This window comes from Impatiens glandulifera, chromosome 7 (genome assembly GCF_907164915.1).
Source record: "Impatiens glandulifera chromosome 7, dImpGla2.1, whole genome shotgun sequence".
In the NCBI taxonomy this organism is placed as follows: Eukaryota; Viridiplantae; Streptophyta; class Magnoliopsida; order Ericales; family Balsaminaceae; genus Impatiens; species Impatiens glandulifera.
This window is the reverse complement of record NC_061868.1, coordinates 38,178,310-38,250,398: the sequence shown is the minus strand read 5'-3', so window position 1 is coordinate 38,250,398 and position 72,089 is coordinate 38,178,310. Positions and strand designations below refer to the sequence as shown.

General features: G+C 29.2%; 5 protein-coding genes across 8 annotated transcripts; 2 read left to right on the top strand and 3 right to left on the bottom strand.

Annotated features, from left to right (window-relative positions):
• Positions 1–17,519: 17,519 nt before the first annotated feature.
• Positions 17,520–20,584, top strand: LOC124910775 (phosphatidylinositol 4-kinase gamma 7-like). The gene is made up of 2 exons (XM_047451452.1): positions 17,520–17,620; positions 18,133–20,584. The coding sequence occupies exon 2, from the start codon at positions 18,395–18,397 to the stop codon at positions 20,267–20,269; it is 1,875 nt and encodes a 624-aa protein (XP_047307408.1). The 5' UTR covers positions 17,520–17,620; positions 18,133–18,394; the 3' UTR covers positions 20,270–20,584.
• A 1,466-nt stretch (positions 20,585–22,050) lies between these two features.
• On the bottom strand, positions 22,051–23,678 carry LOC124910655 (UDP-glycosyltransferase 89A2-like). Its single transcript, XM_047451328.1, has one exon. It carries the CDS (start codon positions 23,624–23,626, stop codon positions 22,178–22,180), a length of 1,449 nt encoding a protein of 482 aa, XP_047307284.1. The 5' UTR covers positions 23,627–23,678; the 3' UTR covers positions 22,051–22,177.
• A 6,922-nt stretch (positions 23,679–30,600) lies between these two features.
• Positions 30,601–32,196, bottom strand: LOC124945500 (UDP-glycosyltransferase 89A2-like). Its single transcript, XM_047485945.1, has one exon. It carries the CDS (start codon positions 32,161–32,163, stop codon positions 30,715–30,717), a length of 1,449 nt encoding a protein of 482 aa, XP_047341901.1. The 5' UTR covers positions 32,164–32,196; the 3' UTR covers positions 30,601–30,714.
• Positions 32,197–52,320: 20,124 nt separating this feature from the next.
• Positions 52,321–59,719, top strand: LOC124944432 (DNA-directed RNA polymerase 1B, mitochondrial-like). Of its 2 annotated transcripts, XR_007099893.1 has the most exons (20): positions 52,321–53,329; positions 53,401–53,607; positions 53,676–53,809; positions 53,910–53,982; positions 54,113–54,171; positions 54,597–54,714; positions 54,959–55,072; positions 55,485–55,616; positions 55,699–56,115; positions 56,270–56,320; positions 56,625–56,695; positions 57,409–57,493; positions 57,781–57,933; positions 58,024–58,098; positions 58,180–58,269; positions 58,483–58,530; positions 58,609–58,723; positions 58,804–58,907; positions 58,984–59,169; positions 59,262–59,719. XR_007099893.1 is itself a non-coding variant. In XM_047484683.1 (19 exons), the coding sequence occupies exons 1-19, from the start codon at positions 52,544–52,546 to the stop codon at positions 59,092–59,094; spliced, it is 2,943 nt and encodes a 980-aa protein (XP_047340639.1). In that variant the 5' UTR covers positions 52,321–52,543; the 3' UTR covers positions 59,095–59,719. The 2 variants fall into 2 exon arrangements, 1 of the variants encoding a protein (XP_047340639.1); XM_047484683.1 differs by having other exon boundaries at positions 58,984–59,719.
• A 142-nt stretch (positions 59,720–59,861) lies between these two features.
• LOC124944433 (transcription factor bHLH76-like) lies at positions 59,862–63,019 on the bottom strand. Of its 3 annotated transcripts, none has more exons than XM_047484686.1 (9): positions 62,797–63,019; positions 61,702–62,484; positions 61,499–61,621; positions 61,349–61,414; positions 61,191–61,259; positions 60,915–60,986; positions 60,613–60,831; positions 60,348–60,462; positions 59,862–60,257 (listed from the first exon to the last, which is right to left on the bottom strand). In XM_047484686.1, the coding sequence occupies exons 2-9, from the start codon at positions 62,383–62,385 to the stop codon at positions 60,214–60,216; spliced, it is 1,392 nt and encodes a 463-aa protein (XP_047340642.1). In that variant the 5' UTR covers positions 62,386–62,484; positions 62,797–63,019; the 3' UTR covers positions 59,862–60,213. The 3 variants fall into 3 exon arrangements, with proteins under 3 accessions (XP_047340642.1, XP_047340640.1, XP_047340641.1); XM_047484684.1 differs by having other exon boundaries at positions 59,863–60,269; XM_047484685.1 differs by having other exon boundaries at positions 59,863–60,269; positions 61,702–62,405.
• Positions 63,020–72,089: the final 9,070 nt, after the last annotated feature.

The window sequence follows — 72,089 nt, the reverse complement described above, 5'->3', positions numbered from 1 at the left end:
AACATTTCCGGTTTTTTTCTTAGTTTCTTTAAGAAGTAAACTATAATGACGACTCTCGAAGTCAATTAGGTCGGTACATTCGCTTGTGTGCCGACCTAAAAATTGTACGGACCAATTAAAAATGCCTATGCTAGATAACTCTATTTTTGGTTGCTCATATAATTTCATCTTTTATATAGAAGATTATAAATCAATGAGTTCTATAACATAGCTTCGTCTACAATATCAAACACTTTTTTCTTAAAAAATGTCCGGGTCTTCGTACACTTAAAGACGGGACATTCAAAAATAACCTTAATACAAAACATGGATGAAAAAAAATGCCTACAGTTATATTATGATAATTTACATGTAATAATATCCTCTTAATATTTCAATAATTAAATTTAGTTAAAACGAACACTTGGTCTGCTCTGCCCTAGTGGCACAATCTATAAGAAAAAAAAGAACTCTTATATGTTTCTCAAATCACCTGTTTAACCTAAAATAATTTTAGATAAATAATAATTTCATATTAATAATTTATTTTTAAAAAATACATTATGTTTTCATAAAGAAAATATATAATCATTTTTAGTTACAGAAATTCTGACTAACATAGGGATGGGGGATGGCGTTGGGCCGACCCTACTTGAGACTCTGCAAAAGATATCAAATTCTTAAGATAGATTCAAATTCTTGATTAGAGTATTCAAACATAGTCGATTAGAGTATTCAAACATAGTCGGGTGATCGGAGGTACACAAATATCATTTCCGTCTAATTCCGGGTAAAATAGGAAAAAAATCGCAACTAACGGAACAATTTGGATCGAAAATTGCGGCAAATTATAATTGTATCCCTGCCCTATGTAGTTATAGCTATATGCAAATATTTTAATAATTTATCTTATATATATTTGTGATACATTAATATGACATTTGTCATTTTGAAGCAAGTCATTGAAATATATATATTTGTGAAACTTTAACATGACATTAGCCTAAAAATAATAAGTTTGTCAAATTCTCAAACAATTTTCTGCCCTAAAAGACTCAATACCCCTCCAATATGCTTCAATTTTCGAACAATTTTAATTTGGTTGGTCTTTGTTAATTGATCGAAATTTTGAAATAGAGTTGAGTTTGAATACAAAAATATTAACAAATTTATTTTAAAATAATTTTTTTTGACAAATATTTCATCATAATATTGATTTAAATGAGATAATATTTATAAATATATATAACTTAATTATTCACATTATAAATATGAAATTATAATTGTATTTATTATAATTTATAAAACAAAAAATATAAATTTCAATTTCAATTTTGATTCAAACCCTAATTCCAAACACATGAACCAAAACTTTCACCCCACATCAAACAATCTAGATCTCTACTTATTTACAGATGTTGATCAGCTATATATCTACCTCAAATTAGATTGATCTGAAGTCTTCTACTTCATCTTTTGAGAAATGTTTATTTTAATAAGAAGCTTCCTTCATATCAATTATCAAGTGCATGCATAATGAATGGAATTCGAATATCTTTAATATATTCAAGCCAAAAAATAATAATATCTTTAATATAAACTCATTGATAGCAAGCATGCGTGTATGGGCATTCATTCTTTATATGATCATTTGTCCACATCCATCCATCCAATTTACACAAATTCCTCTTGTCCATTTTACAATTATATATATATATATATATATATATATATATATATATATATATATATATATATATATATATATATATATATATATATATACTTTCTATTTTAGTAGGCGATATTAACAAACTTCAAATTGTGAATAAATATATATATATATATATATATATATATATATATATACTTTCTATTTTAGTAGGCGATATTAACAAACTTCAAATTGTGAATAAATGTTTTTTATTGAGTAAACTAACACAATCATACCATGACAAGAGAAATGATTTGGGAGAGGAAATTTGTGAAAGAGAATATGTGACGTAATCTGATTCGCTGAAATAATAACAATTTTTTTTTAATTCTCTTTCATCACCCTTTATTCTTTTTCTAACCATCACAGTGATGTAGTGACAAATCATTTTTTCTCCCGTGATAATTCCATTTCAATTTGATGTATTCTTATTGAGAATTGAATGAATGATTTTTGTTATCTCAAGCAATCCTTACCACTTAAGAGCTTTTTTTATTCATAAAACATGAAGTAGGTTAATGTTGTCCAAGAGACTATGATATGAAGACCGTAGTAGCTGTTAAGGGTCAACCATAAAAGCAAACAAACTAACATACATCACCAAAATTAGCTAAACCCAACATAGTCAAAATGATTGGACCTTGATTTGTGAAGAGCATTCGAAATTGAATAACAAACCAAAATTGTCGTTTGGTTGGGAAAACATGTCATTATATGAGATTCGCTTCGACACACATTTTCCTAAAAATTACACAACTTTTACAAACTCCCGTTTAAGCAGGGTCTAGGGATGAACGTAGATAATAGCCGATAAGCCCTACCCTAGATAAATTCTTAAATATGTTTGGTTAATAGCTTCTTTAATTCTAAATATTTCATATACTACAAAAAAAAATGGTCCATTAGTAACTTATTTTTGCAACTTAAATATAATTAATACATTCTTTGAGAATATGTAACTTAAATTATAACATAAATTCTAAATAGTGGAAATATTGTAACATTTTTTACATTAATTGATTGTTGATAAAAAAAATTAAAAGCTTCAAATAAATTATTGTTAAACAAGTCACTAAAGAGGGAATAATGTTTTATTAATTAAAATAGTACAATTTTTTATAACAAGTAATCATTACAACTTTTAAAGCCACATTAATAGAGAGATAATACAAATAATATTGTTAATATTTTAACTACCATATATATATAAATATTCCAACGCTTCCATCCACTTTTATAATTATAATGTTTTATTCCAATAAAAAATAAATAATAAGTGACCATAAAAGTTGGAAACTCTAATCTTATCTTATTGTGCAACTAAGTTTGTGTTAAATATTATTAACACTAATATGTAACTTGTTTCGCAACAAAACTATAATTATATGTTGCCAAATGAAGTTACAAATATAAGACAATATAATTTGATTTATTATTTATTTTATTAAGATGCTTTCATTCTTAATTAATTCTTAATTAATTTTAAAATTTATTAATTATATGTTAAATAAAAATTCAATATGTTTTGCATTAAAAAAAAAAACTGTTTTACTTTACAATTTTTTTTGCAAGTTTAAAATAAAAAGTAAATTAAACTACTTTTAAATATATTTTGAATTATTTCTAAACTAATTTTGTTATTTATCTTGCATTACATATAATTGAATATAATCTTCTAACTTATTTCGTAATCAAATTTAAAAACTTATTTTGTATTAATAAAATGTTAATTTTATAATTTTTTTCGCAACTTTCATTTAAAGTAAAATTGCAAAATAAATTGTATTTATAATTTTGGAAATGAAAAGAAAAAGAAAAAACTTAATAATTAATTAGTTTAAAAAATTGCATAATATTACATAACTATGAATATGTGAAACTAAAAAGTTTACAAATAAACAAGACATGTTTATATATATAATAAGTTTTTAATTAAATTGTTTGACATATGTTTAAAATCAAGGTAAATATTTTTTTTGGATCATAATTTTTTTTTTGGATAGAGTAATAATCGGAATAGATATAACTAATGTAGGGGAGAATTAAGGTAGCTTCTAAGAGACATGGTATTATGTAGCTTAGAATATTTTTTTATTCAATAATTTGAATGTGTACATAACTTGTAATTTCAATGCTATTTATCAATTGTTATAAAACTAATATTGGAATTTAAGTTGAATAGTTATTGACATATTGTTTAATTTATATTTGTTGTTTCATTTAGAAATAATAGTAATTTATTTTGTATTAAATTTATTATAGAGTTATTTTGTAACTTGTTTTACAATGTTAATACAAATTCAAATTGCAATTTTTGTTTTATATATAAAAATATATATATAATTAATTGTATATTACATTATTTTATTGAATAAGAATCAATGAAATTTAAATTTATCTATAAACTTATTATTTATAAATTTATTAACTTAATTCTTAATTATTTATACATATTGTACGGAGTATCCATTTATTTTTGTATATAATTATTTATTATAAATTAATTATACTAATTTTGCAAAAGAATAATAATAATAAAAAATAAATAGTTATAGAATAAGTAAAATTAATAATATTAAAATTAGATATAAGCAACTTGTGTAGGAGCTAACCCATTGGGTTTTTACTAACAATTTTGATAAACAATGTACGTATTGTAACTTTATAAAACTAAATATTGCAATATAAGTTGAATAACAATTGATATGGTATAATCTATCTATTAGTTTCATTTATAAATAAATAAGTAATGTATTTTGCATTATGTATATTAGAGTTATTTGTAATTTGTTTTGTAATAAACGTATCAAATCACAACTGGCCGTGCGACTTTCATATAAAATAAAATTACAATTTGAATTGCATATTTTTGTATAGTTTTCACCTCAATAGCTATTGCTGCTAATTTAAATTAATATACCCTACTTAATTCTTCTATATTTCTTTTACAAATTGTCCCTTAATTCTTTTATATAAAATCTATCCATCTCTATTTTCTTTCTAATTCATTTTTTATTTTATATTTTTAATTAGTATAATCGTCAACTTAATTATGTAGATAATAATTATAATTAATTTGATGTATGTTTGATTGAATATACAATCTTGAGAATTTATCAATTAGCATTAATTAGTTTTTTTTTCTTGAGTTTTGTAATTTTTACCTTCCAATTGTTTAATAAAAACATTTAATTTGAATAGTTATTAGTTAAGTTTATCTTAAAATTTTTATAAATTATGTTTGCGAGTTTATCATTCAGTTATTTATTTAAATAATATTTTATAATAAATTATATATAGGCAGTGACGGATCTACGTAGAGGCTCGGGTGGTTAAAGTCCACTCCGAAAAGAAATATTATTAATATTTTTTTATTGTTCAAATTTGACGATGCCAGCTAATTTCTTTAAAAAAATATTTATTTAATTATTAAAAAAATATTTATTTAATTATTAAAAAAAATAGTAAAACTTATTTTTATTCACTTTTTTTTTCAAGCCCACCCAAACCTTAAATCTTGGTTTCTCCTGCTTGTAAAAGGAGTATTTTGTAACATTCATTTTAAACGCCAACCATCTATAATTTATCATCAATGTTTTCTAATTTTACACAATTTAGTAACAATGGCTAAGATATATTTGACTGTTTGCTTATTATTTTAATACTCTTTATATCTAGAATGACAAAGGTACATTCTTCAGTTAAACACAACATTTTTTTTATAGTGTACATGGTGCATATGACTATATATATTAATTGACAAAAAGAAAATGAAGATTGGTAATGCAATTTGGGTAGAATGAATAATACAATGAATGAACTTTTCTTCTTATATCATTTTATTTACCTATATCACTCTTAACATAATAAATAAAAATATATATTTTTTAATTTAGTTAAATAAATTTTATAAATACGTTGAGAATTATTTTACTCTGAGATATTTTTAGTGTGAATTAAATTGAAAACTTTTCATATTTTAAACTACTCTTATTTCTCTTCTTAAAGTAACTTATTTTGTTTTATTTCTTTTCTTAAAGTAACTTAATTCGTTTTAATTCTAGTTAGCTTAAAAATATAATAACATAGTCATTACTAATATTATAAACCCTCCAAATAACCTTTGTCTCGGCACAATTTTATTTTTATTTTTTTCCTCTTTTGGTCCTTACTTTTCTTGTTTCTTGCTCTTTTGTTGTTTTGTCTCTTTTGTTTCTTCTTCTTTGTTTCTGGATTCTTTTATCAGTATTATTATTTTGGTCGTATTATTATAAATTATCCTATATAAGAATATTTATATTAATTTATTTTAAAAATGGTAATAATAAAATAAGTGTTTCTTACTATATACACAACCCTCCATAATTTTGAAAATACAATTGGCGGAATGCAGATTACAAATACAGTGTGCTCCACCACGCCCACCGGAATTTTGAGAAATAAAAAATAAATAAATGAAAATAATAAAAGGATTCATTTATTATTCATGTACTAATTAGATCTGAATTATTCTTTAAGATCTGAAATTTTATTATTTTCAATGTTTCTCCATTCCCATGTCCCAATCTTATAAGACATAGTTTGCTGAGTTTTTCAGTTTTGTGACTTTTTTTTTATTAATTTGTAATAATAAAATATAATATTTTAAAATAATGAAACAAATTTTTGTTATTCTATATTATTTTTGTTAAATTTGTGAAAATAACCTAACAAAAATATTTTAATACAAAATGATCATGATCAAAACAGTTAAAATTTAAATTCGACTTTTAAAATTTTATGATTCTACATTTCAAACAAAATTAACAAGTGAAATTTAAATAAATTTTTATGGTCTTAGGATTTTAAATTTATGAGCTTTAAATTTTACAAGCTTATAAATTATTTCAATTTTACAATTTTCTAATAATAAAGCGAATTTATATTTACAAATTCAAAATAAGTTATTATATTTTAAAATAAATAAACTCATATAATTAATTTTATAACTATTACTCCTTCATGTTTTAATATTATTTTTTTAAGTAATATTTTTTAAAATTAAATTATTAAAATTTGAAATAATTATAAATTTTTCGTTTTACAAATTATAATTGATCATTTATCTTAAATAAACTCTCAACTTTAATTGTATTAACGTGTGATGAATAGAGTTAACAATAATTACATTCAAAATTAAAAAATTAAATTCATATTTTTTATTATTTTTTAAAACTTATAATTACATTCAAAATTAAAAAAAAAAATTAAATTCATATTTTTTATTTTTTTTTTAAATAACTTACAATCTTTTTTTTCAAAATTAAAGTAACAAAATAGACATAGATCTTGATAATATATTAAAGTAGTTGACTCAATTCTAATTTAACATCTACATAACTTTATTGAATATGATCATACTGTTTTTTTACCTTAAATTAAAAAAAAAAATTATTTACTTCCCACAATTATGATAATGTTTCAACTCAAAACGTTACCGATAAAATTAAATTCGTGATCATTTACTCCTACTATTAAAATTAGTTATAAATTATAAACTAAAAAAACATCGTTAATAAATAGAAAGTACGGCCATGTGGCGTGCACAAATTGGTACAAGACACGTGTGAGGACGTGGCATTAGTAAAAGCGGTGATAGACGACACGTGGCTCCCCTTTCACATGCAATGTTGGCATGTAGTCTTATTATTGTATGAATTATTTCATTTTATTTTATTATATAATACTCTAATATTTGCAAAGTTATGTAATTCAATAAGAAAATAAATACACACTAAATATAGGGTAAGCAAATTAAAAAATAGATTCCAAGAGATCAATCGAGTTCTGATAAATCAAAAACTTGTTGAACCGATAATAATTGGTTTTAATTTATAGAACTCAGTCATGAGAGATGATAAATATTAAAATATAATATTTTTTATTACCCTCAAACTTATTCCATAGAAGTATGTGGAAATCTTATCCTAAATCCAACTATATTTCGCGTTTTCATCTATCTAAGTTATTATATTCATTAAATAAAATATTAAATTATTTTTATTATTTACTAAAACTAATAGTATTTGAATAATATATTTTTAAAAAATCAACTTTTTTTTCAAATTATATCATACTAAGTTTAAAAAAAAATCAGTTTTTATCTACAAACCCAATATCAAACGAGCTCTTAGTAAAATTTAAATATAATACAATGATTTTAAATATTTAAATGGTTGTTTTAATTCATTATTTAATTTTAATTTCATATTTAATTTTTTTTTATTATAAGCAAAGTATAATTAATGTTTTGCAATGACTTTTTTTTTATTAAGAATGAAAATCTTTTTGTATCTATTTTTTCTTTTTTAATTTATTTTTATATTTAAATTAATTATATTATTGAACAATTAAACTTGATCAAACATAAAAACATTGTATTACAGTTACATGAAGCTTCGTTCTAGTACCAAAAACTTTTTCATTAATAACATAGATACATATTATTAATATTAATTTTTGAATACATAATTTATTTTAGGAAATAGTTATACATAAATGATCTAATTTTAATTTAAGATTTTCTTAACTGAATTTATATAATATTAAATTATGCCAATTTTATTATTATTTAAAATCACTTACCTAAGTATCTTATCCATATTATATTTATATATTTATGTTATTAAGGATAAATTTTATTTAAATCACTTACCTAAGTACCTATGTAATTATTTAAATTTTCTTATTAGTAACTATTAGTTTCAATGTCAAGAGTCTCTTTTTTTACCTATTAAAATCTTAAATTTAATTCTTATTAAAAATATTTAAATTGAAATAGATAATACACATTTTTTAAATTTAAAATATATATTAATATTTTTACTTGTAAACCAATTAGAAGAGAATGTCAATACCAAAAAATTTGTTAAATCTTTCGGTATTTATGTGGTATGTTGAGTATGTTAAATATCTTTCGGTAATGACTTTAACTACATATTTTTGGGGAAGAGGCAATACCGAAAGCAATGATATAATCTCTCGATATTTTTTATTCAAACACTTAGAATTATTTCGTGTTTTGGGAATGAGGTTAGTACCGAGAGATATTTATAACATCTCTCGGTATTTCATATTCCAACATTTATAATTATTTTCGTGTTTTGGGGATTATGTCAATACCGAAATATATTTAAAAACATCTCTCGGTACTTCCTATTCCAACACTTAAAATTATTTTTGTGTTTTTGAAATGAGATCAATATCGAAAAATTTATATACATCTCTCGATAAACATTCAAATTCTTATTAACGAAATGTTTCTTCTGTCCGATAGATATTCGGTATAATCTGTCGGTAAGGATATTTTTTCACTGATGAATATATTATCTATTTTAGTAAATAAATTTAAATAATAGAAAATTAATATTAACATAATAACTTAATATTCATATCATATAAAACATTCCTACAAGTTATTGAATGCCGTCAACTATTAATTAGATATATAACTATTATATTTTGATTGATTTACAGTTAATAAGTTAACATAAAACTTTTTTTCACTAGTCAAAATTAATATTAAATCATAACATTATGTTGGCATAGTTTTATCATATTAATATATTGATTTTTTTTTGTAAGTTTAAATATATAAATAATATTAATTTAAATTCACATTTTTTTCTTTTTTTATCAAACAAATTTAATTAGAATGTGTGACATGAATGGTTATATATATATATATATATATATATATATATTATTATGTCAAGTTTTAATCGACCACCACTATGCTTAAACCTTGTTAATTAGTGATTAAGACTAATTAATTATTAACTAAGTTGGTATATCCTTTCGATATTTTTGAGGCACAGTCAAGTGATCTGTGCACGTACATATGACGTGTCTCATTTGTCTCCATCACAAGTTTTTATCAGTGTTGGCCTTTATTTTTTTTTGGTCAATTTAATTTTTATTGATATATGAATTACATTATATGTTCCTCAATAATTATTAAAATTTTCAAATAACAATCACTCTATCTTGAAGTTTTCATTTAATATTATTAGTGATCTCATTTATTACAACATTATATATTTATATAATTAAGTTTCAAGAAACCATGATTTAAATAAGTTAGTAAACTCGATCTTATTAAGAAATAAAAATTCAAATAAATGTTTAGTAAATTTTGAAAGAAAAAATAGTTTCCACCTCCACTTAGGGCTTGTTTGAAAAAGTGGTTTTATGATTTTTTTTCTTAAAAATCTTATTTGATAAATAATTTTGAAAAACTTAATTTTGGGGTTAAATTACCAAAATATCTTTATATTTTAATTTTTTTTCTCTTCTTTTTAGAGTTAATAAACGGTAATTTTAGTATTTAAATATACAAAAAAAAAAAAAGTAATTAAATTGTTGAAATAATAGATGAAAGGATGATTGAATTTTGAGATAGAATTCTAAAAAATTCTAACGAGGAATGATATTAATGCCACCCGTGAGGATTTGTGGAATAAGATATTTGCATATTCCTATCAATAATATGATGTAGAGATGCATGATCAAACAAAGTTTACTTCATAGTATTTAGATTTAAGAACTTATTGGAGATGTTGATTCGGCAATGATTGAGATTAAGTGTGTAAATAAATCGATTAAAGCGTTAAAATCATAACAAAATCATTCAAATCGAAACGAAGATCAAACTGAACCGACCAAACTAGATTCTTTATAGTTTTTCTTTTGTCAAACCGATCTCAAAGGTTTTGTTGGTTGGTTTAAAGCCACTAAACGTTTTAAGTAACCGACCATATATATATTTAAAAACCAATGTTTAGGTACGACCGGCTAAAAATTCAACGAGTTCTATCATATATTATGTCTTGATCCAAACCTCTTAATAAATCGTCTTCCTTTTTTAAGACATTCTTGCACCTTAATCTTTTTATGTTCGTGATTTACCGTCTTTGTTTTTCTTCTTTTATTGTATTGAATTAATTTTAATTTTTCTGATGTCACGTTTTGTTTCGTTATAATAATTCTTAATTTTTAATATTTCATTACTTTTTTTAAAAAAAAAATATAAGTTTAAATTTTGAACTATAAGATTAATTTTTTATTGTTAAATTATTATATTTAAAATTATTTTGATTGATCATTTATTAAGTCTTTATATAGGCTATTTATATGTTATTTATATGAGTTTAGGTCTATCAAAAACGCTTTCAAATAAAATTGAAACCGTGATATTTAAATCTTTTAAATCGACTTTAACTCCTTAGACTACCTTATTTTTGTTTAGTTATACTTAAACAACTCTTATTTCACGAGTTCAATTTTCATTAAAATTGTTTACTTAAATAATTCTTATTTATTTTTAAAACTTCATTACATTTTTAAGAAACTATCTAACTTTAAATTTTGAACTATATATATAAAATTAATTTTTTATTGTTAAATTATTATATTTAAAATATTTTGATTGGTCAATTATTAAAAAAAAAGTCTCATCAAAATCAACAACGAACATACATTGTCGGTTTTAGAAAACCCGAGACAGTCAGATAAGTCATATTCAACTAGGGAAGACAATGAGACCGGGTCTTAGGCTGACGTTTCTATCCCCGCCTCATTCTACTATGGTTATTTTTTTACTACCATTATTCGTCGTCTTTTTAATTTTTGAAAAATCCCCGCGCGAGACACTGTTATAATTTTTATATATATTTTTTCTCTTACAGTTCACTAGTTTATTGGTAATAAGAGATGGATATCTCTAATCTCGTTGAGAAATCCTATTAAGATTTGCGCCTGATTAAATAGTTAAGTGTTTACATACAATTTATTTAACCCGCCACATTTATATATATATATATTTATTGATAAATTAATATAAACGAATATTTATAATATATTAAAATTTTATATTATTATAAAAAAATAAACTAAAATATTTTATAATATAAAAAATAAATTAATTTATTTATACTATCATATATTTAATTGTATTTATTATTATTTAAAACATAATTTAACTAAAATTAAAGTTGAAAACACCGTAGAAAATCTTTTAGAAAATGATGAACTGATTAAAATTATACCATTCCTTTTCTTAAATCACTTTTCTTCCCGACCAAATCTCTTAAAGAACTAGTCAGAGTGATAATAAAATATATACATCATATATTATTTATAAGTCTATATCATCTTTAATATTAGCTCATATTATAATATTATTTTTTCGTGGGTTTCATACAAGACCTGCACATAATAGTTGGTGTCACGTTGTCCCTAATTATTTTACAGCAATAGGAAACAATTTTAGCAACATGTTCAGATTACGATCTTGTTAACTAATATAATATATATATTCGTTTCCTATTTTGGTGTATAATTAATTTTATAATTTGATATCTTCCCCATAAGAAGTAGCTAAGATCTATGATTATTTTATAAATAGAGCACTGAATCTTATAAACACCCAAAACCGGCCAAGAAACATAAAATAAAATCCAAAAACAAGATAACATGGGGCCAAAATGGGTACCCGTATGCCCGATACCCGTGGGTACCCGATAGTCGGGTTCGGGTATTTTAAATCGGGTTCGGGGTCAGGGTCGGGCATGGGGAAAGGGAGAAGGTACCCGGTCGGGTACGGGGTCGGGGATGGGGAGTGTGCGAAACCCAAACCCGATACCCGGTTATATTAATATTATTGATTTTTTTTATTAAAGTTTAATGTGTGACTTTTCAAAAATGCTTTATCATTACAAATGTATCATAAATATGCATCATTTAATTTGATCTTATCCACACTTCACTCCAACCATATTCATAAATACACTACACTCCAACTTTAATTATTTTATATTCTCAAAACAATATTTCTCTACATAACTTTAATTTTTATTTTAATAACAAAATATTACTCTCTCTCATAATTCTTCATATTCAATCTCTAGTTTTTTTTTTTCAATGTTCATTCTACTTTTTTTCCACTCTAGTTTATCTTCTTCAAGATTTACAAAAATTATGAGGTAGGTTAGTAATTGTTTTATTTTTATTTTTAATATTTTGATATTACTAATGTTAAAATTATTTATTAAAGTTGTGTTTCTTTTTTTCCAAACTTTATAATCTTATAAGTAATTTAATCGGGTAATGGGGTACCCGTCGGGGATCGGGTACCCGACGAATCGGGGATGGGTATAGAAGTAGAGATACCCGTCGGGTTCGGGGTCGGAGTCGGGTAGTGAAATGAAAATCGGGTTCGGGGATGGGTACTTCACTACCCGTCGGGTAGGGTACCCGTTGCCATCCCTAGGCCAAATCAAGAAAAATAATACAACACCGATAATCGAATGAGATCGTCATCTTAGGTTATCTCGAGATTGAGATTGTGTGAGTTCAAGTCAAACACTAACTCATAATTTATGGCTTCATTCTATCAAATTAATCAAACACTCTTATTTATAACTTCTAAATATTTTAAAATAAAATTTTGATAAAAAAGAAGCCTAAATAAACTATTTTTCAATACACTAACACTACATACAATAAACCTTTTTTTTTTAAATAACCCTAGATTTCAATTATTACATTCAAAATTATGGATAAACTCAAGAATATATATAAGAAAATGTCAACTAAACAACTTCTTAACATTGAAAGGGATTTGAATATCATGTCATTGTCAAATGTCAACTTATATATTCAAGCTACTACCTTTTGTTTTATTTAATAATTTAATTAAATTTTTGCAGCAATTGCCTATTCAAATAAATGCAAGGAATGGGTGAGATCATGGAATACCTTGAATTCAAGGGGTGGTCTTATCTTTTAGTACAATTGGGTCCTACACTCATGTGATAGAGGAAAATTTATAATAAATTAAATTAGATTAGACATATCATCTATTCTTTTTTCTTTACCTAATCCTTATTTTACCCTTTTCTCTTTAGCAGATTTTATTTCTTAATCTTCTGAAATGGTACGTCTCAATCACAATGCATGTGTAATGTGTTATGTAATCTTTTTATTCGATTGAGAAAAATAATTGAATTGTACATAGAAAAGGTTTATTTGAAAATATATGAAACTTTTAATATATTTATGAATACTTATATGTAAGTAAGTTACCTAGTTTAATTTCACAGCTATATATATAAGATAAATGGTATATTTGAAAACATAGCTAAAAGGGTTTGTTTGGATAAAGGTTATTTCAATGATATAGATATTAATATTGATTTGCTTTAGATAATGAAATATATGAACTTATTTTCACTTATAATCCCTTTAATTTCTTATCAAAATAAATAAATGAATTGCATTACCTAGCGGTTGCGAAACTCATCACTCAATTTCTTTTATGATTAATATCTTTTAAAGTTTTGAGTTTTTTTAACTCAAAATTAATAATTTAAAAGAATGACGTTAACTAAGTTCATAGTCAAATTATATGTTAAAAATGTAAGATCAATTATCAAATTGATATTTTGATGCAAATTTAGTAGACAAAATGAGTTTTTTTATTCTTTTAATACCATGTCAAAATGAATTTATTGATATTTTGAATGCTTTGGATTTTTAAATATGACATTTTTATTTGAAAGGTGTCAATTTTTTTTTTTTGAATAATTAAGTTGTTAGAAAACACTCCATTACAAACAAAGAATTGTTTTCATACTTTATTACCTTAACTTAGAAATTTAATATTACAATTATACATAATCTTTAATGCTTTATTACTTCAACATAGAAATCCTTAAGATGATTATACATATAGTTCTTAATGCATTATAAATTTGGCGCAAAACTTTTTTAGTATTATTTGAATTACAAATATCAAAATAATCAACAGTTTAATTATTTTATCAATTTAACTTAAAATTTTAATCACAGTCACTGGAATAACTTATGGAATAGAAGTATCACATAAGATAATAAAATTCTTAAAGTTCAATTTTTACTAAAAACACACCTTAAGGTTTGTGCAAGTTTTCTAAATTAGAAAAAAAAAACATAAAAATTTAATCTTAAGGATTACTATAACGACTTAAGTGACCAAATTATTTTGTAAAAAATAAGGATTATCACAACAACAAGAAGACTATGAATTAGATCTTCATTTTGTTGGTCCATTGAAATTATGATTTTATTTTTCATAATCATGGTTTATTTCTGAAGAATGCTAGAAATTAAGATCCATTAAAAGAAAGTTTCAACGTCATAATCTTTCCAAACATTTGACTAGAAAAATTACACCCTTCACCCTATGAAATTTAGGGTAGTTTTCAGTTGATGTTTTTATTTGCCACATGAATGATTTAATGGTCAATAGGGTTTTTGTTAATATTCAATAGTTATTTTATGACGTTTTCTATTTAGTATTTATCATGAATTTTTCAAACTTATTTTATAAGTGTTTTTCAGTGAATTTTCTAATAATTTTTGTAATGCTTTTTCCAAAGACTATTTCAACATATAAGTACTAGAATGTTATAAGTAAATTTAATTGTACTATTTTTTTTTTTTGTAAAAGTTTTAAACAAGCACAATGATTTGTTTTTCGTGACTCAATTAAATTCTTCATTCAAGTTTTTTTACCTCTAAATTATTGTAAATTATTGTAATATATATATATATATATATATATATATATATATATATATATATTATTTGTGTTTGAATAAAGCTCATTTATTTTAATGGTTTAACTAAAAAATAGTAAAATAAATAACGATAACAATAAAAATAATTTTAAATGACAAGAATCATGTTTAAGATATCAAAATATCACAAGTTAAATTCTCACTATAATAACTTAAGTTGAAGTGAGAGCATAAATGATAGATGATTTTGTGTTATAAATATATACTAGGAAGATCCCCGTACAATGCAAATGAATAAAAATATATTGTTATAACGTCCCGTGTTCATCAAATTTGGTGTTAAATTAAAAATATAAAGTGTTATTAGCCTAATTGGTTAAAGAGTTGTACTTATTTTATTAGGTTGCGAGTTCGTAACATACTTATAACATTTTTTATTTTATTTTTAACAGTTTTAAGTTTATAGGCGGGTCAACCCAGAATTCGACCCAATTATTCATTTATTCTCACTTATATATCCAAATTAACCACAACTCTCGACCCGACAATCCGGACAGCTTCAAAATTAAGCATCATTATATATATATATATATATTATATATATATATATATATATATATTATGTTTAACTTTTTTATTAATGGTATTTGTGTTTGTACTAATTTTGTTTTTCTATAATATATATTTTTTTATTTCTTAATATATTTATTGTTTTAGTAAAAAAAATAAAGAAAGTAGTAAAACTTTTATCTTCCACAATATATTAATTTTGGAATTATTGTGTGGAAACATATATGTTATAATTAATTTTCAAAATTAATGTCCAAACATAACAACTGAAACAGAAATGGAAACTGTTATCAAACAGAAACAGAGTAAAAATAGTTTAATTCACAATAACTCTATTTTTTTTAAATGCAGTATATTTAATTTAGAATAACATTTTTAGAAAACTTAAAATGTGATTCTGTCTCTTAAAAATCACCAATTTGTTTGAGTTTTTTTTATTGATTGGTTAAATAATTGAAATTATAAATTCAATATAAAATATACTAATTATATTTATATGATTATAACATGGTACTTTAATTGAGATTAGGAAAACTATTAATGAAAAAAGGAACTAAATTTTATACTCATCAAATCAATATACAAAAATAATGACTTCATGTGTTATTACATTTTATATTAAGACAATGGTATTTTTTTTCCATAAATGTTGTGTAATTTTCTGTATTGTTCTTTAATGTGCATAATATTTGATTTTATTTTCTTTATTAACAAATCAAATAAATTTAAAATATGTTGATTAACTTTAAAAATTAACAGTTAGTTAAATATATATATTTTTTATTTTACATATTTTTTTTTTTATTATTTTAGTTTTTAATTTGTTAATTTATTTTTATTGAACTTTTTAATTTTTTTCATTTAAGTGTATACCATATTAAATTTTATAATATAAAAAAATAGTATAATCAATTTTTTTTTTGGTAAGTAGTAATATTATAAATTTTTTAAATATTTCAAAAATATTATGAATTATTTTTTAAATTTATTTTATATTATATTAAGTTTTTTTCAAAATAATAATTTAACTATTACTAATTAATATTATTTTATAAAATATTATAATAAAAGATTAATATATTTAATATATATGTTTTTTATTATCAATATTTTAAAACTATTAATTATATATATGTATATAAATAAATCCATAAAATATTAAGTTGTTTTTAAAATTAAATAAAAACAATATTGTTAAATCTAGATACTATATATATATATATTAATTAATAACAAAAAAAAAATATTTTCAATATTATTATTATCTGCATTATGCATTATGTTGATAAAATTTCAATTATGTAAAATAAAAATTACATTTATCATTTTATTTACTTACGGTCATTAGAAATGGTAAGATTCCGCACATTTACTATTGGCAGGAGGTGTTCAATGTTGACTCTCCCACGTCACAAACCAATCGGTTATCTCCACGTCAATTTTCATCAACGGTTACGGTGGCGTAATAAATTTAAATCTAACGGCTGTCCTCTCATATTCTAGAGCATTCGATTGAATTTGTGAGAGAGGGACACATAGAGAGAGAAGAAGGAAAGAGAGAGTGTCTTTTGGTCTCTTTTCTGTAAACCAGGGTTAGTTATCTTCTTCTTCTTCTATAGCCAGCTTCTTATATATATATATATAACTACATGCATATACAGATCACAGATAACAAAGAAGAAGAAGAAGAGGATTTCAGGATAATTCAAATTTCTTTTGTTTTGGATCGTTGTTCCTTCATCGGGGACATCGATTAACGGTTCGTCTTACTTTGATTTTAATATTTATCCCTTTCTTCGTTGTGATCGTCTCAGATCTCGTGTTTTCGTGTTTAAACCGATCTGATTTCTGTTTATTGAAAAGACTTGTTAAGCGATTAAGCAAAAGTTACGGAGATCGGCTGATTGGATCTGACTGATGATAACTATAAATGTGGATTTGGCGCGTAAATTGTTTCAGTTTTGCAGTAGTTTAGTGAAGCTTTTGGATTACTTTCTTGATTCATCAGTTTGGTATATTTTTATGTTTGTTTTGATTCTTTGTTGAAGATTCTCTAGCATTATTTGTTTAGTTTTTTAGATATATTGCATTGATGCAGTCCTTAACAGAAATGGAATCGAAGTTCTTAATGTTGTTCTTACGCTTATTGATGTTCCTGCTCAATATCGTTTATTGAATATCTTCTTGATCTTGTTATTTTGGTCTTCAATACATACGTTCTAAATGATTGATGATTATGGAGTCTATAATTTTTTATTTTTTATTTTACAGGTTGTTTTTCCGTCGATCAGATGGTTCTATCAATGGAGTGATCGGCCGGCTCTCCATTTGATTCTTAAAAAAAATCCAGCCAACTATGGGAACTGTTGATATCTAATTTTCATATTCATGATTATTAGGGCTTCACACAATTTGACCATTCAATCACATTCGGCTTCTGAGCTGGGCGCCTGCTTGACAGCAAGGAAGAGAGTCTCTTCCAGTGCCGCCGCCACTGCCGAGTGTGATTGTTTCTGGCTTTCACCGTTGTTTCATGTCTCCTAACTTGGAAAGCCCAGTTCACACTCAGATGGCTGTAGCAGCTTTCAAAAGTCCACTTGGCAGTGGTGAGTATCATGGAAACAATAAGATGGAAGGAAAACCCTCAGCAAGGAGGCGTGTCTTTGTTCAGACTGAAACAGGATGTGTTTTGGGAATGGAACTTGATCGAAGTGACAATGTACATACTATAAAGAGGAGATTGCGTATTGCCCTAAATGTCTCAACCGATGAGAGTTCTTTGACATTTGGTGATTTGGTTCTGAAAAATGATCTCAGTGCTGTTAGAAACGATTCACCTCTTCTGTTAACACGAAACTCAATCCATAGAAGCTCGTCAACTCCTTGTCTCTCACCTACTGGCAGAGATAACCAACACAGAGACTGGAGTGGTCCTATTGAGATACTAGGGCAATCAACCCGATTTGCTCGGACAAAGCTACTCGTAAAGGAAATCGTCAAGGGAATGAAAATAGGGGTTGAACCACTACCTGTTCATAGTGGGCTGGGAGGAGCTTACTATTTTAGAAACAGTAGAGGTGAGTGTGTTGCTATTGTTAAGCCTACGGATGAAGAACCATTTGCACCAAACAACCCAAAAGGGTTTGTCGGCAAAGCTCTAGGACAGCCAGGTTTTAAGCGTTCTGTTCGCGTTGGAGAAACAGGGTTTAGGGAAGTTGCAGCTTATCTCCTTGACCATGACCATTTTGCGAATGTACCTCAAACAGCATTGGTAAAAATTTCTCATTCCATTTTCAATATAAATAATGGCGTAAATGGAAATAAGTATCCAAACAAGAAGGTGGTCAGCAAAATCGCTTCCTTCCAACAATTTATCCCACACGACTTCGATGCGAGTGACCACGGAACATCCAGCTTCCCAGTTTCTTCTGTTCATAGTATAGGCATACTCGATATCAGGATTTTCAACACAGACAGGCATGCAGGAAATCTACTCGTCCGAAAGCTTGACAGTGTTGGGAGGTTTGATGATCGAGTTGAGCTTATACCCATTGATCATGGCCTCTGTCTTCCGGAATGCTTGGAGGACCCTTATTTTGAATGGATACATTGGCCCCAGGCTTCAATTCCTTTTTCTGAGGATGAGCTTGCGTACATAGCAAATCTCGATCCATTTAAGGACTCTGCTATGCTTCGAAGTGAGCTTCCCATGATCCGTGAGGCCTGCCTCCGTGTTTTAGTCCTATGCACAGTTTTCCTCAAGGAAGCTGCTGCCTATGGTCTCTGTCTTTCTGAGATTGGGGAAATGATGAGCAGAGAGTTCAGAAGTGGTGAAGAAGATCCTAGTGAGCTCGAGGTTCTATGCATTGAGGCTAGGAAGTTAGTTTCTGAAAGAGAGATACCATCACCAAGGACCGAAGCAGGAGAAGAGGAGTTTCAATTTGATATTGACTATGACGATGATGAAGAAGAAGAAGAACATCATGACTTTGCTCGCTATTCGTTTGGTCGTTCTGTTCTTTCTAAACTTGAAGAAAGCATTGAGGAAGAAGGGGAAAGTGAGGAAACTGGACTGGTTAACCTTTCTATTTCTGACAAGGTAGAAACAATTTCAAATATATCCATTTCACTGAAGAATACTACTCTTGGAGATAAGAACAAGAATCATAAAAAATCATCAGAGGGAAAACAAGGATATTTTCCAAGTTCATCTTCTGGGAACAGGAGTGCTAATGAACAGCTTCCAGTCAGCGTGAGCTTTGTGAAGCTGGCGGACATGAATGAAGAGGAATGGTCACTTTTCTTAGAGAGGTTTCAGGAGCTTCTGCTTCCAGCATTTGCTGAGCGAAAATCTGCTGTTCCTTGTCTAAGGCAGAGGCTGAGGCTTGGAACTTCATGCCAGTTTTGAGATAAGAGAGTAAAATCAAAGAGATATGATTGAAGTTGAGAAAATAAGCATGGTTTACCAGAGTGAAGGCTTCCTAGTGTAGCTTTTGTTTTATGGGTTTTCTCTATGAATATTACTTGTAGCAAGAGTTAGAATGGATGTTGTAAATATTCTTAGAAGGTTTTCCAAGTGAAACACCAAATAGGATTTGGTTGTGTTCACCCCTTTTCTTTCTGTGCTTTTCTCCCCCATTCTCTCATAATGGGCTTGTTTGATAAATAACTTGTAGAATGTTATAAGTGAAAAGAATATTATGTAAATTTTTTACTTGGTGCATTCTCTGCTTAATCTATATGGGTTGTCATTGATAGAGCGAGTGCGAGCTCAGTTTCATATTGTATTTGTGATGCAGGTTCATAGGGTGATTCAGATACGAGCTCAGTTTTGTATTTGTGATGCAGGTTCATAGGGTGATTCAGATATCGTAAGTAAGTCTGAGCTATTGAATCAGTAACTTCTGATCTTCTTTTCTAACTTTGGTTTTACAGGCTTCCCAGAAAATAACATATTTGATCTATTGGTCATCAGGATTCCAGTCTTGGAAGAGGATATTTTTTTGGTAAGCTTTCTGGTTAAAATAGGATTATATGATGATGCATATGCTTTTCAATATGGAGATACAAATCAAATATTCCATCATCCAAATACTTTATCACTTGGCTTTCTAAGTAGAAACTGTCTTCTATTCCATTGTTGAAATGTTTTGCATGTCTTGTCTTGTTTGAAACTGTTTGATATGGAATTACTTACCTTCCATCTGTTTCGAAAGCCCATATTTTACCTAACAATTGTAGTATTATTGTTCCAAGAGGGTTTTCTTAGATTTACAGGTGAATTTCACTGATACTGACATTCAAGCTAACACTATAAAGCATAGGCTAAAATGAAAAAGAAAATGGTTTTAAACTGGATATGACCTTTCAGCTTTGTCAAGATTCTTATGTAAGTCATTTATAGAATTCATTTAACACTATGCAATTGTGAATATCTTGCATCATTTAGGTATTGAAAATTCTCTATAGAATATTAGTATTATAAATCATAAACTTTTGGCATTATACAGCATTTGGTAGTGACTAATTGCAAAATGACTAAAAATTATGTACTTGTTTTTAGGTTTTCATGATAAATCCATCATAAAGCCCAACTTAAATAGGAGTATTGAATCAAATATAAGGATTATACTGTGTTTGCATGCATAAGATATAATTATTCTATTTGGATCTAGATCAAGATATTGAAAAGTTTATTGGTTGTTTATGATCTCATAAACAAAAATGACTAGTGTTTCTAAATGGGGTTAAGGAGGTGCAATAATCAAAAGATGCCAATAAGGATAAGCTTTAAAAAGTATGGTGAAAGGGTCTTAATCAAGGGTGTAATAGCCTATGTGGAAAAGAGAACATTTCTCTATCTGGGCTTAACAAGATATGAGTAATTTTGGGGAAAATGACAGGAGATGGAATTATTATTATTAAATTAGTCAGGATAAAGATTTGTAAGATGATGACAACTCTCTGATTGGTTTCTTTTGACTAAAAATCTAAATTGGTGATCAATCTTTATAAGAAATTTAATTTTGTGAAGTTGATTGTATGACTAAATAAATAGAGACTTTCAGGAAATCCAAATAAGGAACAGGCCTAAACCAATAGCTCAAACTACATTAGATATTTCTAGTCTTTTTAAACCTATGGAGTAAGAGATGAAATGTATAATAATACATAAATCTAAACATTCACTTTTACAAGTTGAAATGCAAAACCCCACCTTTAATTCCAAATTTTATTTGTGATGATGAAAGTGACCATTATTTATTACTACATAAATAGGAAACCCACAAAATGAACATGCACGGTTACATAAATATTAAATTGCAACTAACTCGTTTTCTTTTGCCAAATTTTGTAGTTGGGTCAACTCTTTCACAAGATTCTCCAAGTCATTCCAAGAGCTTCCATCAACCTTGATGGCTTTTGTCGCCTCATCCCTTAGTTCCTTTGCTCTTTTCTTGGCATTCGAGTCACCTTCCATGGCTAAGGCGATGGTCTTAGCCAACGCAATCGGCTCAGGCACCGTGTTCGTTCCTTCAGTCATAAGTACCGCCACCTCCAGATGCTCCACCAACAATCTCGCATCGATGAATTGGTCTGCCTCCATAGGCCAAGCCAATATCATCACCCCGGTTACAATAGCCTCCAGCATTGAGTTCCAACCGCAATGGCTCAAGAACCCTCCCACAGCTTGATGTCCCAAAATAGACACTTGTGGGGCCCATCCCTTAATAATCATGCCCCTCCCAACAACCTGGTCCTCAAAGCCATCTGGGACCAACCCATAACCCTCATTGTTCATGTCCTCAGGTGGTGGTTTAGCCACCCATATAAAACGGACCCCACTCAAATCTAGAGCGCTAGCCAATGCTTTCATTTGGGCTTTATTAAGCACCTTTTGACTACCGAAGCAAACATAGAGAACCGACCCATCCGGGCATTTGTCAAGCCAAGTCATGACTCGGGTAACCGATTCCTCATCCGGGTTAACCCGAAACTTCCCCTCTATCCCGCCCATCAAATTGAGAGGCCCGATTCCCCAAACCCGCCCCGACTTCTTCCTCAGATATTCTAAATACTCTCCTTCCAAAGAGTCAAAGGTATTGAAAATACACCCCCAAGTCGATATATTTTCCATCATGCCATCCAATAGAATATCCAAATCGCCGACAGATCCCTTCTTGGCTTTACAAACTCTGAAAGTAGTCGGCAAATGATCCTCCGAGATCACCGGGGATCTAGGTAAATCCGGAAAACTCACCGCAGGGGAAGGAGAAATCGAATCGAAATTCTGCCATAGATGGTTATAAATAGAAGTGAAAAAAGCACCGGATGGGTAAAAACAGATTCTTGGAATACCCAATTGACGTGCGAGGCGATGAGTCCAACCGAGGAAGAAATCGGAGATGATGGCGACGGGAGGATCTGGGTGGGAGTGAAACCAGTGGGCGATGGGATTGTGGAGTTTGGTTAAGGCGGCCATGATGAGGAGATTGCCGGAGTTGCCGATGTCACGCACATTTTCGACGCCGGGGGGGAGTGAAGGGTGGGAAGGGAAGGGGAGGATTAGGGTTTGGATTGAGTTGGGATGGCAAGAGAGAAGAGGGTTTAGGGAAGGGAGATTCTTGGGTGTGACTAAAATGGTTAGGTTAAGACCACGGAGGGCTAGCTGGTGGGTGAGATCTAATGTGGGTAACATATGTCCCTGAGCTGGGTACGGGAAGATGAGGATGTGAGCTCCTCTTTGTTTGCCGGCGACGGACATGGCGAAAAGATTCAGAGAGAGATAGAGAGAAAGACGACTCAAGGTCAAGCCTAGCCTTGTGTTATATATATATATATATTATAATATATATGTATATATATTATAATATATATATATTTATTAGAAATGAATTAATTTGTTTTTTTAGGAAATTATGTTATAGATAGTAAAATTGTATAAACAATTTAAAAAATTTAAAAACAAGTGGCATGTCAATTGTTGATTTTTTTTTTTTTTTTTTTTTTTTTCCTTCTAAATATCATGTTTAACTCCTTCTAAATAAGGATGACAATTTAAATATGTCTTTTAAAAATCGAATTAAATTGTTTTGTTTGAGACGGTTTTCTTCGAAACCGAATAGGGATGGATCGAAGATGATATTTATCTTTACCGATCCGTCTCGATCTCACTCTGATTCTGTCATAACATTAATATATTTTTATAAGAGTAGTAACTTTATTTTCTTATAATAATATAAAATTTTAATATATTATAAAATTATATGTACGGTATTTCTTAATATTTGATTCATATCTTATACCTTATTGAAAATTTCGGTAGACAAAAAATATATAAATTTACCTTATTTTGATTTTGATATACCTTAATTTCGGTATACAAAAAGTTTATATATTTATTTTACATTGATTTCGATATACCTTAATTTTGGTATTATACCTTTGATACCTAAAAAAATATGTTAAGTTAAAAAAAATCAATCTATTTCGGTATATCTGAATATACCAAAATTTTAAAAATCTCATACTTTTACCTAGGGTTGTGCAAAAAAACCAAAAAACCGTTAACCCAACCAAATCGATAGTTAACCGGTTTCATTTTAACGGTTTATTGGTTAACCAGTTTTAGCGGTTCTAATTAATCGTTTTTTTACCGGTTAAGCGGTTCGGTTTTCTTATTTTTCTAACAGTTTAACCGATAAACCGGTAATAATTTAATTATATATTTTTATATTTTATAATTTGTATTACTTATTTTATAAATAATTTTTATAGAATAATTTTTAAAAAACATTATAATCTATATAAAATTTTACAAAAATAAATTAAAAACAAATTGAAATAATTTCATTAAAATATGTAAAATTGTTTTTAGAAATTATAAATTAACAAAATCAAAATAGTTAAGCAAATTAAAATTTGATGTCTTCAAAGTTAACCTTCACTTTATGTTTTAACTTTCTCTCAAACACGACTAATACAGAAATACCTAAAATCAAAGTTATAAATTATAATTTACCGATTTTACTTCCCGTTTTATCGGTTGAGAAGGGGATTCTATCATATTCGTTTATACTTTATTGGTTAAAGACTAATCAACATAATGAATTTGAATTTTCTCAAGGAACATATTTAAACCTAACGGAATAACTATAAAATATATTATATTGTTACAATAAAATTATATATTATAATATATTCCTAAATATATCAATAAAATATATTATTATAATATAATATATTTATATTATATTATAATAATAATATAATATATTATAATAAAGACAAAAAAAAAGATGGAGAATAGTATAATAGGAAAGTGCAAACAATAATTTAAAAAAATATATTTTATAAATTTATTACTTAATTTAAAAAAATTGAATTATCGGTTCCTAGTTAAACCCGGTTAACCGGTCAGAACCGATCAAAACCGGTAGAACAAGAACCGGTAAAACCGATACCATTAACGGCCGGTTAACCGGTTTGTAAAATAAAAGCCAAAACCGGTATTAACCGGAACCGTTTAACTGGTTAACCGGCCGGTTGAACACCCCTACTTTTACCGTATTAATAATTTTGGTATCGGTATCATACCTTACCTTTTTTTGGTATACCTTAAAAATCGATATTTTCGATATATTGCGGTACGATATTTTCGATATATTGCAGTACGATATTTTCGATATATTTTTAATATCGGTAATTTTTTCACCCCTATATATTATATTAAAAAATCTATTTATATAAAAAAAATTATTTTTAAAAATTATTTTATTAACGGTGTCCCGCTAGTATTCCTCGGAACTGAACGAAACCGAACGGGGCAGGGATGATATTAAGAAAATTCCCGAAATAAAAACGGAACGGGATGATAAATTTATTCCCCGCCCCATCCGAATTGTCTTATTGTCATCCATACTTATAAGGTAATATTTGGGATTTTTTTAATAAATTCATATTTCTTAATAACATATTCTGCACCCCATAAGTCCATATTCATGACTTTTTTTTATGTTTGAAATTTCAAATTTTCAATTGTGAAGGTTATGTTCGGGACAATATAAGACAACTCAAATTTTATCTTTTTATTAATCATAACAGTAAATATGATTATTTAACTCAAATTTTTATTTTTATGAATTATAAGATATTAGTTATTTAAATAAAATTTAATTTTAACAAATAATATCATAATCTTTGCAAACGAATATAATGTTCAGCGTCACATAACATAAGATCATGTTCATAAGCGCTTGGCGCTTGGTGGATACAAGGGCAGCCCTCACTCCCGGCCTTGGGTGGGGAGGGCGCAAGATTCTGCCCTTCAAGCTTGGCAACACCCTAAGTTCTTGCTGCGGGAGAAGGCTTATTCGCTGAAAAGTCTGTATATGATTGAACTACCGGTAGGGGCACTTCTAACCAAGCCAAGCCCAGTTCTCGCTAGGAGAGGCATCTAGACTGTTGCCATTGAATCAGTTGAGTTTGGTGCCAGATCGAGAGTTGTTGGCCTTCTCTTCATCTATCCGATCTACTCCCTCCCATCCCAAGAATAATTGAAGAGAGTTATATTATGATCAATTAATGGGACTTGGCCAGAAAGTGTTCTTGCCTCTATCATTAGCTCGCATTTGAATCCACAGAATCATAGGAAAAATAAAAAGTTCCGGAAGATAGATCGAAGAGAGGGGTATAGGACTGAGCTTCACTCCTATTTGTCCAATCGCTAGTCAGTTAACAACCAACCGCTCTACCCCTTATGTGAGAGAAAGGGCGCATGGGAAAGGCCAGACCCATAGAAAGAGATAAAGTTGCAGCCACGAGGTCCCTATAGACAAGGGGACAAGTTCATCATCCCGCACTCGTCTTCTTCCGGGTGATTTTCTTAGACCTTTTTTTTTTTATATGTCTCAACTTGAGCTCATCAAATACTCAACATTAAGTTAGAGATCGCCGCTCGCTGACTTTCCAAAACAGCCTAATAGGTCACAATTCCCCCAAAGACGATCATCCTGGGTGAACAAAAATTGGGGATCAGATGTGATGCCGGTGAAATTCCCGCCAATTGCTGAAAATGAGATGAAATGAAGCACAGAGTGCACGGGAGATCAATTGGAGCCGATGAATATCTAATTAGAAGATATATATATATATTTATCTTTATTATCGGCTGCATGTCCGTTAGTTTTCTGAAGCAAAGAACAGAACGAAAAAAAGCAGGTGCGGAAAGACTTATTAAGCGTAGCGAAATCAAGGTTTATGAGAAAGTCAGCGAAGCAGCTTCAAACAATTGAGCCGGAAAAGTTTTTTTACTTGTTTCATTGTTGGGCCTTCTTGATGGCAGAGAAAGGAAGCTATCCGAGAAAGCTTTAAGAATCACATTTCCTCTGGCCGGGAAGTCTCTGGATGGCACCTCATAAAGCTATATTTAGAACTCTTTTACCTAACTTTTGTTCATTCCTAACAACGCAATTTCAACATATTTTTAATTTTTTTTAATGTCATGTTCTGTGCTGAATTTATTTTTTTATACATTAAATTTTAATTTATTATTTTATTTTAGGCATGATTTTTTATTTTATTTATCTCTTGTATAAGTGACAAGTCTGTCAAATTTGTAACAATGTTAAAAATTCGTTCCCAATTTCGTTCCCATGTCACGAATTTTCTTATAAATATTGAGAACATACATATAATTTATGAATCCGACCAAACCAGATATTATACCGATGAAATAGACCATCCATTCAAATCTTTATTGATTGAAACATAAATGAGGCACCCTCTCCCCTCCATTCAAATATGAAAGAAAAATTGATATATAACACAATTATTGATAAATTTGCAACCTTAAATAATATTAAAGTTATTAAAATGTTTTTTTTTTACCAAAGGGAAAATTTAAATCAATTTTTTCTTTCATCCTTAAACTTTAAAATATATTATTTAAAGCTTATAACTTCCATATTTTCAAACCGAAAAATTTAGAATTATCCTAGTTAGATTCTAACATAATGGATGAGAAATTATCATCTGAATCCGAATTTAAATGTGGCGGAAGCGTACCTTAATTGTAATCATGAATATTTTATTTCTTTAGAATGAAAATGATCTTTAATCTCCTCTTTCTTTATACTTTTCTTATGGAATGATTCTTCCAATTTGATGAGCACGTCAATGATTTTCTCTCTCTGTTGATGAGGACGCAAATGAGAATTGTTCGTACTTCAAATGGGGAACATTACCGTTATAAAATAACCAACATTAAGTTAATTATTATAGTTTGGTCATTTATAATTTAGCCCTTCATAAAATTAAAAATGCCACGTATGTATCCTTAGGGCTGTGCAAAAAAATCGGAAACCCGGTAACTCAACCGAACCGATAATTAGCCGGTTTCATTTTAACAGTTTATTGGTTAACCGATTTAGCGGTTTTGGTCAACTAGTTTTTCACCGGTTAAACGGTTCGGTTTTCGGTTTATCTATTTTTCTAACGAATTAACCGGTAAACCGATAATAATTTAATTATATATTTTTATATTTTATAATTTGTATTAGTTATTTTATAATAATAGATATATTATAAATAATATTTAATAATTTATAAATATTTTTTATTTTAAAATTTAAAATTATAATTTTTATAGAATTATTTTTAAAAAACAGTATATTTTATATAAAATTTTACAAAAATAAATTAAAAACAAACTTAAATAATTTATTAAAATTTATTAAGATAACCATTATTTTATTATAACATACCGATTCCACCTCCCGTTTTATCGATTGAGAAGAAGATTCAATATATTTGTCCATACTTGGTTGGTAAAAGACTAATTGACATAATGAATTTGAATTTATTCAAGGAATATATAAAAAAACTAACAAAATAGCTATAAAATATATTATATTGTTACAATAAAATTATATATTTAACATATTTTTAAATATATCAATAAAATATATTATAATAGAGACAAGAAATGATAAAGAATAGTATAATAGGAAAGTGCAAACAATAATTCTTAAAAAAATCATTTCATAAATTTATTACCTAATTTAAATAATTGAATTATCAGTTTCTAGTTAAACCTGGTTAACCGACCGAAACCGATCAAAATCGGTAGAACTAGAACCGGTAAAACCGATACCTTTAATGGTCGGTTAATCAGTTTGTAAAATAAAAGGTAAAACCGGTCTTACCAGAACCGGTTAACCGGTTAACTGGCCGATTGAACACCCCTAGATATCCTCACTTTATATTAATGACAAATACACTCATAAGGCATAAACTTAATTTCATATTAGATCACATTATTTTGGCTTATATTAAATGTCATTTGTACAATTATTTATTATACTAGTGACCCCATAAATTTCAACAATATCCCACTGGGTCACATATGTACAAATAATAAATGTGTCAATAATAATGCGCCCAAAATTTTGTGTCATTTTAATCATATGTTGTATAAACAATTTTATCAATTAATTATATCAATATATGACAAAAGAGTTCGTCGTTTTATTTAAGCATAACTAGACCCAACAATAATCACATAAATCAATACAATTAATGGACAAATCATATCATGAATGTGTGGAATGAAAATTTTATTCAAGGTGATATTTTCATGTCAATTTTCAACTAGTCCTACTTGACTTTAGTGAGACCATACTTTAAATATAATTATACAAAATGTAATGAACTAAATAATACTTAATTTCTGATCAGAATAAAACCTCATAAATATCTATAAACTAACTAAACTGAAATACAATCAAACTACAAACTCACTGAAGTTAGAGATCGCCAATCTCTATGACACTCATATAAGCAATATTCTCATGAAAGACACTAGATAAACTTAAGGGGTTCATAACCACAAAGTTTGCACATAAATATTTTATAAAAAAATTTCAACTTTGTATTATTTCTTTCACAACAAGAAATTTGATGTCAATATCACATAATTTGATGTCTAGGATCATGTCACAAATTCTGATACAATAGTGAATGATGTCGTAAGTGTCTATTTGACACTTCTTAAAAAATGACACATAATTTTATTTATTTTACCTATTTTATTTAATTAATAAGTTTTTTTATCATTAAATATAATTAATTAATTTTTAATATGTTTTTTCTACTTTATTTATTTAATATAAAAATAAAAATTCTTATCATACTTCCTCCAAATTTATCAACAAAAACAGATATGTTATTTAGATTTGATTTTGCTAATTTAAGTCGACCTAATATAAGACAACATATTATTAAAAATATTATAGATTTGAATAATTATTAATATATAATATTATAAAGTAAAATATTATACTTAATTAATTTGATCAATTATTAATATATAACATTTTAAAACTTTATCTTAGATAGATAATTTTATTTATAAAAAAAATTGAATCATTCAACTATTATTTTTATAAGTATTTTAATATATATATATATAATTAATATAATAAAATATTAAATATTTATATTTTATTAAATTAAGACACACTTCAATATTTAATATATTTTAAATAATTATAATATAAAATTAATAATATTTTGTATTTTTAATTAAATGGATAAAGTAGAAAAAATATATTAAAAATTAATTAATTCGTTATATTTAATGATAAATAAAACTTATTAATAAAATAAAATAATTAAAATAAATATATAAAAGTGATATAAATAAATAAATAATTTTAGAGTTGAGCAAGTGGAAGTGAGAGTAAGAATAACATAGGTGTGGACAAGCATCTCCCTAATTAGTATGTCCTCCCTAATTAGTAATACATAAGTAGGAAACCACAAAATGAACATGCATGCAAGGTTACATAAATATTAAATAGTAACTAATTCATTTTCTTTTGCCAAACTTTGTAGTTGGGTCAACTCTTTCACAAGATTCTCCAAGTCATTCCAAGAGCTTCCATCAACCTTGATGGCTTTTGTCGCCTCATCCCTTAGTTCCTTTGCTCTTTTCTTGGCATCCGAGTCTCCTTCCATGGCTAAGGCGATGGTCTTAGCCAATGCAATCGGCTCAGGCACCGTGTTCCTTCCTTCAGTCATACGTACCGCCACCTCCAGATGCTCCACCAACAATCTCGCATCAATGAATTGGTCTGCCTCCATAGGCCAAGCCAATATCATCACCCCGGCTACAATAGCCTCCAGCACTGAATTCCAACCGCAATGGCTCAAGAACCCTCCCACAGCTTGATGCCCCAAAATAGACACTTGTGGGGCCCATCCCTTAATAATCATGCCCCTCCCAACAACCTGGTCCTCAAAGCCATCTGGGACCAACCCATAACCCTCATTGTTCATGTCCTCGGGTGGTGGTTTAGCCACCCATATGAAACGGACCCCACTCAAATCTAGAGCGCTAGCCAATGCTTTCATTTGGGCTTTATTAAGCACCTTTTGACTACCGAAGCAAACATAGAGAACCGACCCATCCGGGCATTCGTCAAGCCAACTCATGACTCGGGTAACCGATTCATCATCCGGGTTAACCCGAAACTTCCCTTCTATCCCGCCCATCAAATTTAGAGGCCCGATTCCCCAAACCCGACCCGTCTTCTTCTTCAGATATTCTAAATACTCTCCTTCCAAAGAGTAAAAAGTATTGAAAATACACCCCCAAGTCGATATATTTTCCATCATGCCATCCAATAGAATATCCAAATCTCCTGCCGATCCCTTCTTGGCTTTACAAACTCTGAAACCTGTCGGCAAATGCTCCTCCGAGATCACCGGAGATCGAGGTAGATCAGGAAAGCTCATCGCAGGGGAAAGAGAAATCGAATCGAAATTCTGCCATAGATGGTTATAAATAGAAGTGAAAAAAGCACCTGATGGGTAAAAACAGATTCTGGGAATACCCAATTGACGTGCGAGGCGTTGAGTCCAACCGAGGAAGAAATCGGAGATGATGGCGACGGGAGGATTTGGGTGGGAGTGAAACCAGTGGGCGATGGGATTGTGGAGTTTGGTTAAGGCGGCCATGATGAGGAGATTGCCGGAGTTGCCGATGTCACCCACATTTTCGACGCCAGGAGGGAGTGAAGGGTGAGAAGGGAAGGGGAGGATTAAGGTTTGGATTGAGTTGGGATGGGAAGAGAGAAGAGGGTTTAGGGAAGGGAGATTCTTGGGTGTGACTAAAATGGTTAGGTTTAGACCACGGAGGGCTAGTTGGTGGGTGAGATCTAATGTGGGTACCATATGTCCTTGAGCTGGGTACGGGAAGATGAGGATGTGAGCTCCTCCTTGTTTGCCGGCGACGGACATGGGCGAAAAGATTCAGAGAGAGAGAAAGATAGATAGATGACTCAAGCTGTCAAGCCTTATGTTATATATATATGATTTGAGTTTTAGAAATTTATAAAATCAATTAATTTCTAGATAACGAAATTGTATAAAATATTAAAAAATTAATAAAAGTTTAGTGATTGTAGAATTTTGTTGAGGGATATTTTAAACATCTAATTTGTTTGAGGGTTTTAAATGGTTAAATAAAGAAAATATGTACCCTTAAAAAAAATTATAAAATTTGAGACAATAATTAGATCCAACAAACAAAGTTAGATATTACCTTCCATTCAAATTTGAGAATAGAGTTGTCCCCTTATTAAATTACAATTCACCTTTTATATGATATTAAGGTAGCATTTATTACAATATATTAATTATATACCCTTATATATTATAAGAGTATAAATTATAAGGAGGTATTATAAGGTATAAATTATATATATTATTAGTGTTTGTATGAGAATAAAAAATATGTATAAATTATATATGTTTTATTATTTCGTGTTTAGTTGGTAGTATAAGAGAGTAGTAAAAAGTGTAAAAAAATCTATTTTAATCTTATATTTTTTTTTAAATTATTTTTAATTATTATTTTAATGCTTATTATAAGTAGTTTGTATTATTTGTTAGATTGAATTTTATAAAAAAAAAAATAATAATATATAATTATTATAAAAATGTATTTTTAAAATAAATAATATTATTATATAGTTTACATTATTTTATATATAATTCTTTTTAATTTAACTTATATAATTATATAAATAAAACTTAGTTATATATTAATTAATATTTAATTTTGAAATTTAAATATTATTATAAATATTTGTATATTAAAATATTATTAATTATATGTATAAACTAAAATATTAACAATAATAATTTTAATAAAATAATATTTGAAATTAAAATTATAAATTAGTTTCAGAAATAAATTATATAGATATAAGTTATATTAATTAATAATAATATCATTAATTTATATAATTAATTATAAATATCATTTATTAATAATGAAATACAATTTTATTTTATAAATTAATTTTATATATTATTATTATTATTTAAATAACATTATTAATATTTTTAATCATTATATTTAATAATATATAAAAATTATCACATTAAAAAAATTTATACTTAAAATAATATAATTTTTGTTTGCATATATAAAAAAAATATAAATTAAAAAATAAATAAAAATAAGTAATTGTGTAATTATTATTATATATTATTTAAGATAAATGATTTGGAGAAATTAGATTTGGAGAAATTAGGGAGAGAATTTGAAAGATAATTATGTGAATTTGTTAAAAAATTAACAAATTTTCTCTCTTTCCTCTCTCTTATCATTTATCCATTTTTCAGTTAGTGATATAGTTATACGTTTTCTCTCCTTCGTTTTATTTCCCAAATTCCCTCCCTTGTCTCTCCTTATTATTTAAAGCTTCTAATTTCCAAATTTTTAATTGGAAAAATAATAGTATCAAATGTTAATTTATTAATTAAAACTGATAAGGGAGGATTTGGAAAATAGAATGAGAAGAGAAAAACTTATAATTTGATTAGGTTTAGACCACGGAGGGCTATTTGGTGGGTGAAATCTAATGTGGGTAGCATATAAACTTGAGCTGGGTAGTACTGGAAGAAGATGAGGAAAAGATTGAGAGAGATAGGAGAGATGAATAAGTTCAAGGCCTTATATTATATATATATTTATATATATATATATATTATAATGAATTAATTAAATTTTTAGGATATATATAGAATAAAATTTACAAAATCAATTAATTTCTAGATAGTAAAATTGTATAAGATTTTAAAAGATTAAAAGATTAATAAATAATTCAGTGATTATAGGATTTGTTGAGAGATATTTCAAACATCTAATTTATTTGAGAGTTTTTAAATGGTTAAATAAAGAAAATATGTACATATGAAAATAGTAGAAAATTCTTATAAATAAAATATAATTTCTTCTCATTTTTCCTTAAAAATATTATAATTTTTGAGACAAAATATCAGGTCCAACAAAGTTAGATATTACCCTCTATTCAAATCACAAAGAAAAATACCATTGATTCAAAACATAAAACATAAATAAGGCAACCTCCATTCAAATCACAAAGAAAAATTGAGAATAAGTTGTACCCTTATTAAATTACACTTTAACATTAAATGATATTAAAGTTATTATAATATTTTTGACCAAATTATTGTTTGGGAGAAACTTAAATCAAATTTTTTCTTTTAACCTTGACTTTAAAATATATTATTTAAGAAAAAATATTAGGGGAGGAAACTTAGGTGATGGAATTTTAAAGGAATTACATGGCCAAATTTGATTTGCTAAAAAAAATCTCTTCTCTCTCCTTAGCCTTTATATTTTTTTTATTTCATTCTCTCTCAAAAATTTCATTCTCTATCACTCCTCATTATTTAAAGTCAAGGATGCAAAAAAACGGGATTAATCCGTGATTAATCGGAAATCGGAAAAAAACGTTTCGTTTTTTCTAAAAATCGGTCAACGGTCTGGTTAACGGTCAACCCGATTAAATTGGGTTTGACCCGATAGTTTAAGGTCTTATTTCAAAATAATCCCTTACTTGAAGGGCTTATTTCAAATCGTCAATCTCTTGAAAACCCACTCTTTAGGTTACTCTACCATTTCACCGCAGCGCAGTGTCTGCGACTCGCCGACTGAGAGGAATCCACTAACCGTCACCTTCATTCTCTCGGCTCAGCCATTTCTCCGCCTCGCCGCCGCCATCTTATCTGGCTGATCTAATCGGACAGATTCATCTCCGCCGCATCAATTTCCACTTGCAACCGAGATCAATCGCAGGTGAGGGATCTGCTTCAAAGGCATCAACTGGTAAACCTGAATCAACTGGGTTCTGCTTCAAAGGCATCAAATGGCAACCGAGATCAATCGCAGGTGAGTTTTGTTTGCCGAGGGAGTCGAGCAGATTTAGATAATGGGTTACCTGAAAATAATGATGCTGAGTGTAGATGGGATGAAGATTGATGTGTTTGTGGATGTGTTTTAGACTTTTTAGACTTTAGTTTATAACTTTATATGCTTTTGGACGATAATTTTAGTATCCAACGTGACTCTGTATGAACTTGGGTGTGTTTTTATGAATGAAATTTACTAATTTAGTATTATTCTTAAAAAATAATGAGTTTAAGCTAAAAACGATTAATTCGATTAATTTCGATTAATCCCGATTAATCCAATTAATCATTAATCCGTGTGTGTCGATTAATGTCCGATTACCGATTACTGCAACCTTGTTTAAAGCTTATAACTTTAAATTTTCAATTGTAAAAATAATAGTCTCAAATGTTAATTTATTAAATATTTGGAAAAAAGAATGGATGAGCTAATGACGCATAATTTGATTAGGTTTAGACCACGGAGGGCTAGTTGAAGGGTGATATCTAATGAGGGTAGCATACGTCTTTGAGTTGGGCTAAGATTTGCTGTTGCAGATTTGGTGCTTCACCTTATACCACATTCACAATATATGTTGACTTTTCATTCTCTCTCTTTATTAATTTTGAATCATTTTTTTTGAAGGTGGTGTAGAGTGGAGTACCAAATCTGCAACAGCAGATCTGTAAGTTGGGTACGCAAAGATGAGGATGTGAGCTCGTCCTTGTTTGTCGGCGACTGACAGGCCACGACTCAAGGTCAAGACCTTATTATATATATATATATATATATATATATATATATATATATATATATATATATATATATATATATATATATATATATATATATATATATATATTAAAATGAATTAATTTTTTTAGGATACATATAAAATAAAATTTACAAAATTAATTAATTTCTAGATAGTGAAATTGTATAAAATATTAAAAAAATTAATAAACAATTCAGTGATTATAGAATTTGTTGAGCTAATTTATTTGAGAGTTTTTAAATAGTTAAATAAATAAAATATGTACATATGGAAATAGTATGAAGTTCTTGTAAATATAACATAATTTCTTCTCCTTTTCCATTAAAAAGATTATAAATTTTGAGAAAAAAAAATCAGATCCAACAAAGCTAAATATTACCCTCCATTCAAATCACAAAGAAAAATACCATCAATTCAAAACATAAATGAGGCAACCTCCATTCAAATCACAAAAAAATTGAGAATAGAGATGTCCCATTATTAAATTACACTTCAACCCTTAAATGTTATTAAAGTCATTAAAATATTTTTGACCAAATTATTGTTTGGGGACAAACTTAAATCCAATTTTTCTTTCGCCCGAACTTTAAAATATATTATTTAAGAGAAATGATGGGGAAATTTGGAAAAGGGAATTTGAAAGTAATTATGTGGCACAATATAATTCGCTGAAAAATTAACAAAATTTTTCTTTTCCCTCTCTACTCACCCTTTATCACTTTTCTAGTTTCCTCGTTTGTGATGTAGTGACACTAGGGCTGCAAATGAGTCAAGTAGCTCGTGAGCTACTCGCGAGCCGCTCGTTCAAAGTTCGACTTGATCTTGACTTTGATCGAGTTTGAGTCGAGCCTAAACCGACTCGTTTAATATTCGAATTAAACTCGAGCTCATATAATACTTGCTCGATGACTTGTCGAACTTTTTCGAATATGATAATATAATATATTTATTTATTTAATATTAAAATTTAAAACAATATTTTTTTTCTCTCTTTTTTCAAAGCCGGCCCAATCCATATTTTTATATTATATTATATTATCTAAAGCAAAACCCTAATTTCTAGTGTATCAATCTACATTACTCTTCTTCTATTATTCTTATTTTTCTTTCGTCTTCACAATTTCTTCTTCTTTGCCATTTCTTCTTCTTCACCATTAATCTTCTTCAACTTTTTCCGTCTTCACTATTTCTTTCCCTCATTGATAATATGTTAATTCAATTTTTCATATTATTTTTCATCTATAATATTTTTCTCAATATTTCACCAGACTTATAGTTAAATTAAAATATATTTATGTATATTATATATATAAGAGTTAAATTATATTAGAGGTTAGATTAATGATAGAAAAATGCGTATATAATAATTAGTATATTATACATAATATTATATAAAATTGAAGGAGATAAAAAAGGTTAATATATTATATATAATATTAAAAGAGATAAAAAAAAATGTTAATATATTATATATAATAAAAATTAAAAAACAATGTTAGTATATATTTTATATATAATATGAAGGATAAAAAAATAATTATTATATATATATATAATATATAATATATATATATATATATAATATATAATATGTGGAGAGGAAAAATGAATTTATAAGATTAATAATATTATATTATAATATATATATATATATAAAATTTAATAGATTCTAGTTATAAATAAATTAATAAATTTTTTGTTATATTTGTATTTAAATAATTTAAATATATATAATAATATTTAATATAAAATATGTCTAATATATATATATATATATATATATATATATATATATATATATATATATATAATATATATTTGACAGTATTTACTTCTTATTGCATAAGTTAAACTTTAGATATTTTTTTAACATGTATTTTGATATTAATTATTTTTAAGTTTAAATATTTAACATTATTAACTACAACCTTAAATATTTTTTTAACATGTATTTTTATAATAATTATTTTTAAGTTTAAACATTTAATATTATTTACTTGAAAAACATACTTAAAAATATTAATATATTAAATGTTTAAACAATTTTTATTATTTTGTACTTTAATTTTGAAATTTGATATTTTAGAATTTTGATTAGTAATGGTGGTTTGATGTTTTTGGAGTTTGGACTATCATTTTTGAAATTTTGAATATTTATGATTGTTTCGTATTTTTATTTTGAAATATCGTGTTTAAATGTTGAATATGTATGAAAATTTGATATTTTCATTTTGAAAATAAATTTTAGTTTTAGTTCGAGATCGAATTCGAGCTCAAATTTAAAAACTTGTTTAAGTCGAGCTAATAAATACTAAATCGAGTCGAACTCGAGTTCAAGTAGGTTTGAGCTCGACTCGACTCATTTGCAGCCCTAAGTGACACTACATTCATTCTCCCAAATTCCTCCTCCATCTTTCCTCATTATTTAAAGTTTATAACTTCAAAATTTTGAATTGGAATAATAATAGTCTCGAATGTTAATTATTAAATATAACTTATTTGGGGAGGATTTGGAAAAGAGAATGGATGAGAAAATGACACATAATTTGATTAGGTTTAAACCACAGAGGGTTAGTTGGTGGGTGAGATTTAATGTGGATAGCATATATCCTTAAGGTGAAGGCCTTATGTTATATATATATATATATTAATGAATTAATTTGATTTAAATGATATATATAAAATAAAATTTACAAAATCAATTAATTTCTAGATAGTGAAATTGTATAAAATATTACAAAATTAATAAATAATTCAGGGATTATAGGATTTGTTGAGGGATATTTTAAACAACTAATTTATTTGAGAGTTTTTAAATGGTTAAATAAAGAAAATATGTACATATGGAAATAGTAAGAAATTCTTATAAATAGATTATAATTTCTTCTCATTACCCTTAAAACGATTATAAATTTTGAGACAAAAAATCAGATCCAACAAAGCTAGATATTACCCTCCATTCAAATCATAAAGAAAAATATCATCAATTCAAAACATAAATGAGGTCCATTCAAATCAAAAAAAAAAAATTAGACTAGAGTTGTCCCCTTATTAAATTACACTTCAACCCTTAAATGATATTAAAGTTATTAAAATAATTTTGTCCAAATTATTGTTTGGGAGGTAAACTTAAATCAAAATTTTCTTTCAACCTTAACCTTAAAATATATTAATTAAGAGAAATGATTGGGAGGGAATTTGAAAAAGAAAATTTAAAAAATAATTACGTTGAATAATCTAATTTGTTGAAAAATTAATAAATTTATCTCTCTCCTCATCTTATACTATTTTTCTAGCTAATAGCGATTCTTTTTTAATTCTCTTTCTCAAATTTCTTCTGCCTATCACTCCTCGTTTAAAACTTATATCTTTCAAATTTTCAATTGGAAAATTATAGTCTTAAATGTTAATTTATTAAATAGAACTAAATTGAGGAGTATTTGAAAAGAGAATGGACAAGAGAAGAGAATGACGCATAATTTGATTAGGTTTAGACCAGGGAGGGTTAGTTGGTGGGTGAGATCTAATGTGGGTAGATGTGAGGTTCTCCTTGTTTGTTGACGACGTAGAAAAGTTTCAGAGAGATATAGAGATATATTAAAATGAATTAATTTGATTTTTAGGATACATATAAAATAAAATTTATAAAATCAATTAATTTTGAAATTGTATAAGATATTAAAAAATTAATAAACAATTCAGTGATTATAGAATTTGTTGAGGGATATTTTAAACATCAAATTTATTTGAGAGTTTTTAAATGGTTAAATAAAGAAAATATGTACATACGAAGATAGTAAAAAATTCTTATAAATAGAACATAATTTCTTCACATTTCCCTTAAAAAACTATAAATTCCAAGACAAATAATCGGATCCAACAAAGCTAGATATTACCTTCCATTCAAATCATAAAGAAAAATACCGTTAATTCAAAACATAAATGATGTAACCTCCATTCAAATCACAAAGAAAAGTTGAGAATAGAGTTGTCCCTTATTAAATTTCACTTTAACTCTTAAATGATATTAAAATTATTAAAATGTTTTTGACCAAATTATTGTTTGGTACAAACTTAAATCAAAATTTTTCATTCGACCTTGAACTTTAAAATATATTATTTAAGAGAAATAATTGAGATAGGAAATTTGGGAGAGTATTATGTGGCGTAATAATCTGATTCACTTAAAAAATAATTATCTTTTCTCTTTTCGTCATTTTTTTAGATAGTAACGTAGTGACACGTTATTCTCTCCCTAATTCACTCTTCCAAATTTTCTCTATTTAAAACTTATAACTTCCAAATTTTAAATTGGAAAAATAATATTCTCAAATGTTAATTTATTAAATAGAACTGATTTGGGGAGGAATTGGAAAAGAGAATAGACGAGATAATGACACATAATTTGATTAGGTTTAGAGCACAGAGGGCTAGTTGGTGGGTGAGATCGGGTAGCATATGTCCTTGAGCTGGATACGGGAAGATGAGGATGTGTTTGTTTGTCGGCAACGGACATGGCGAAAAGATTTAGAGAGACGACTGAAGGTAAGTAAGACTTTATGTTATATATATATATATTAAAATTATATAATTTGTTGAGGATATTTTAAACATCTAATTTATTTGAGAGTTTTTAAATGGTTAAATATAGAAAATATGGACATATAGAAATATATAGTAAGAAATCTATATATATATAATGATGCTTAATTTTTAAAGTGTCCGGATTGTCGGGTCGAGAGCTGTGGTTAATTTGGATACTTGGGTCGAATTGTGGGTTGACCCGTTTTTAAATTTAAAATGGTTAAAAATAAAATAAAAAATGTTAAAGGTATGTTTCGAACTTACCACCTAACAAAACAAGTACAACTCTTTAACTAACTAGGCTACAAAGACTTTATATTTTAAATTTAACACCAAATTTGATAAACGCGGGACGTTTTAATATTAATATAAGTTCAACTTTTTAACTAACTAATATATAATGATGTTGAGTAAATGGATACTTGGGTCGGAGTGTGGGTTGACCCACTCATAAACTTAAAACGGTTAAAAATAAAATAAAAAATGTTATCCGTAATTTTTTTTACGGTTTTTTAAATTATTATTCGTGCAAATGCACGAGCTAAATGCTAGTTCTTATAAGAACATAATTACCTCTCATTTTCCCTTACAAGATTATAAATTTTGAGACAAATCAGATCCAGCAAAGTTAGATATTACATTCCATTCAAATCACAAAGAAAAATACCATCAATTCAAAAATAAATGAGGCAACCTCCATTCAAATAACAAAGAAAAATTGAGAATTCAAAAATAAATTAGGTAACCTCCCTTCAAATCATAAAGAAAAATTGAGAATAGAGTTGTCCCCTTATTAAATTATAGCCCTTAAATGATATTAAGGTTATTAAAATATTTTTGACTAAATTATTGTTTGGGGGCAAATTTAAATAAAAAAATTCTTTTAACCTTTAACTTTAAAATATATTATTGAGAGTTTATAATTTTCAAATTAATTAATTAAAAAGTAGAACTATACCCAATAATTCGAACACTTTGAAAATGAAAATGAAGTATTATATATATAAATTAGTTAGTTAAAAAATTGAACTTATATGGTAAACGTCATGCGTTCATTAAATTTAGTGTTAAATTTAAAATAGGAAGTCTTATTAGTCAAGTTGGTTCGAAACATACATATATCATTTTTAATTTTATTTTTAACCGTTTTAAGTTTATGTGTGGGTCAATCCACAATCCGACTCAAATATTCATTTACTTTCACGTATATATTCAAATTAACCACAATTTTCGACCAGTCAATCTGAATATTTTAAAAATTAAGCATCATTATATATATATATAAATTTTGATAAAAAAAAATTAACTTATTACTTCATTCTAAAAGAAATAGTTAATATATATAATAATAATAATATTTAATGAGAGTATCGTATGGTTTACACATTATAATCTATTATCCAATAAAATAAATTAGTCGATTTGATGGATGCTTATCTTTTGAGTTATTTTAATAACTAAAACAAAATTAAACGTCATTTTACTCTCTTTTTATCAATTATATAATTTAATTTATTAATTAAAATAATAAAATATATTTTATTTTAAATTATTAATTTTTATTTTATTTATATATAAATATTAATATTTTTAAATCTTTTAATCAAAAATAATTATTACCTCCTCCCAATTATAAACTATTTTTTTTTTTCACTCTAAACTTTAAATAGGTCAAATTTAATAAGCTCAAAGTCTGGGACTTGTAAAGGTTAATCTTTGGCAGTACAAGATGTCACTTCTAAATTATTAGTAAAACCCTCTAATAAATGAGCTAATATTTATTTATTTATTTTAGATTCAATCATAATTTTTTGAATGAACAAATAGATGAACCATTGACATTATGTTTATATAATTTTTTAATTACTTTTTTTTATAAATATTCCTTTTCTGTAATATTATAGAGCATAATTTCTTTTTTTATTATTTTAAGACCATAAGTTTTTTTTATAGAGTAATTTAACAAATCATTTCCCAATGTCCTAATACATGATCGTGGTTAGTATGTGTTTACTTTTCTAAATATTGTAAAGTGAAAACGAAGATTGAACTCTCCCCGAAAATTGTCTCGTAAAACGAAATGAGAACCAAAATATGACTTATTTTAAACAACTTTGACTTATTAAGAGTCTGGTACTCAATTTTCTCCATGTAAAAAAAATTATAATGAATTCAAATTTACACATACAAAGAGATTTCGATTTAGGTTTGGTTTGGTTACACTTAAAAAAAGGTACCTACGTTATGTTCTTCGTGCCCGTCTTGCGATAGTTTCTACTCTAAGTTTTGTCATTTTATAAAATTCAATATTTACGTTTTATTTTAAGTTATCTCTGAACCTATCATAGGCGTAAAATATAATGTTTCAATTCTATCATCCTTCTAAGAATTTGACTAAAATCAAGTTTATTACAAAGAGAGGTATTAAACTTTTGAATGAAAGCTTACCAATGATTCATTTAGCTCCATTAACTACTCTAGAACAACCTAGAAGCAAACCCCACGCGATCAATCAACCTCTAGCAAAAAAAACCGAAAAGCTCCAAACTCATCAATGACAACTTTTGTTTATCTCGGGTTCTCTCCCTCTAACTGTTCCAACCTTCTTGCAAATGAACTATTAAGCTAATATTTAAACTAACCTCGGACTTTAAGACATTTCAATTGGGGTTATCCCTTTCGATTATCAACTTTCAAATACTAAATTCGGTGATCGGTTAAATGAAAATGGATGATTCTTTTGAGGTAATGATCGTGAGTCTAAGTATTGATTGTAAATTAATTGAAAGTGTTGGTTTTTATTGTCTTCTATGAAATTATGACTTATTTAATTATTAATGGGCTTGACCTAGATGTATAAGTAATTTAGGGTTCCTAGGCTAATTTAAAATTTTTCATCTTCAAACAAATATTATTGTCATTCCCAATTTTCTAAAGTTTCATATCTTCGTAATTGTTCTCAGAAGATCCGACAATCAGAATCAACATTTGGTATCATAGCTTATTTGAAGAACATGTCGTCGACAAGATCAACTAGAGATGCAACGACAATGAAGATCAGAAGAGAATGGAACATGACGCTCTCCTATCCGTTACTCACGAAGAGTAACTACTCGGTGTGGGCGTTAAAGATGTGGGTAAATTTACAAGCACAAGGAGTGTGGGAAGCCATGATGCTAGACGAGGTTGACGAACGAAAGGAAATAATGGTTCTCGCCGCCATCTATCAAGAAATCCCTAAGGACATCCTTCTCATGGTGGCCGAGAAGGATTCTACCAAGCTAGCGTGGGAGACACTAAAGACGATGCATGTTGAAGTGGAGGGAGTTAAGGAGGCAAAAGTGCAAACCTTGAACACACTTTGAGGCGATTCACATGAAGAACAGAGAATTAGTGGATAACTTCGCCATGAAATTGACATCTATCGTGAGTGGTATCCGCTAGTTAAGAGTGAAGGTGAAGGAGATCTCCGTAGTCAAAAAGTTTCTTAGAGACGTACCACAAACATATATGCAGATCGTTACAACGATCGAGCAATTTGGTGACCTCAAGAATATGATCGTCGAGGATATCGTTGGTCGTCTCAAAGTCCACAAGGAGAGACTTCGCGTCTACAAAGACCAAGAAGAGGAACAAATATTGCTCACACATGATGAATGGATGTCACGAATGAAAACAAAATAGAGAAGCCAAATTTTCTTCTAAATTGTTGAGTCGCAACGTACGGTAACTGTGAAGATAACCGAGGGCGTGTCAAAGGGAAAAGTCGAGGATGAGGTCATGTAAAAAGCCCACCTCGACAAGAAGACATCAAGCCCCGCAAAGACAAGAGCAATGAAATGTTATGCTTGTTAAAAGTATGGGCACTACACATCTTAATGTCCTAACTAAAAGTCTAACGATGAGGCAAACCTCACTAGCTTCTATATCGAGGAGCTAACATTAATGGTTATTGAGGTTGTGACGAATGTTTTGCCCGAAGACGATGATGAAAACCTCACTAGCTTCTATGACGATGAGATAATATTAATGTTTGATGAGAGAGTGACAAATGCTTTTCCCAAAGACAAGGAGACAAACCTTAAAGAGTTCGTGCAAGAACTGTTCAAGGAGGAACTAGAGGTGGTGTTGCTTAATGAAGAGAAAGTAATGGAGAAACTCATCATAAATGACAATGAGTGTAATCACACTAACATGTGGTACCTTGACAATGTAGTAAGCAACCATATGACGGGCCATCAAGAGAAGCTCAATGAGCTCGACGAGAAAATCACCAAAAATGTGAAGTTCGAAAACAGAAGCAAGGCAAATAGGTTTCCTGATCTAGCTTGTAGGAAAATCCATGTGAGCAGATATGTTGTGTTCAAGGAGGAGAAGAAGTGAGAGTGGTGCAACGACAACAACGAGCTCATACAAAATTCTGTGGAATTCAAAATCCTACAAGATGTTTATTTAGAGGCACCACTAGTAGAGATGAATCGTGATGAATTGTTGTTTCTCACCACCAACGAGCCAACAACTTATCTCGAGGCAGAAATCGAAGAGATGTGGTATGAGGCCATGAAGAAAGAACTCGAGTCCATCATGAAGAACAAGACATGAGAGCTCACTAACTTACCAGTTGGTCACAAGACCATCGGGTTTAAGTGGGTTTTCAAGTTGAAAAGAGATAGTGAAGGCAACATCCTGAAATATAAAGCAAAGTTGATAGCGAAAGACTACATGCAAAGCAAGACGTTGACTTTGAGGAGACCTTTGCACTTGATATAGTTAGGCTAGTTCTTGTTATCGTAGCTCACCGTGGATGGGAGATCCACCACTTTGATGTCAAATCAACATTTTTCAATGGTGACATTAAAGAAGAAGTTTACGTCGCTCAACCTGAAGGCTTCATCATAAAAAATAAAGAGCACAAGGTGTACAAGTTATACAAGGCTCTCTACGGACTATGTCAAGCACCAAGGGCGTAGAACACTTTCCTTAACAAGAGAATGATGAGTCTCAGCTTCGTGAAATATTCTCAAGAGCGGGTTGTGTACACGAGAAACCATGGAGAAGAAATACTCATTATTGGCGTATATGTCAACGACTTGATCGTGATAGGATCAAGCATCAAGGGAGTTGAGAAGTTCAAAAAACAAATGATGAAAGAGTTCAAGATGAGTGTTCTCAGGCTACTATCGTACTACCTTGGTATCGAGATGGACCAGAAGAATAATAGCATTGAGGTGAAGCATGTAGCTTATTCGAAGAAGGTGTTGAAACAATTTGCTATGGAAGATTGCAACACGAGCAAGCATTCAATGGAAGCAATGTTGCAGCTCGAAAAAGATGTGAAAGGAAGTTTAGTGGATCCGAAGGAGTAGATGTATCATCGGATGTCTCAGGTACTTGACGCACACTCAACCCGATATCTCTTATGCAGTTGGCATAATAAACCGATACATGGAGCAACCTCCCACTCTACACCAACAAGCAGTAAAACACATTTTTCGTTACATGAAGAAAACGACGAGCTATGAGATTCAGTTAAGAAGAGGATGAGAAGTTAAAGAACTCATTGGTTTTAATAATAGCGACCAAACGAGTGACACATACGACATAAAAAGCATTGGAGGAATGGTGTTTTATCTCAACGGGAATCTGATCACTTGGCAATTTTAGAAGCAGCGAACTGTTGTTTTATCTTCATGTTAGGCATAGTTTATGGAAGCTACCACAGCGTTGTGCCAAAGACTTTGATAGAGATTTTTTTTGAGTGACGTGCTCGAATGCGAGCCGATGTCAATAACCCTCTATGTCAACAACACGTCCGTAATAGTATTAATGAAGAACCTAGTGTTTCATGGATGCAACAAATACATCAAAACTCGGTTCCACTTCATCCGTGAATGCGCCGAGAACCGACAGATCATTGTAGAGTTCGTAAGCACCAAAGAGCATCGTGTAGACATTCTCACCAAGGCACTAGTAAGAGTCAAATTCACGGAGATGCGAGAGTTGCTCGACCAGTGCTGTTAATATCGCGAGTCAACTCGTAAACTCGTCCGAGTTTGCGTTTCTACCTAAAGAAATCGAGTCACAAGTCACAAAAAATCATAGAAGCGTAAAATCGACGCTGACTCGCGTGTTGACTCGGTCAAACCGCTGAAAATATTAAAAACGGAAAAATTATTAAGTTTTATTATTTCTACTTTTTCTCATTTTCAAATATCAAAATTTAAACAAATATTACCTTAACTACTTCATATTAACGAGGACTCCTCGTCTTCTCCAAAATAATTGCATCTTTTGTTTGAATCTAAGCTTTTCAATAAGCATATTTCTTTTTTTCATCAATGGAAGAAAATAAAAACTTAAAGCTTTCTCCCTCTAAAACACTATCACCGAGTTCTCTTCTTCCTTTCTTCTTCTAATACAAGGTAATATATATTTCTTTTTTTTCTTTTTAACTTTACTTTTTATTTTTGTACCGTTAGATGGTAATAAGTAAGTCACAAGTATCACAAGAGTTCGTTGATAGAAAGACAAATCACTATCTTATTATTATTTTATTAATAACAAATCCTAATTTAGTTACATCAACCATTCTTATCCTAATTTAGTTACACATTTTAGTTATAATTTCTTTAACTAAATAGTTATCCTAATTTATAAGTTAGTTATAAACTTATAATCTCCTTTGTCATGTGAAAATGTCCACATGAACAATAATAAAAATAATATAGGATTATTTACATTACATACTTTGTATATAATTTATTAATTAATAACACATGATAAATATATTTGACCTATCTAATTTATTAAAATATTATTGTTTTATATTTTACAGAGTTAGTCTAACTTATAAAACAATCTCATTATCGGGTTATGTTGCTCATAAGTTAAGTAAGAATAAACCGGGAAATAGATCTAATATTAGTTGGGAGTATGGAATTGATGTTGATAACAATTATAATGATATATAATCGAGAAGTCTACTTATATCTATGTTACGACATTTTACTGATGGAAGAAACCTAATTAGACCAGTAAAGACAAGATTTGCCACTGCATATCTCACGTTAGGGAATTTTATTAACATAAAAGTTCCACTAATGACTATGTTTAGTTCAAGAAATTGGAGATCAAGTTCATTATCGAGTACGGTTGATGGAAAGAAAATTGAGGCAATGGTTATTGGTAGTCGATTATGGTCAAATATAATTACATGTCTCAAAGCTGCGAGACCTCTAATTAAAGTACTTAGAATGGTGGATTCAGATGTTAAGCCTGTCATGGGTTTTATTTATGAACAAATGAATGAAGCTAAAGAAAAGATTAGAGTCAACTTCAACAATATAAAGAGAAAGTAAGTAACATTTGTATTTTTATCGATTTTTATTATATAAAATATTCATTTATTTATGCATTCATAATATATTGTTTGTCTTCAATTTAGTTATGAACTTATTTGGAAGATCATTGATGAACGATGGGCAATTCAACTCCACAAACCCTTACATGTTGCTGGTTATTATCTAAATCCTTAATATCATTATAATTGTGATTTTAAATCCAATTTTCAGATTAAAAAGGGTTTATATAGTTGTATTGAAAGGATGATAACCGATTAAAATATGATAAGTAAGATAGATAGTCAGCTTGAATCATTTAAAAATGCAAGAGGATTATTTGGTTCTAAATTTGCAAAAATGGCAATAAACACAAAGTCTCCAACTGAATGGTGGGATTCTTATGGTGATGAATGTCCAGAGCTACAAATGTTTGCTATTAGAATACTTAGTCTTATTTGCAGTTCATCTGGATGTGAACGAAATTGGAGTGCATTTGAAATGGTATATTTTAGTTTTTACATATATTTAATTTTTTTGTTTACCTAATTATTCAAAGTTTAAAATTAGAATATTAATATTCTTTTTTGCCTACAGGTGCATACAAAGCGTAGAAATTGTTTACATCAATAAAAAATGAATGACTTGGTATTTTTCATGTACAACATGAAGTTAAATGACAAACAAGTATTAAGAAAATACGTTGAAGATGTTTCTTCTGATGATGAGTGGATAACTAAAGAAAATGATACGTATAATTCATCGTCATCTCAAACACGTTTATTTATAGAGAGTACTGAATGTAGAGAAAACAAGAAGAAATATGCGAGGAAGATGGTGAAAAATGGATTAGAAAGAGATGATGGTGATGAAGTTGATGATGCTATGAATGATTTAGACAATTTTGATGTTAGCAATGAGACAAATGTTGATGATTTAATTTCTTGATTTACAAGTTGGTTATGAACAATTTATTAAGCATTTTGAATGATTTTTTTTATTTATAATTAAGTTTAAAATATTTTAAATGATTTATAATTTAATAGTTAATATTATTTATAAGTAAACTCTTACGAGTTTACGATTCGAGTTTACAATATGAGTTTACAATGGTCTAACGATTTTACGTAAACTCTCAATTTTGACAGCCTTGTGCTCGACGTGAAAAATCTCGAACCAAATCAAGCTTACGGTGGAGATTGTGAGTCTAAACATTGATTGTCAGCAAATTGAAAGTTGTTGGCATGTATTGTCTTTTATGAAATTATGACTTATTTAATTATTAATGGATTTGGGCATGTATGTATAAATAATTTAGGGTTTCTATGTAATTTACTCATTTATAAGGATTGTTTATAAAGGTTGATATACAACATTCAAGACTCTTAAAACTTTTCCTTTTCAAACAAATATTATTGTCATTCCAGTTTTTCTAAAGTTTCATTTTTTCATAATTGTTCTTAGAAGATCCGATAATGAGAACCAACAATAATATCAACATTGTCTTAACGATTGTCTTCAAAATATTTTTATTAGACGGTTAGATTGAAAGAAGAAAGAAGAAGAATTAGTCATGAGGTGAAACGACTTCATTAAAAATGTTGAAGATGGTCCAAAACAACGTTGTTTCAGGTAGTGATGGTCGTTGTCAGGGCGTTCGCAATAAAAACTCTAATATTTATTTTAATCTCGTATACTAAGTTTTTCTATAAATGTGTTTCAGAATAATTGGTTGGGTAAAAATTCTAAAAATGATAGTTAAAGAATAAAATGTGTGTGTACATTTACATCAAAGTATAAATATAAATGTAATGAAACCATATAATATTAAATTGTGCATAAGTCATATTACGATTTGTAATAAGTAAAATATATATTAAAAAATAAAACAATATCTTACATTATGTCAAATATATAAAAATCATATTCTTCAATAACTTTAGAAATGATAATTATTTCTTTGAAAATCAATTTCTTAATTGTTATTATTTTATTACTTTCAATATTATCAATGAAAAACTTTGAAATGAAACACTCTTAAGATTTAATAAAGATTTTTACTATGAATTTATAATTTATTTTGATTCAAAATATTTACTTGATTATGTTCTTTTGTATCATTTTAAAGAAAAAAATACTTTCAATAAATTTAATATTAGTAAGATAATAATTTAAGACACTTTTATTCTTTCAAAGAGTGTGGTGGTGAAAATGAAGAGAATAATGTGTAAATTTCTATGGAATCATTTAACTCATCATTTTGTCATTTAGTTAGTTGGAATAATGTTAAATATTTTAAAAAATAATGAAGTTTGGATATTCGAGATCTTACTTTCTTTAATAAACTCTTCTATCAAAATGGTGTTGTAGATTTGCAACAGAACTGAATAATCTTTGAATATCGATGATTAAATGTAAGTATGTTTACGATTGGTCTGGTTGGTTCACAAAAAATATCTAATTATCTAAAGGGTGTAGCATTTAGAGAGAAAATTATTATATATGGAAAAATTTTGTGAGCAATCTAGATTCATTGTAAGGGATGGTTATTTGATCAGTTTTTGGGACGACAGTTGGTGTAGTGTTAAAAGTCTAGCTACGACATATCCTGAGTTTGCTTCCATTGCTATATGCAAAAATGACACAGTTAAGGACATATTTGATCATCGATTTAGTGGTTTCGTTAGCCGACTTAGTTATAGAAAGAGATTAACACACTATAGAGAGTTCGTCTCATAATAAAATTTTATTTTTGGTAGGACGCAAACAAGTGTCCCCGTTTGAACAAGATGTTATGCATTGACAAAACATGAATATTTTTAATGTGGAGTATTGTTATAAGTTGTTCGCTAAGATGAGTTCATATAATTTTTATTGGGAAAAACTTTGGAAATCAAAGATTCCAAGACATGAATATTTTTAATGTGGGGTATTGCTATAAGTTGTTCGCTAAGATGAGTTCATATAATTTTTGTTGGGAGAAACTTTAGAAATCAAAGATTCCATCCAAGATCTCGTTCTTTGGATGGAGCGTTATTCACGATGGAATTCTTACGGATGATATGTGCATGAAAAAATGTTGTATTATGGTTAGTTGTATGTGTCACGAGGATGTTGAATTGACAACTCACTTACTTTTGCATTGTCGAGAGTGGCTAGTATCTGAAATCTTTTGTGGAGTATCACTGGAATTCATTGGGTGATACATGAGTCTTTGGGTAGTTGTTGAGAAATTTAGATTGATAAGACTAATATGGCAGACTTACATAATTGAGTTACCATCCCAATTATTTTTTGTTGGACTATCTATTTGAAGAGAAATCGTCGAACTTTCACTAATTGTAATCGTCTGATGCGTATCATTCATAATATTATTATTATGATGCTTTATGAGAATCATTTTGGAAAACCGGTAGAGTCCGTCGGAGAATTAATCGTTATTCTCAGAGACTTATGAGCTCGATAAACTATTGAGTAATGTTTTTTATTATTTAGTTTTTATTTATTTTGTCTTAATGTTATGATTTTATCGTTGTGCTCAAACGATTTTCATCATTTATAATATACATCGACTTTTTTTTAAAATAAATAAATAATTTAAGACACTTTTCATATCACATTAACAAAATATAAAGTCTTATAAAAAAATAAAAAATAAAAATAAAATTTGATAGAAACCTTTTATTCAATGAGAGTATTAATCAAGATTAACTCTCTAATTCATTATTAGTGTGAGAGTTTGAAATAGAAAAAAAAATAAAGTGAACTTTAGAAACTCTAACTTCTACCCTAAACAATTAACCCATTATTCATCCAATTTAATTTTATACTTAAAATATATATAAGAAAGAAAGAATTGAATGTAAATTGAAAGGGAAATTTGACGAAATGACCCTCATTTAAATGCGCTGGTGACCACTTTATATTTTTTGAACGAAATTGTCACTATTGCGAGACGCCGCCGATTGCGAGACGCAACCGGATGCCATGTGAAAAGTCCACAATCGCGAGACGCACCCCCGGTTGCGAGAAACAACCGACATTCGTGAGATATATTCGCGAGACGCAACCGGCAATCGCTAGACGCATTCGCAAGATGTAATCGAAATTCGCGAGACGCAATCCAATCACGAGACGCAACCGGCAATTCGATTATGGACTTTTCACATGGCATCCGGTTACGTCTCGCAACCATCGGTTGCGTTTCGCGACAAGAACAATTTCGTCAAAAAAAATATGAAGTGGTCACCAGCGCATTTAAAATTATGCTCTAACCAGTTCATTTATTTATTTATTTATTTATTTATTTATTTATTTTTTTGGTCATTTTTTCAAATTTCCCAATTTAAACAGTAAGATATATGTTATATTTATTTAGTTATTAAATCCCCTTAGGGCTATTAGAAAATAATAATAATAATAAAAATCGTCCCAAAAAAAGGAAAAAATAATGAAAAATGAAAAATGAAAAAAAGGGTTTCGTATTTTCTGAAATACATAGAAGTAGGTTTTTGGAGGGTTTAAGGCGGGTGTAGCCTCTGTCGCCGGTTCTCTCAAAACTCCATTCTCTTGCTTTCTCTTTCACCAGATCATTATCGCTTCTTCTGTTCTTCTTTCCTTGATTACTTCTTACTGCCAATCTGACCTGTTTTCAACGACCCATTTAATCAAGTTTGAATCTTCCTCAAAGCCTTCCATTTTGTCTTTCATCAACTGAACATGTGGAGAAGTCTGTCCAAACAAGCTTCTTTGAAGAAGCTCAAGTCATTCAGAAATTCTTCTCCTTTCTTACCGTGTATTAGCTCCATTGGGTTTTCTCAAGATTCTTCATGTGGCGTCTCAGGATTCTCAACCAATCTGTACTACAGAAATTCATTACTGGATCGGCTTCAAAATGGCGGATTGGGTTATCCGAAAGATCAATTGGGTGTGCTTAAGATCAATTCTTTTTGCAGTTCTCGGTTAAGTTGTATCCCGAGATTTTATGCAAGTACTGCTGAAGAGATTGATTCAACTGGAGAAGAAGATAGTGACGAAGTTCTGGAACTGATAGACGAAATTAGCAGGTTGAGTGATAGAGAATCGAAAGATTTCCAAGGAAAGCAGTCTAAGTTAATTGGTGGGATGGGGCAAGGTAAGTATAATATAATGAGGAGGAAACAAATAAAGGTGGAGACTGAAGCATGGGAATCAGCTGCTAGGGAATATCAAGAGCTTCTAACGGACATGTGTGAGCAGAAACTTGCCCCCAATTTGCCATACATGAAATCCTTGTTTTTGGGTTGGTTTGAGCCTCTGCGGAATGTAATTGTTCTGGAGCAGGACAAGTGTAAGGAAGGGAAGAACAGGGCGGCTTATGCCCCCCAATTTGATCTATTGCCAGCTGATATGATGGCGGTTATTACAATGCACAAGCTAATGGGGCTGTTGATGACCGGAAATGGAAATGGTAGTGCTAGGGTTGTCCATGCTGCATGCCTGATCGGCGAAGCTGTTGAGCAAGAGGTAACTGCAATCTTTTTGTGTTTAAATTGTCAAATTTTGTGGGCATTGATAAATTCCTTTCTATAAATCAGGCCAGGATATATAGGTTTATGGAAATAACAAAGAAGAAGAATATTGGTAAGGATTCAGAAGAGGCAGAAGATCCTAAACTTAAGGAGCAACAGAAACAAAGGAATAAGGTTGCCATGTTGTTGAAAAAGCAGAAGCATCAGCAACTCAGACAGATAGTTAAAAAACACAATGACATGAAACCGTGGGGACAAGATGCCCAAGTCAAGGTTTTTTTTTATTAGTTTTTTCAACTATTGTGAGTTCGGTTTTTCAACTTCTTGGCCGAACTTTGCAGGTTGGTTGTCGTTTGATCCAGTTGTTGATGGAAACTGCTTATATACAACCTCCTGTTGAACAGTTGGGTGTTGGTCCACCAGATATTCGGCCTGCATTTGTCCACACTTTAAAAGTTATCACAAAAGAAAACCAGTGAGTGTATTTATTTGTTTATTTATTATCTTTAGTTGCTTGGAAAAAGTTTCTACTATAGTTATCATGTTTAGTTATTGTTGTTTACATGACTTTCCAGTGTTGGCACTAACAGCAAGAGATATGGTGTCATTGAATGTGACCCTCTCGTTCGCAAAGGCCTCGAGAAAACTGTGAGTGTCGATTAATTAAACTTCCCCCACAAATTGGCTCTGTTTGGTTGGGATTCCTAAAGAAGCAACCATTGGTTCTTTTTGACTTACTTTTGAGTTAGTCACATGATTCTAATTTGTGTTTAAGCAGGCTAGGCACATGGTGATTCCGTACATGCCAATGCTGGTGCCCCCAATGAATTGGAACGGGTATTATTCCATGGCAATCGTTTTATAGAGATTTTTTAATTTTAAATACAACTTGATGCGCTTAATGGGTCCTGTCTCTGATTTATTCAATTTTATCCTAGTTGAGTTGGTAATGGTCTGAAAAGTGTTGACAAGAATATGCATGTAGAGAACATGAACTTTTCAAGGCAAGTAGAAGCAGAAATGTTAATACTCATTTAACAAAAACTGTTCTTTACTTTCAACTTGTCTGTCATCAATTCTGTAATAATCTTGATCTATATCTGGAAACAAAAGTTTTTCCAAATGGGGATTGTCTTTGCATTGAGTTAAGAGTAGAATAAAAAAGATTACAGTGGGCACGCAAAATGCCAGTTCTTCTAAAAACAAGAAGTTCATTCACGATGGTGTAGTGGCTGAACTCTTTTATTTTGTTTCATTGACAGCTATGACAAAGGAGGGTATTTGTTTTTACCGTCTTATATTATGCGGACACATGGGTCAAAAGAGCAACGTGAAGCATTTAAAAGAGCTTCAAAGAAACAACTAGAACCTGTTTTTGAGGTGAGAATAGATTGGGATTTGTACCCACCCACGATAGCTCAAGTAGTAAGAGTATTGAATTAATAGACTGAGGTCTGGGATTTGATTCCCACTTAAAACACCTTGATTTAAGTGGGGCACATGGTGGTGGGATGCCGTGCTAGTCTCCTCGAGGGAAAAAATCCTTGATCTAAAATGAAAAAAAGACTGGAACATGTTTAAAGGCTATGTTCGTTTATAATATGCATGGTTTATATTTTTGCAGGCCCTTGATACCCTTGGACATACAAAGTGGAGGGTCAACAAAAGGGTTCTAGGTGTGATAGACAGGATTTGGGCTAGTGGAGGTCGCCTTGCAGACTTGGTTGATCGAGAAGATGTTAGTTTCTCTTGTTTATTTACAATTTATTATTTCTTTCCTGTTTGACAGATTCTTTATACTTTTAATGACGTTAATTGAGCCTTTCCGGAAACTGATTTTTGTCACCATCCTATTGAAAAATTGACAAAGTTAGAATTGAAAGTGATTTGATCACGATCATATTCTTTTTTGGATTACGATCTTGATTATAGAGTGATTTTTGTTGTTTCATTTATAAAAAAATATTTTAAATTCATGATCTAAATCCACATTTTAGAAATTTTCTTTAAGATCATTATTTTGTCGATCATTTTATTTTTCACCAAAAATAATAAGTCTAGATTTTCCAGATAATGTTCAACGTGAAAAAAAATGATAACAAAACTGCCCATTGTGTTAACGAGTCTTGTCTCAATATTTCATGTTGCAGGTTCCCTATCCAGACGAACCAGATACAGAAGATGAAGCAGAGATAAAAAAATGGAAGTGGAAAAATAAGATGGTCAAGAAAGTTAATAGTGAGAGGCATTCCCAGCGGTGTGATGCAGAACTGAAGCTAGCAGTAAGCTTCCCTCTAAACATCATTACACAAAATATAAACTGTCCAATAACCTTATGCATTAAAACATCATTCTTGTATGTAGGTTGCTCGAAAGATGAAGGATGAAGATGGTTTCTTCTACCCTCATAACCTTGATTTTCGAGGTCGTGCATATCCTATGCACCCTTACTTGAACCATCTCGGCTCTGATTTGTGCCGTGGAATATTGGAGTTTGCCGAGGGGCGACCTCTAGGGAAATCCGGTTTGCGCTGGCTGAAAATTCACTTGGCAAACTTATTTGCTGGCGGTGTGGATAAATTATCCTATGACGGTCGAATTGCATTTACAGAAAATCATCTGGATGATATATTTGATTCGGCTGATCTCCCTTTGGAAGGAAAGCGATGGTGGTTGAGCGCTGAAGATCCTTTTCAGTGCCTAGCAACTTGTATTAATCTGGCTCAAGCTTTAAGAAGTTCTTCTCCAGAGACTACCATTTCTCATATGCCAGTTCACCAGGTATGTATTGTATTATATTCTATGCAACTCTAATTCTCATTTATGTCCTTGGCAAGTAGTTGTCTGCAAATCTTTTAATTTCCTATGTAAAACCGCTTCCAATCATATATCTAAGGCTGAATTGCCTTTTCTTTCTGTTGTGGACATGCTAAAGGATGGTTCATGCAATGGATTACAACATTATGCTGCTCTTGGGAGGGACAAGGTAACTCCGTGTTCTTCTCATATCGTTGTAGTGAAATAACCAGAATTAAATATCAAAAGAAAATGAATGTTTGGCCATGGTTAACTTTTCTTAAGAGCACAATAATGATAAATTTTTCATCGTTGACAATTAATTGAGAAACTAAATTTGCATGTAGAATTTATTTTCATTAAAAATTTTAATGCTTTTACTTTAAATTAAACTTTATTTTAATGTATTTTTTAAGACTATGTCTTCATGTAGGATTCATGTGAATTTTCCTTTTCTTTTGTGATTGAAATTGATTTTTTCCTAATTGTTGCAGCTAGGAGCAACTGCTGTGAATCTTGTTTGTGGAGAGAAGCCTGCAGATGTTTACTCAGGAATTGCTGCAAGGCAAGATAGTTAGTCTCTAATATTTTCTAACTACTATTTTATGCTTTGCTTTTTCTTTCCATATATTTTTTTGTGCTTATTTGTCCTTCTTTGTTGTTTGAAATTTTCAGTTATACCAAGTTAACGTTGTTTTGTTTTTCGTCTGAGTCATAAAACATGTGGAAATAGAGTATGTAATGTTTTACCAATTCAACTCGGCCAAATGGTTGAGTTGTCATATGAACACTTTTCAAGACTTGGTATATACACTGTTTGTAATATTAGAAGTCTTTGCTCGACAACTCTATTAACACAAATTTTGACATTTAAAAAAAAAAGAATGTAATGTTTTGTTTTTGGGTTCTTTTGCTTATTTGAATTTTAGTTAAAAATAATAAATCTGTACGAAATGACCATTTTAACAACTCACTAAGGATGTCTATACATTTGTTTTGTAAACTTTAGGGTTATTTGTATCTTTATGAGGTTCAGGGCATATTTGAACCATAATTAAAGTTTGCGAGGCTTATTTGTCCTTTCCCCTATTTCTTTAACATGAAATGAGTATATATGGTAGCAGTTATTGTTTAAGGGAACAATGGTAACATATATTATGTACCTTACACAATGAAGACCATTGTGTGTATCTGTTATTTCTCCTAAAGAATGGGCTAAACAAATGTTTTGCTCAAGCTCTTACCTCATAAACTTCGTATTTCTTGCTTGTGGTACAGAGTTCTTGGGATCATGAGGCGAGATGCGGAATTGGATCCTGCAGTAGAGCCAAATGCATTGCGTGCCAGGCTTTTAATTAACCAGGTACTATTGCTTTGAGTGCGCATCGAATGGTCTGAATAAGATGGGATTTTTTTTCTAAAGGAAAAACTTAGATTAAAGCTTTAGTAAATGCAACTATTGATTTAAGTGGGGCCATAGCTTTGGTGGGTCGTGCTAGTCTCCTCCAGGGAATAAACCCTGGTTGCCAAAAAAAATTGCAACGCTTCGACCATAGAAGTGGAACGCAGGCTTTAGTTATGTATAAAGAAAGTGTATTACTGACCTTTGTTGTAGTTAGTGAGTCACCACTAATTCATATATACATTCAGGTAGACAGGAAATTGGTTAAGCAAACAGTTATGACATCTGTATATGGTGTCACATACATTGGTGCTCGCGACCAAATCAAAAAGAGGTTAAAGGAACGTGGTGCCATTGCAGAAGAAGCTGAGTTATTTTCTGCAGCTTGTTACGCAGCCAAAGTAAGTGCATTGCTAATAGTTTTTTTCCTAAAGTTAATCATTGAATTTTCTTTGATATTTGAAATAACCAGACCTATATCGTGTCTGTAGACAACTTTGACTGCTCTCGGTGAAATGTTTGAATCTGCAAGAAGTATAATGAGCTGGCTTGGTGACTGTGCAAAGGTTTACTAACTCTATTTCTAGCTCTCAATGCTCTTTGTTCAAGAAATGAATCTTATTCCCTTGTATCCATTTTTTTATCAGATTATCGCCATGGAGAATCATCCAGTACGATGGATAACACCTCTTGGACTGCCTGTTGTTCAGCCTTATCGTAAATTGGGAAGACATGTTGTAATGATCTGCTATCCTTAAAAAGCCATATTATTGCCCATTTGGAAACACTCATTGTTTCTGTTTGTGTGTGTATCCGCAACCTTTTCAAAATTCTAATCATAGGCAGATTCAAAATTTTATTTTTGTTTTGTAATTTATTATTTAATAATCTTGATTGTTCATATTTCACTATTGAGAAAATATTCTGATTCGCTAATTCATATGGCACAGATCAAGACTTCTCTTCAAGTACTGACACTTCAACGTGAAACTGACAAGGTACGTTTTTCCAATTTTATTTTCATTTTCAATAATATCGATTACAAATCTAATATATTTTACCCTTTTCTATCATAGGTTATGGTTCAAAGGCAGAAAACGGCTTTCCCACCTAACTTTGTTCACTCCCTTGATGGTTCTCATATGATGATGACTGCTGTTGCTTGTAAACGAGAAGGCTTAAGTTTCGCAGGTTTTTGTAGTTCTGAACTTTCTAAAGTTCAATTTGTCTGCTTAGTTAGTAAATGAACCTCAATTTACTCGGTTTTACAGGAGTTCATGATTCATATTGGACACATGCCTGTGATGTCGATAAGATGAACGGAATACTGAGAGAGAAGTTTGTTGAACTATACGAAGCCCCAATTCTAGAAAATGTGAGTTTACTTTTTTCCCTTTTTACAAGAGAGCGTGATTGTGGCAGGTTTACTTACAGTTTCTTGTTTTTGGCAGTTATTAGAGAGCTTTGAGAAATCATTTCCAGACTTACAGTTTCCCCCCTTACCTGAGAGGGGAGACTTTGACCTGAAAGAAGTTTTGAAATCTCCTTATTTCTTCAATTAACGGAATCATGAAGTTGATGACAGTTCTGTCTATTATTGGTTCAACATTCATTCATTCGCCTGCTTCACTTCATCGGTGTGTTATGCATTTCCTGAAACCGGTGAACAGATTCATATTCTCTTTCAACTGCTTCTTCTCAAATCTCTGCTACTGTTTTATATTATTAGGAGAACCTGAAAATCAAGTGTATAAATAACCGATTCTGGAAGAGGACGAGAAATAGGAACATTCTTCATCGAATACCCAGTAAAGACAGACTGGGGGTGAGATGGAATTTGGTGGAGCTGCCATACTGGTAGAATGGTGGAGAACCTCCATGATTTTTGAGATTGTAACCAATTTTTGACCGGCTGTAAAGATTGAAGCTTTTTTTGGTGGAAAGAGAAGAAGGCATTTAAGAATGAAGAACAGAAAGGAAATGGATAGAGGAGCTCTTAAGAGCTTATGGCAGGCAACTCTTCTTGAAAGATTGTTGTTGTATTTGGGTTATTATTAATTAGCTTTCTTATTATACATACTAGTGATGTAGATATAATAATAAGGGGTAGCAAAAGGAAATTTCCACATTTATTATTAACTTTTAGTGTTTTTGCAGTAATAGAAGAAAGATGAAAAGATTCATTTACAGGTTTTTTCTTCTGCCAGTGTTGTCAGCTAGGTTATGGAAATCTTGAAATACTTGCCAAAATGATGACCAAATAATGAGTCAGCCCTAATGAAACTGAATCAACTAATTACAAACTGCACTCATAAAAACTCATTATTATTATTATTATAATAATATATAGCAAATACTGTTTAACCATGGAGGAACATTAATATTTCCCTCAACAAAACAGTTTTCATATAGCAGCCAAGTTACATAACTTGTACCCAATTCAATTTATAGCCTCAAAGGTTCTCTCTATCTTTCTCTCCTTGCATCTTCTAATCTGGATGATTGATATCAGAGCATTCTTTCAACCCAACAACTATAATTTTCATTCCACCAAACCGCTATTTATTTACATGATTCAAATGCGATTGGTTAACAAATAAAACTGCTTATAATGCATCAACAATCCCCTAGCCCCGTTTTTGCTACACCAACACTACATGAATGTGCTGAGGAAAATCGACTTAGAGTTCAGGTTTCATATGGCCTGGAGGTAACGAGCCTGAGCCTGAGCCTGTAACTGAAAACAAGGACAAGTTTAAATTCCGAATCAAATTTGGAGAAAGGAGTTCAGGTTGCTGTTAAATGGGGGGTTTACTATCTAAATCATCATTATCATCTTCATTCTGGTTGTGTGGATCAGCAGTTGCATTAAAGCCCATATGAACTACAACATTATGGAGCTCATCATCTTGCCACATGTTTTGCTGCACCTGCAAGTAGACAAATGAATAAGATAAAAAAACCATGATTTCAATTTCCAAGCAAGAAGCAAAACTCATTTATCCTAAATAAATATATCTATATCATAGATTTTGATTTCTATATCATATATCATGAAAAGAGAGATTATAAGACAGCACCTGAGAAGCGGGCTCTTTGTATCCTCCTCCTTCAGCCATGGCTATCAATTGATGATTAAATGATGGTCTATGGAGGATATTATCCGAGGAACTGGTCATGCCTGGATGAACTGTCTGGTTCAGTCCTGGTTGAGATGGAAGAACTAGAGAAGAAAATGGCATACTCAGTTCTGGCGAATACCCATGAACAGATGAACCACCAGCTTGGGAATGGAGAATCTGAAACATACAATAGAGTAGAAGATGTTAATAGTAACAATCAAAAGAAAACCAAACTAAAAAATCACCCAAGTGTACATTACATCTTTCATAAGCATCCCTTCAACGTTGAAGTCCACGCGTGGATTAACCGTCGCAAGCTTCATTGACAGAAACTGTTGGAAGAACCAAAAGTCAAAACAGACATTCCTACAAACAAACATACCCCAAAAATGACAAATCCAGAAAGAAAATACCAGTTGGGAGAATGTTTCTTAAGAAAAATTAAAAAAAAAAATCTTGATACTTCACAATCAATTGCAGATGAATAAAACAAAGAATTTAGAACAAATATGAGTAGGAAGGAACTAGAAACCCACCTCAACTTGTCTCTGCAGAGATTGAACATAGTTAATTATTTCATCCAACATAACAGCCTTTCCAATAACCTATAAATTGAAAGAAAATCCTCTAAAAATTGTGCCAAACAAACAAATATTCATTTGAATTCTGAGGAAAATCTATACTCTTTATGTACCTTGTTGCAACCAGGTACAAGGTCCTGAAGAAACTTCATCCTTTCGCTTATCTTTTCCCGTCTCACCTGTCAATGAAAACACTCTAACTGAGACGTTGATTACGTTAATAAAAATCATGTTTTTCGAAGTTTCCACCCAAAAAATCTCACTCTCTCGGCAAGACTGTGGCTATTCGTGGCTTGGCCTCTTCTTGCTCTCATGTGTATGTATTCTTCCTTGGGCATATCAGAATCTTGAATTTTGTTGTCAATTTCAATCTCATTACCAATTTCCTAATTATAGACACAATGGAGAATTCAGAAGAAAAAACATGACATAATTTTCTAAATCAAATTAACAACCCTTTTATTACCTGTTGACCAATTCTTTTCCTCTTTTTTGAACCAATCCCTTTGATATTTAAAATTGTAGAAGAAGGTTCTTCACCAATTCCATCACACATAGACAACAAAGGCTGTGGGGGCTCCTCCTCTCCCCCGCCACTAAATCCCAATTCATCTTTATCATCACCACCAGCGTTCTTCTTAGCAACGTCCTTTAATAACCCACCAGAATGAAACCCACTGCCAGGAAATGCTTCTTGTTGTGAAAGATGAATGGGTTCAGGAAGAATCCCAAAAGGGTTCGGTCCCATTGTCCCAAATTGACTTCCATTGAAGCAAGAGAACCTAGCAGCACGTTCAATGAAGCCAGAGTCAGAAGGAAACTGGGATAAGCTTTGAGGAACCATTATGGGAACAGTTGATAGAAACGTTCCACTTCTCAACATTTGATTGGGAGGAATAAAAGAAATGTCATGATCAAGATTAGGCAGATGAACTGGTCTAATTCCAAACGAGTTTGAGTCATGGTTTAAAATTGTAGGGGAAAATGAATCCATCAGATCCATTCGTTGTAGAGAGACCGGACCCATTGATCTATTCGTCGGATTTTGCCACCCAGATGAAATATTGGTCTGTTGCGGTTGCGGATGAGAGCTCATGACATCTTCTTTCTCCTTCGTTGTCTCAAATTTCCGGCGATCACCCATATCCATTCTTCAGCAGAAGAAAGCAACTGCAGGTTTGTAATGATTAAACAAGTTCTAGTGAGACCCACAAGCCAAAACCTTCGATATCAAAGGAAAAACAAAAACCTGCAAATTGAAAGTTCATAAATGTGAACAGAGGGTTTCTCAAAAAAGAAGAGAAGGGGAAAAATCTGAAACGTTTATGCATCACTGTACTAGCTATAATGAAATTTAAAGCATAAGTCCTCTTTTTGCGAAGGGGGTCCGAGTCCTCAATGACAGGGAAATCACAAACCCAGTTCAATAAAGGCGGTTCAGAAGTAATTAAATAAGCAGAGAAAGAAGGACATTGATTTCAGCATTCTAACCCAGCCGTAGAAACCCTAAAAAAAAAAAAAAGTCAGAAAAACAGATATGGGGAAGGGAAGAAAGACTCACTCAGATAATACATCAGATTCTTCTCTGAAAACTTTCGCTATTCTGAACTTCTGCCAAATTTTCTTTACAAGAAGCTTTTTGAACAAATGAAACACCTTTATATTGAATTTGGGGTAGCTCCGGTTCAAAGGCTACTACTTTTTTCTTAGCTAACTGCTATGTACTGTCGCTGTTTTGATGCCCCAATCTTGAAATAAAGGTAGAGAGAGAAACCCATGGAAGAGGGAGAAAAAGTACAGAGAGAGATAACCAAGAACTGGGTACTTTGAAAATGAAGGGTCGTCTTCAACCTTGACCAATATTCTAGAAGAAAGGAAATCGTATGAAGATTTTACATATGGCTCTCCTGAATTATACCCACGCCTGCATGAAAATGAGAGCTGTTTATGAATTTTGATTATTAACTAACTCACATTAGATCATTATTATTATTAGACATGTTAGTATGATTTAATATGATATGTGAATTGTAATCTCTCATCCAAAATCAAATTTTCATTTTATAATTTATCAAATTTTATTATGTTATAGTAAGGGTTGAATATCTAGTCTCGAGTAAAGTATTCTTGTTTCACTAAGGTTTTGGGTTCGATTTTGTCAGACGTCAAGTTCTATATCTAGTTAATGATTATGTGTTTGCGGCAAAGATAAGTCGTAGTCTAAAAGAAAAACGAAAATCTAAAAAAGAAAAATATATATATATTTCTTACAAATTTTAGATAATTGATCCTTTAATTTGAATTTGAGTAATTTGTATTTAATTTATATACAACTTTAAAATTACTTCTCTTTTCTTTTTAATTTTATTCTCAATTTATCCCCCCACTTTTTTTTTTTTTCTATTTACACTGAAAATACTTTTATGAAGATTAAAATTATAAAAATGAGAAAAGAAAAAGAAACTTAAGTTTGTGTGAATTATTTAAAATTATTTTTAAATAAAATATCATGTAAGCAACCATCTTTTCATTTTTATTTTTTAAAACATAAAATAAAATATTAAACTCACTTGGTTAAAAAAAAATCAACTAAATAGACATTATAATTAAAATTATGAAAAGTTTTAAATACTTTAATATATAAATATATATAAAGTAATTAGTACGATAATTTAATTGATGAGGGCATAGTTGAATTGTTGAAAAGATGATTACTCAATTCATTTAAACAAATAATTCCACATAAAATAATTTTTTGAAATATTCAAATAACTCAAATATAAGAAATGTTTTTTACTCCTCACTCTCTCATCACAAAACCAATCAATTAAATAAAATAACTTGTATGAACTATAACATTATACAAACTTTTTTTTTATTTTGTATTTATTTGCATGCACTACAAAATTATACACAAACTTTTTTTTATTTTGTATTTATTATATCTTTTGTTAATATATTAGTGTAATTTTAAATAATTTATTATTAGGGAAGAATGCATAGTTACAAGATTAATGCTTCTAAAGTTAACTAATCTTTAATATGGGTTGTCTTGGGATATTTTTTCTTTTTCTGTTTTTTCTTTTACTTTTGTAATATTGTTTAAAAAAAATATTATTTTTTCTAAACTTATATTAGACTATTTGAAAACACCTTTTGAGTTAATTAGATAAATAATAAATTATAAATATATGTCTAACTAATTTATATTTTTAATTTTGAACACGAAGCATTGTCTATAATTAAGTACAAACTTTTGAAAGGTGGATCATCAAGATACTATCCAAACAAGATAAGTTGTCAAAATAAATATTTTTTAAATATTCATTTACATCTTAATTGATTTTTAATACAAACTGATCAAACTAATCTTTAACACCGTACTCTACCTCTTGATACGGCTAAGTTTGTTTCGGGTTATACTCAACTTATTTGTTTCAACTCATTAACATATATGTTTATATTCAGCTTATTCGTACTAGCTTATTCAGTTATAAGAGGATGATAAAGAAAAAATTGTGTTTAAACGTACAACGTGTTTAATTATAATTTTATGCATTAGCATTAGCTTAATACACAAAATTATTCAAACTTCTTGTATTTTTTTTTATTTTTTAAAATTCATTTGTATGTAGTTTTCTTTTCTTAGAACTCGCTTGATATGAGTTATTTGGGGGTAAATACTGTGTTAAAAAAAACAAAGATTTAATTTGGAAAAAAACTGATATTTTTTTTTAAATATATATTATCTAACTACCCTTATTTTTAATAAATAATAAAATATTTAAATAAGAGCTAATTTGATATTTTGTTTGAATTGATTAATTTAAAATGAATGAAAAAAATAAGAAATTTGATGATTTTTTTGAATAAAATTCCCGAATAACCCATTTGAGACAAGCCTTTATATAGATCAATACAATATCTGTATTTTCACCTCAAACTATCATAATCAATTCTTATTATAGAATTTAAAAATATCAAATAATATTCCAAACAAATAATAAACACAATGTAAATCGCACCAGAGAAACAAAGAAAAAACAAATATCTGACATTTCCAACTAGTGCCCCTATAGGTCCAATAGTCTAGCTATCAGAAGTAATACTTATTTTATAATAAAATTAATTTATTTCAATATCCATATTTAAAAATTATCATAATCAATTACCTCACTTAAACAATAAAACTAAAACTCATTTATCTTATAGGGCAATATATATTTTCATTGTAACAAGTGAAAAAGTAATCTTTATATATATAAAAATATAAGAAAGAAAGCGAGAAAAATCTTGACAAGAATGTGTCGGGAATGTTGTTTCATATTCTAGTTGAATTAAAAATCTGAAAATTATCTCTTCTATTAAATTTTCAATTAACACATCATTCTCTACATATTATCAAGATTTTTCTCGCTCCCTATTATTAATATATATTTAGAATGTTAGGTCAAACTTAGACAATAATGTCGAATTCAAGTGGGAATCAAACTCAATTCTTAAAAAAATAAAAATAATGTTCTTTGAGAAACCTTAATTTAGACCTATAAACAAAATTTGAAATTATTTTTTACTAAAATTATTATTAGACATTGATTTCTATATTTGGTCAATCAATCTGCCATATAGACTAGACTAGGAGGAACAACTAAACACTAATATTTTCAATAAAGAGGTAGAAACCTTTAGCAAGTACTAATTGAAAGTAAAAATAAAAAAATGTTTCCAATGGGACCATAATAAATTTTATAATTTTGTTGAGAGTTGAAATGCAATGAAACCTATGGGCATTATTTTACCAAAACTATTGATGTGCACTCCAACCAACAATGCAACAAACATTTACCACTTGTTTTATATTTTTTGTCCATACCATTATTAATTGGCATTGGGACTTACAAAACACATACACCAATGCCTTTTAAATTTTATGAAAATTCCTTCTACACTTTGCCTTTGTAGATACTATACTCTATTAATCATACCACTCCCCCAAATCCAAGATTAATCACAATTAACTAATAATAATAATGATGCCTTTCGGTTTAATTAGTCCCCACCTATATATCTACATGTGTAGGCTAATTTAAAAGTGAAATTAAATGATGATTTAGTACTTATTTGTAATTTGCATCGATCTTCGTCAAACTGTTTAATTGTTTTAGGGTTTGGATTCTTATAGACAGTTTTGCCCCTCTAATGAGAAGCTAAGTAATTTGTTAATGGAGTGTTACCACGTGTCACTAGAGAGAAGGGTAAGGGTTATTTTTATAATTATAATGGCAGAATGAAAGGCTGGATTATGGTTGGCATGAGTAGGTTTCTTTTGGTGAAAAGCATAAGCCATCCAAATCCAAAACAATTGTAGAGATTCGAGATCTCTTAAACACAACATTATTACATTAATATAATAGATCTTTTTTGAAGGATTCTTATTAGTTGGTAAGTTGATTTGACGATTTCGTTGGATCCATCCTATGAATAATCCCGTTTTTCAAGTCGCCTCTCAAACATTAGCTGGTTTATTGTTTTGTTCGTAGTACTTTTGCCCTTTTCGATAACAAAGATGTAGTTATCTAGTACTGGTTTGTTCAAGTTTTCGATTATTGTTGTTGAGAAACATAAACTATGAAAACATTATTTTGAAACTCGATATCATTTTCCTAAAGGTCTATAAACTTTCAAGATATAACAAAATTTTGAAATATCTCAAAATCAATGTATTATACTAGACATGATGTATAGTCTATGATAGGATGAAATCATTTTTTATTAGATACATCATATTCATTAAATGTCATAGATACATTCATTCTAAACTAGTTTGTAATGACAATATATATACACTTGATCATTCTCATTATAATAAGAGATGTTTCTTGACTTAACCTCCCACTATAAAAAAAATTTAGATGTACGAAAATATGAACATAAAACTCTATACATTAAAAACGAGTATGTACCACACACATTATGTAAGTCTTAGTAATCAGAGATTTAAAACAACAACCCTAACACGTCTCTAGCCATGTGCTAATCCTTTTGTTAGTATGCATTTATTCAAGTATTCCTAATACTTATTGAAGTGACACTATCTCGATGTATATATATAAAAACAGTATTCGGTTTAAAGTCTTTATTACTATATACCTATAAACGAAATAACTCCATCAAGAATATTTGACTCATTCTTATTAAGTAATATATTGCAAAAGTATCAATTTAAAGTTGGCTCTCATTATTGGCATCAAATGAAAGGTAACACTCAAGAGTACATTTCAAATTAAATCCATGAATTTTATTTTAATAAGTAATAATTACTTAATATTGTTATCCTTTGTCCAAAATAATAGTTACATTATATTGTAGCCACTAGTCATAACTTTAATTTAAATTAAAAAGACATCATATTTCTTTAAGTCATACTATATCATTATACCACAAATTATTTTAATGATTTTATATTTTATTATCAAAACATTCATTTTTATGAAATTTATTCTCAACAGTAAAAAATATATATAGAAGTTGAGCTTCTACTTGTATACATTATAAATTTATCAACATTCTTACCTATATACTCATGATCTCCTAGTACACGCATCCTCGGGGTCAGGGGCGGAGCCAGAATGGAAAATTACCTGGGGCTGATTCCAACTTGCATCTCAGATTTAACTTTCTATGCTCCGTTTTTTTCCAATAAAATTTCCACGATTATTAGAAGATGGAGACTCGTCATGCCCTCTCAATGTACACACTTGCAAAGTGAGCCACCGAGTGCTTTCAATAGTTGTTGTAAGCCGTAATTTGTTATTTTATTTTTCATCTGAAAACTGTGCATTCAGTACTTTGTCAATATGACAAGGATATTCATTAAATTATCAAGATATTCAACTGCCCTATTATGTGGTGAAATATTACATCCTATATGCATAACAAAAGAGAATCTATCCCATCATTAACTCGCTTTCAATATTTGAATCCATCTATTGTAAATGTAGGTTTTTGGGGTTGCTTATGTTCAAACAAGAAACATGGGAAACAAAAAGTAGCATCTTTGAAAGTAGAGTATTCTAACCAAGTAAATTTCTTAAACCAATGACTTTGGAACTGTCGATTTTGATTTCCAAATTTGGTCGACGGGTACTCATCCTTAATAGGTTGATATGACCCCATCTTGATATAAGCTTGTCTAATTTCACCCCTTTGATTAAAATGATATTTTCATATTGGAATACGTGATGCTGGATCAAGTTTAAGAGAATTTACATGAACATCAATTCTAGAAGATTTGTTAAGTTCTTAAGCAGGGATATCAAATTCTTTATTTAAATACCGAACCAAACCAATGTAACTATTTTAACTTGTTTATTAATATTAATTTATATTTTCTTATAAAATTTTGAAATAATTTAAAATTAAAAAATATAAAGCACTATTATTATTTTAATTTTTATATTTTACCCATATAAATAATAACTATTTTAACTTGTTTATTAATATTAATTTATATTTTCTTATAAAATTTTGAAATAGTTTAAAATTAAAAAATATAAAACACTATTATTATTTTAATTTTTATATTTTACCCATATAAATAATTTGTATTATTAATTATATTGAAAAAAATAAAAAAAATAATGTATAAATATAATTTTAGAATAAATAATATTAAAAGTGTGAGGCAGGTTTGATCACCTGGCCTCACCTTTATAGTTTACTTACTTAGTCAAACACATATATAAAATGTTTTACTTTAATATTTTAATTTAGGTGGGGCTAGAGCCCACCCTAGCCCATGTGTGACTCCGTCCCTGCTCGGGTAGTTACTAACCCTCTCAAATAATTATGGACCAACTCTCTCGGATAATTAAGGACGATTTGCACTACCATTTGAACGTTTTATAGAGATTATTGTAAATTTTTGTGATTTTTTTTGTTGCAATGGCTTATTCTTTTGACTAGACTAACATAACACTATGACCCAATAAAAATCTAACTAGAAACATCTATCCTTAGGATCTAAGTCTGCTTTTTACTTACTTCATCTCATTTTTGTCACATCCTTATTTTTACATATGTTAGGGTTACAGTGAATTTAAACCTACCCTGAAAAATAAAATGTGACATAACTTTTTAATTTTTTTATTAATTAACTATTTAATAATCTAATTATATATTAAAAATAGACAAAAATATAAGTTGAATTTACTAGTTTCATTCATAAATTTTCCAAAATATCTTCAAGCCCACCTGACTTCAATTCAATTCATAAATCTATCCTTGCATATGTTATGAAAATTGAGTCATTATAATGATAAACATGAGAAAATATATAAATTAGAGATTAGTTTCAATTTCTGATTTTTTTATATGATGCCCAGACAAAATCAAAGCTTTTACTTCTCACTGTCTCTTCCAGCAAATCAAAATAATCAAATAAAATATGTTTCTATGAAGGTTTATTTAATGTTAATACATTATATATCTAAGATTTCTTACAAAAACTACCAAGATAATTAAAAAAAATAAAAGTTACATACTGCCCACCGCCCAACTCTATACAATCTTCCGGCCAGCATTGCACGTGTATCATCCCCAAATTTTATAAGAATGTGATTGAATTATTTATGACAAAAGTATTATAATTAATTCCCTGAATATTCTATTAATCTGATGAATGGTTTGATCATCCTTTTATTTTTCTTCTTCTTTAATTTACTACTAGCTAGGATCCCTTAAGATTTCCTGTCTTTTGAAGAAGAATGATATATTTTACTGTATTATTGAACATTGACAACTACTATTATTATAATTGAATTTTAAAATATGAAACATACTGCATTAATTCCTGCAAGTTCTATTTCATACTTTAATTATATCCTCATGTGTTGGAATTACAAAATTAAAGCTTAATTAAGATTTTTTAAATTAAAGGTGATCAACAAAGGGTTAAGATTTACTTATTATAAGAAATTGCATTTGTTATTAATTAGTAAATTAATGATGGATGTTATACTAATCATTACATTAGATTTGTTCTATATATTTTATAAATTTCAACATTAAGTTAAGTAATTAAAGGGTATAAAGTTTGAGATCTAATATTTTTAATAAGACACAAAGACATGGAAACTAATTTGAGTGATTAAAACACAATATAAGATGCACAAACATTTTCAGGAATTTGCCATAACTTATATTAATAGAAAAACTTTATTTTGGTTCAATTTATATTTAATAATTTATAAAACTTAAACTTATAATTCTTTTGAATTAATTTTTTTTCTCAAAATTAAATTTTATATAAATGCTATAATTATATAAAATTAAAAGAACTTTTGTGCAGTTATAAACTAGATAAATTCGATAAATACCTTAACATAATGTTCAAATTTGGTATTTAATAAATCTAACCTTTAATAAATTACAAAATTATTAGAATAGAAAATTTAATACCTACATATTTCTCAATTACTTAATAAAAAAAATAACAAAATTACTATATATACTAAAGTTGAATTGACATAAAAATGAAACGGTCAATTTAAGAAACTATAATAAAAATAAATAAAAATGTCTAATATTAAATTTGCTTACATTGTGGATATAAACATTTATCGAAAATATTAAATACAATCTATAAAATATATTCAGAAATAATATATTTTTATTCTACATAGTTATCCCAAGTTATTTTTATATTGATCTAAGAGTTACTCATACATATATATAAGAGGAATGATAAAGCCAACGAATGACTAGCGAAAGCAAGGCCACGAATCCTACGTGGCCTTGCCAGCTAGGAGAGAGAAAGAAAAAAAAAAAAAAAAATTAAAAAGTTTCTGCATATCCTCTTTCACCCAATAGGGTTTCATATTTCTGCATTTCTTTCTCTCTCTGAAACGCTTCATTTATTTCTCTTCTCCAGCTCCGGCAGCATTTATTTCTCTTCTCCGGCTCCGACTGCATTTATTTCTCTTCTCCGGCTGCATTTATTTCTTTCTACGGCAGCATTTACTTCTCCATGGTATCCTTTTTAAGGATCTTTATTTTTTTTTGAATAGATCTAGAGTTTAGATTTTATAGATCTAGGGTTTTGATTTTACAGATCTAGGGTTTACATTTTACATAAGTATTTATGGATTTAAACCGTTTGAATTTTCAGGAAACCGAAGCACCGAACTTGAACAACCCAGTAGATGAAGAACTTAACCTGAACAGATCCACCCATGTTGAACCCGAAAGGTACCCTGAACAGATCTAGTGGTTTCGGGACAAGAAAGGGTCCTTTCTTGTCCCGAAATGGTTGGTTTCGGGACAAGAAAGGGTCCTTCCTTGTCCCGAAATGGTTGGTTTCGGGACAAGAAAGGGTCCTTCCTTGTCCCGAAATGGTTGGTTTCGGGACAAGAAAGGGTCCTTCCTTGTCCCGAAATGGTTGGTTTCGGGACAAGAAAGGGTCCTTCCTTGTCCCGAAATGGTTGGTTTCGGGACAAGAAAGGGTCCTTCCTTGTCCCGAAATGGTCCCGAAACGGTTGGTTTCGGGACCCGGAAGGTGGTTTCGGGACCCGAAATGGTTGGTTTCGGGACCCGAAAGGTGGTTTCGGGACCCGAAATGGTTGGTTTCGGGACCCGAAAGGTGGTTTCGGGACCCGAAATGGTTGGTTTCGGGACCCGAAAAGGGTGGTTTCGGGACCCGAAAGGGTTGTTTCGGGACCCGAAAAGGGTGGTTTCGGGACCCGAAATGGTTGGTTTATGGACTTTTTTCTTACGGTTTCACTTAATTTTTGCAGTCCCATTCCTAGTGTTGGAATGACATTTTCCTCCGAAGAACAACTTCTTGAATTCTACACA

What these genes read in the sequence shown, in the direction of transcription:
- LOC124910775 (XM_047451452.1), top strand. Translation starts at nt 18,395, where the DNA reads ATGTCTCCTAACTTGGAAAGCCCAGTTCACACTCAGATGGCTGTAGCA.
- LOC124910655 (XM_047451328.1), bottom strand. Translation starts at nt 23,626, where the DNA reads ATGTCCGTCGCCGGCAAACAAAGAGGAGCTCACATCCTCATCTTCCCG.
- LOC124945500 (XM_047485945.1), bottom strand. Translation starts at nt 32,163, where the DNA reads ATGTCCGTCGCCGGCAAACAAGGAGGAGCTCACATCCTCATCTTCCCG.
- LOC124944432 (XM_047484683.1), top strand. Translation starts at nt 52,544, where the DNA reads ATGTGGAGAAGTCTGTCCAAACAAGCTTCTTTGAAGAAGCTCAAGTCA. An exon ending in TTCAACGTGAAACTGACAAG is followed by an intron (nt 58,531 to 58,608) that starts GTACGTTTTTCC and finishes TTTCTATCATAG; the next exon opens with GTTATGGTTCAAAGGCAGAA. An exon ending in AAGCCCCAATTCTAGAAAAT is followed by an intron (nt 58,908 to 58,983) that starts GTGAGTTTACTT and finishes TGTTTTTGGCAG; the next exon opens with TTATTAGAGAGCTTTGAGAA.
- LOC124944433 (XM_047484684.1), bottom strand. Translation starts at nt 62,385, where the DNA reads ATGGATATGGGTGATCGCCGGAAATTTGAGACAACGAAGGAGAAAGAA. An exon ending in AAGGGATGCTTATGAAAGAT is followed by an intron (nt 60,832 to 60,914) that starts GTAATGTACACT and finishes TGTATGTTTCAG; the next exon opens with ATTCTCCATTCCCAAGCTGG. An exon ending in TGATAATGATGATTTAGATA is followed by an intron (nt 60,270 to 60,347) that starts GTAAACCCCCCA and finishes CCTTGTTTTCAG; the next exon opens with TTACAGGCTCAGGCTCAGGC.